Source organism: Astatotilapia calliptera, chromosome 13, assembly GCF_964374335.1.
Source record: "Astatotilapia calliptera chromosome 13, fAstCal68.1, whole genome shotgun sequence".
In the NCBI taxonomy this organism is placed as follows: Eukaryota; Metazoa; Chordata; class Actinopteri; order Cichliformes; family Cichlidae; genus Astatotilapia; species Astatotilapia calliptera.
The window spans coordinates 26,765,236-26,837,324 of NC_137434.1; the positions used below are offsets into that span (position 1 = coordinate 26,765,236).

The 72,089-nt window shown below is 37.3% G+C and overlaps 3 protein-coding genes and 1 long non-coding RNA gene across 7 annotated transcripts; 1 reads left to right on the forward strand and 3 right to left on the reverse strand.

Annotated features, from left to right (window-relative positions):
* Positions 1-5,263: 5,263 nt before the first annotated feature.
* LOC113035579 (homeobox protein Hox-D9b-like) lies at positions 5,264-8,136 on the reverse strand. The gene is made up of 2 exons (XM_026191236.2): positions 6,732-8,136; positions 5,264-5,508 (listed from the first exon to the last, which is right to left on the reverse strand). The coding sequence occupies exons 1-2, from the start codon at positions 7,411-7,413 to the stop codon at positions 5,264-5,266; spliced, it is 927 nt and encodes a 308-aa protein (XP_026047021.2). The 5' UTR covers positions 7,414-8,136.
* A 3,455-nt stretch (positions 8,137-11,591) lies between these two features.
* LOC145419692 (uncharacterized) lies at positions 11,592-14,174 on the reverse strand. The gene is made up of 2 exons (XR_013901010.1): positions 13,829-14,174; positions 11,592-12,686 (listed from the first exon to the last, which is right to left on the reverse strand). It is a non-coding gene; the product is annotated as an uncharacterized LOC145419692 (long non-coding RNA).
* Positions 14,175-20,470: 6,296 nt separating this feature from the next.
* lnpk (lunapark, ER junction formation factor) lies at positions 20,471-32,194 on the forward strand. 3 transcript variants are annotated; one of them, XM_080288214.1, is made up of 16 exons: positions 20,471-20,610; positions 21,579-21,649; positions 23,712-23,753; positions 23,949-23,999; positions 24,092-24,228; positions 24,443-24,501; positions 25,056-25,096; positions 26,208-26,291; positions 26,385-26,436; positions 26,600-26,716; positions 26,961-27,065; positions 27,346-27,451; positions 28,104-28,174; positions 28,497-28,667; positions 29,848-29,928; positions 31,217-32,194. In XM_080288214.1, exons 2-16 carry the CDS (start codon positions 21,623-21,625, stop codon positions 31,414-31,416), a joined length of 1,344 nt encoding a protein of 447 aa, XP_080144340.1. In that variant the 5' UTR covers positions 20,471-20,610; positions 21,579-21,622; the 3' UTR covers positions 31,417-32,194. The 3 variants fall into 3 exon arrangements, with proteins under 3 accessions (XP_080144340.1, XP_080144341.1, XP_026046219.1); XM_080288215.1 differs by having other exon boundaries at positions 26,979-27,065; XM_026190434.2 differs by lacking the exon at positions 29,848-29,928.
* A 2,835-nt stretch (positions 32,195-35,029) lies between these two features.
* Positions 35,030-54,824, reverse strand: LOC113034940 (acetylcholine receptor subunit alpha). 2 transcript variants are annotated; one of them, XM_026190123.2, is made up of 12 exons: positions 54,558-54,813; positions 47,408-47,548; positions 46,723-46,854; positions 44,114-44,250; positions 38,589-38,633; positions 38,114-38,223; positions 37,773-37,968; positions 37,437-37,674; positions 37,110-37,333; positions 36,890-37,004; positions 36,664-36,788; positions 35,030-36,017 (listed from the first exon to the last, which is right to left on the reverse strand). In XM_026190123.2, the coding sequence occupies exons 1-12, from the start codon at positions 54,610-54,612 to the stop codon at positions 35,889-35,891; spliced, it is 1,647 nt and encodes a 548-aa protein (XP_026045908.1). In that variant the 5' UTR covers positions 54,613-54,813; the 3' UTR covers positions 35,030-35,888. The 2 variants fall into 2 exon arrangements, with proteins under 2 accessions (XP_026045908.1, XP_026045909.1); XM_026190124.2 differs by lacking the exon at positions 47,408-47,548 and having other exon boundaries at positions 54,558-54,824.
* Between the last annotated feature and the right edge of the window lie 17,265 nt (positions 54,825-72,089).

A 72,089-nucleotide genomic window follows, 5' to 3' on the forward strand; every position in this document is an offset into this window, starting at 1 on the left:
ATAGCTTGTGCAGTGCGTTTTATTTCTATTTTATTACACTGGAAGTCATCATGGCTAGCACCTGTATATTGTGTGTGTGTGTGTGTGTGTGTGTGTGTGTGTGTGTGTGCGCGCGCGCACCCCCCCCCCCCACACACACACACACACACTAATAAACTTAATAAATTCTGATTTTAGATTCCACAATTTCTCCTTTTTTATCTTAACCCTCACACATTCATCTCTTGATTCAGAATTCTGTACATGCGCCTTTATTTCAAATTTTATGTCTAAAACTGGTTGAAATGGTTTTAGACATAAGATGGACAAAGCTGAACACTGCCTGTTGGTAAGGAGTAATGTCGATATTTCTTTTCTAAATGTGTATTTTGTAGGCATTTTGTTTTCCCTCTCATTTTTTCTCTCCTGCTTTAAAATAAATAGCGTCAGATCATTTGGAGCACGTTTCAGTAAAAATAAACCTTTTTTTATTCTATGGACTTTAAGGCTTTGATCATAAACTGCAGGTCGAAAGGAGTTCAGAGGCTTCAATTATTGCTTCACCTTTTATTTTGAAGAGGAAACAGAGCGGAAGTAGCGTTACTATCCCTTTTGACTATTAAATAAGAAACATAACAGGATTAGAAGAGGATTAATTTATTTAATAGGGTGGATGAAATTGATTAGAAACTCGGATCACGGAGTAGCTGTTTGAATATTACTGAGCTGCTTTTTTCCTTCATTGTCTTCCTCCCAAATGAAATGTTCCATTATTATTATTATTATTATAAATTCTTCCAGAGGTCGAGAAAAGGTTATTGCCTGAACAGTTACAGCTTTTAACATGTCACCAGATGAATACTACAGGTTGGACGTTTACAGCTAGTTTCCCAGACATGGATTAAGTTGTCTCAGACTAAAAGGAAATTTCAGTGACGATGTCCTCTGAAAAAAAGGTTCTGTGTCTAAGACTTAACTCATGTCAGGGAAACTACACGTTAATGTAGTAAAATGCTGTGGGGCAAGCATCTGAATGAGATTTTGCCTGTGAAGAAAGCTGACGTCAGAATCTGAGATTTGGACTCAGGTCCACAGTAATAAATATCACACCATAGAATTACTGCTCGAGTGCAAATAGCTCATGAAAGACAACACCTCCGCCCAGTGGACATAATGAGTAATTACACATGAAGAAGCAGCCCTGTTTTTTGATTTTTTTTTTTGTTTATGAGGAATTTAAATCAGCTCGTGTCTTGAAGTTACCTAATTCAAAAATGTTACTTTAACTTATCGAGACCACCTTGATTAATAAAACTTATTTTTTAAATTTATCTATGTTAGTATAAAACAGAATATTCATGTCAGGCCGCAGTAGGCTTACGTGCTTTACCGTCTATATTTTTTCTTCATAACATAATAAATGCAAGTGCACATCACTTTTCTACATCAATTGTTTGCATGCAGCTCAGCTGGTGAGGCCCTGGACTCTGTTAATGGATCATTATGAATCTATTTTTACCATACTGAAGAAATGTGGTGGGGAGCATGCAGCACTTAGACAGTTGTAATGGTTTTAACGTTTCTACGTGAAATCCTATCATCCTAATACATCCGAATTTCTGCAGCACTTTAAATATTATTCTTTTGGAGGCTAATTACATGTAAATGCAGATGGAAGAGTTTCGTTTGTGATAGTTTTATTAAAAGTGCACATTAAATCAGAACTTTGGAGGCATTTACTTAAAAATGTTTTCAGGTTATTAGTATTATTATTATCTTTTTTTATATATGTTATCTACATTCAGTGCTATTTTCGGCTACAATAATTCTAATGCATTTGTCCGTGTGCTCTGAGTGAAGTTTTGAGATTTAAATGGTTATAATACTTTTTATTCTTGTCCATCAGCTATTAAAATGGATGCATATATTCGTTCTTTTGTCACTCGTCTGTGCTCCAATACAGGACCAAATTATTTTAATACTAGTCCATAGAAACCAATACCTGTGCCCAGTCAGCACAAAAGGCCTGAATGGTGTTTGCAACTCAGACGGCCATTTCTTAACTTTAAAAATAAGAAGAAGGTTCTGCTCTAGCTGAAAAAAATCAAACTACTGCTGATGTTAAAGCTTCCTGTTTTTACCAGTACCGCTACACCGAGGTTGTAGATAACCTAGCCTAAATTGAACGATTACTTCTGAAACAGGAAAAATACACCTCATCAAGACTCACATGCTTTTTGGCAAATCCGTTTTAATTCCCTCCATAATGAAATTTCCCGTGTTTTGTGCTCTCGCTGTCTGTAAAAGACGTGACTGGAGCTGTCTAGTCTCATCTGTAGACAATGACTTTAACATTTAGAAGGACAGTTGAGGCTCTAAGGCAGGAAAGGGTGTCCAATAAAACCATATAGTCACGATGACTGTCTGGGCGAAATTACTTTATGGCACCTCTCTCTGCGTGTCTCTCTGTCTTGAGTTGGGGCGGAAAGTCACGTTTATTCTCCAAATGCATGCTGTTGGTTTATGACCCTGCAGTAGGATGAGCCCTGAGAAGATTATATAGCCGCAATAAATGAAGGAAGCTACGAGGCGCTGCACTGACTTTGACAAAACAAGGAGGCAGAAATGTCTCTCCGTGGGCTGAAACTCCGAACACATACCTGAGAGCACTGAAACACCTTGACGGTGGAATATAATCATAATGACAAACATAATAAATCGAGTTATTGGCCTATAATCCTGTTTAATGTCAACCATGAATTACTGCCTTTGTTTCCCCCCCTGTAGAATCAGCCGCAGGATAATAATATAGGATAATGCTGTATGTAAGCCTTTTTATTGGGTTGTATTGCGCTATTTAATAAACGACAGCGCAATTTTAACCTTTATGAGTTTTAGGCTACATTGATCAGGGGCTACAAAATATTTTTGCAGTAGTTCTATAGCAGGATATTTTTTATGTCTACAATGTTGCCATGTGATGCTATAAATATTATTAATATGCCTTTAATATCAAGTTAAAAACAAACAAAAAGAAAAAAAACCTGATTTGTGCGGACTAATCCGTGCGTAAAATTACCAAGTCGCCAAAAAGAAGGCGCAAATGAACACCGACGCTGTAATCCATCTTTTATTTTATTTAGAAAAATCACCATGAGCAGCATATTGAACTTATAACCTAAATGACAGGATGAAGGCCTTATTTTATCACACTTCGTCTCACAGCACAGCACAGGCCTGTCGCTGTAGGCTAACATAGCCTGTTGTTCTTCCTCTTCTCTCAAGGAGAATGTGGACAAAAACGAAAAGCACCAAAATACCTTTAAAATCCTCACAATGTTCCCGTTGCTGCGGATGTTATACCAACTTACATTGGAAAATGGAAATCGATTGTGCGTTGTTGTAAAACGTCTTAAGAGGACAGTAGCTGGTTACTGGGAGGAAACAGCGAAACAGAAAATCTAACAATCAAACTGCAGTCACACCATAGCTTAGCCATGACTGGTGTGTGTGTGTGTGTGTGTGTGTGTGTGTGTGTGTGTGTGTGTGTGTGTGTGTGTGTGTGTGTGTGTGTGTGTAGGCATGACCATATCTGCATTTCAAACCCACAGTAACAACAAATATACACAGCAACAATGACAACAACAGCAAGGACAACAATACCAACAAATATGCCCCTATAAGGCTACATGCAGAGTTTATAAAAACAAAACAAAGAAGCTTTATTCTGTCTTCTGGAGCAAATTCCTTAAAAGCTCCTTTCTGATTAATAAGGGAGACCAGGATTGGTTGTAACACAGAGAACTTCTCCACTAGGAGCAAAGTGAAACAAGTTTCTGTACAGACCTGTCAGGCACCTGAAATACAGCAAGAAGAAGAAGTGGTGTTTTGCTTCCTTTTTTATGTTGCTTATTGTAAATATATAAAATCTTGTAAATTTAGCAAATGCACTGTGGTTACAAGTGCATGACATGTAAAAGGTTGTGATTATACAAAACCTACATCAGTATTTTTAACTATTATGACCCACGCATTTGTGCAGAAACTTCAATGGAGGACCAGGAAAAGACAAGAGCGCCTTTTAAACCCAAACAAGAGGTGGTCCTATTTAAAATGCAGTAGACTCATTTTATTTACAGCCAATAAACCAAAGCCTCAAGTCACAGATAATGTGTTAGACAGAAAATATTCATCTTTAGTCGCTTATTAGCCAGTTAGACAAAGTACAGCTGACCCTGGTCTGAAAAAGCCACTGAAGTGGGACAGAAGTGAAAGTATCACATTTAAAACACATTATTACTTTAGCATGATCAATTCACCTTTTAAGTACTTGCGATTTTTAGATTTTTCACATGTGTAATCTTGGTGTTCTCGAAGATACATTTGGTTTTGGTTTGTTTTCTAAGGGTAATCGCATTGTTAAAAGAGCATAAAGAGAATAACTCCAGCCTTAGCGAATGTGTCTTTTATCTTTTGGTAGTGCCAACCCAACAGTATTAACATCTTTCACGTAAGTATGTTAATACTTACATGCATCAGATACAGTCCACTAGCCTGAATCCTGTTTGCTCCCAAAAATATTTCATTTTAATCCCATACAAATATTCTGCAGCTATTTTTCAGGCTATAACAAGCAGGTATTCAGCCATGAGATTACTCATGTGGTTTATCTTTGATAGTTTTCCCTTGTACTTCAGTCCGAGCTTGCACATTAAACATAGTTTTCATGAGGGCGATAGTTTTAGCCTTAAATCATAAAACACCATTCCCATTTTTTTTGTTGAGAGCACAGACAGTTTAAGTATTACGTCTGGAATGTTTCAAGCATTGCCATTTCTGAACATGAGAGATGTGCATCCATATTAAAAACAGATGTGTTTTAAAATGAGTAGTCTTTGATATGAGCTGGTATGTTTGTGATCGGGTTTATTGACCTCCCTGTAAATGTTAACACTTCATTATTTACAACTACCCCGGGTTTCAGATGAGCTGTTTTCTTTTTAAAACATGCAGATGGAAGAATTATGCGCCAAAGTACAGATTACCTAACTTTTTTTAAGACATTAATGTGTGTGTTACAGCACATCCCGGTCTCCCCTGCAGAGTTTATCACTGCAGTTTTCAAAAGCAGCAATGTTAGCTCTACAATCCTTTGCTTAGTCACAGCTGATCTTGCCAGTTCATGTTAGAGATGTTGGCCATCTCTGAGCACTGTGTTTCTTTTATCACCACCACCTCTTCACCTATCACAGGAAGAAAACAAAAGCCCTAGCCTCTAAATTCATCATTCATTCATACTCCTCCTCTCCCGAATCATCAACTTCTTCATCTTCATCCGTCTGTTTTGGAACCAGATTTTGACCTGTCTCTCTGTCAGATTTAAGAGTCCTGCCACCTCCAGGCGCCGATCTCTGGTCAGATACATGTTGTAGAGGAATTCCTTCTCCAGCTCCAGGGTCTGGTGTTTGGTGTAAGGACATCTCTTTTTCCGGGTCGATTTGGCATGGATCCAGCTAGCTGATGGATTTTCTGCAGGAAAAGAGACGAGAGTTGCATAGGTTTTTACTCACACCAAACACCATGTATATTTACTTTCCTCTGGTTTTAAGCATGTCTTTCTGTGTGTGTTGTGAGGAGTTCAAAGGCTGGCATAAGATTCAAAGAAAACATTTTGTGGAGCAAATTTTATGAGCCCACAGTTTTTGGCTCATTAGAAAAAGAAACACATCTACACCTTTTTTCACATACTCCTCCTGTAATTTATGACAAACCCGTAATTTAACATAATGTGACATAATTGAAAATGTGGCCACATTTGAGGTTTCTGTCCTTTTCGATTTGGAAGGACAGTGAGCTGCTATAAATACAGGAAAGTATACCCAATAAAGATGAGCCTAAATCTCAGTATGAGAGGAGACAGGGCTGAAAAACAACCACAGCCACACTCATGCTCATTTTTTCTGTTTTTTAATCAGCTGAGTAAGGATATTTTTTAAACATTTAATAGTTTGATAGTCATGCTCTCACAATGCTATTTTGCATTAAAAAAAATTAAAGCACTTAGGATTCTTACATCATTAAATTAACTTTAGATTAGCTAAAATCTCTCATTTTACAAAAAGTAGATATTTTAATGAAACCCAGATAATTGTTTTGTTTATCCCAAGATAAAATATATTAATGTATCTCTACTACTACTACTACTACTACTACTACTACTAATACTAATAATAATAATAATAATAATAATAATAATAATAATAATAATAATAATAATAATAATAATAATAATAATAATAATAAAGCTATGAGTCTGCACTCTGGAGTAAGGGTCCAATAATGTGTTTTAAATGGCATGGCATGCTTTTAGAGCATAGCATGACTATACTGACTATTTTAGGCAAAACTAGCTTGGAGTAGTATTTGCAAAAACGGGCTCGCTAACTCTCCTACTATCAGAAAAACCTTCATGTGCAAGTCAACCTGGGTTTTCATATAGCTATTGACAAATTGTTAAATAACAATATCACCTTAATTATTTTAATGGACAATAAGGTTTTATATTTTACAGTTTACAAGACATTTATAGGCCCATAAAAGTCACACTCCCCTCTCTAACACACACACACACACACACACACACACACACACACACACACACACACACACACACACACACACACACACACACCTGTGTATCGCCACTTCTTAAAGCTAATAAACATTCCTGAGTTTAGTGTATCTGTGTTTACCCGGGTCAAGCTGCTGCTGCTGCTGTGTTTTTCTGTCGTCGTCCTCTTTCTTTGGCTCAGGCTTCCTCCCCAGCTCCTCTACAGTCCCAAGCCGCTCCAGGACCACCTCCGCCGGACTGGCGAAGCTGGAATCTTCAGGACTGTCGTGTGACGGGGGTGAACTCTCGGGCTTAATTGTCTCATACCTCGGGCTCGGATTGGAGAGGTCACTCTGTGCTGGGAGACACGCGGGGAAAGTGGCCGAAACTTGCGACAGAGCGGTCTCCGAGGTGGGGCTCGCCCCTTCCCAGCAGCGTACAAACCTGCTGTCCGACGCGGATGCAAGGTGTTCGGCGTGTGTCTGAGTCTGCGGGCCGTAGTAGGGGTGGTGGCTCAGGAGGTGATGTGGATGAAAAAGGCCGGGGATGGACGCACCGGGGGCGGATTGCCGCTGCGGAGAAGAAGACGTAGAAGAAGTGGAAGTGTTTGTCCAAGGAGAAAAGCCATTTAAACTCGACTGTTTGTTGGAAAAATGAGAGAAATCCGGGATGTGTGAGCCGGGGGTCCCCTCCTCCTCCTCTGCTCCCCGGCCTGGCTTTGCGCAGCCAGCCGTCGAACCCTGCAAGCCTCCCGGGATGAAATGTGCACCGTAAGGCTCCTCGGTCTGGAGACCCATCATGGAATAATAATTCGTTAGCGACATGTTTATTTTATTATTTCAATAAAAAGACACTTAAATGCGACTGTAAAACGTTAGATGGGCTGGTATAGTGGCTTACATCCTCCCCTAAAATGGTAGTAATTTTTTCCTGCCCTTACTTTCTCCTCGGCTGCCCATTGGTTACTCTGCGGATCACATGGTTAGACTGTATTTAGCCAGTATAGAAGATAAATCAATTCATTCTTTTGTTTTCAGAAATGTGATAGCACGCCTACTGCGGATGGACCTGAATGTAACATATATATATATATATTAAAAAACAAAAAAACAAAAAAACTTGGACTCTTTTTAGAGGCTGAATAAAAAGTAGCATTGGGCCGTTCGTATGCCCGTTTGAAGAGAGCGTAGGTGCTTCTGCCTTTTGCTCTTATTTAATGCAAAAATATGACTTACACTTTATTAGTAATTATGTCATCACAGCCTCAGATTGTCACAGGACTGATTAAAACGGGAGGGGATGGGCTTCGGCTTTCCTTTGTGTGAATCGTGACTCATTTCGAGCTTAGAGTGATTCTCCCTTGAAGTTCATGTTGAATTGCGTGCAGCTTTATTTTGCTGGAACTATTACCCAAGATCAGAAATTGATTTGTATCAGTTCACAAGTTCTGTGCTCAAATTAGTTACTTTTTTCTAATTTTAAAGTGTCGAGTGTTTTGTTGTTGCTGTGCTTTTGTTGTTCTCTTACTAAATAAACCAAATCTAAGAAGATCATTTGATTTATCCGTCATTTTAAGCAGTGGAAGGAAAACAGTGTCATAATCTATATATATATAGCAGTGCTTGTGCATAAAAGTGAAATTCCAAGTGCTTTTCTTTGTGGCTCTTATATGCTAGGTTAGGCCAGGAACGGTAAACAGTAAGGATTCATTTTGGCCCACTGACTTTTGAGTTCGGAAAAAGTGTGAAAAGCGTGAAAACTGCAAGAACATTTTTAATATATTGCACTGCTATTTCCAGGGTAATACTGGTGGCGTTACACAGGAGTGAAAATAGATGGAAATTTAAAATTATCTCTAGATTTAGTCAAGTTGTTGGAATAATAAATAATAATAGTAAATAATACTGTTGGTTAAATACAAAAACTGTACACGTAAAGGTTTGTGTCTTTATAAATCCACAGTGATCAGCAAATGTTATTGTGCATCTAATGACTGCAGGCTCAAGGAATATAAGTAAAAGTTCCTATTGTCTGACAGATTTTGTGGGGGAGGGGTTGTGGTATCTTAATTGTTTCAGCTTTTCAAAAATCATAAGAGCCACGTGAATGTTTTCATCGTGATATTTTAGTTTTATTCATTAATTTTTAAATAAAAACTGTTTTGTAAAGGTTTTACTTTCTCGCCCTACTTCAGATCTAACTGCTCTTTATGTGGCCCATTCGCTAAAATGAGTTTGACACCCTTGGGCTACACCTTGATCGTGCACAGCTAGCGCCATCTTCTGGCTGAATGAGACAAATCTGATTGAAAGCACTGCAAGGACTCCAAACTTTGCAATTAAAGAAGGTCCAAAGGCTTTCAGTAAATTAATTAATTACTACAGCTAATAATATTCAGATAAAATGAGATTATATGCTTGGAATATAACGTCTTGAAAATAAATAGACACTTTGAGAGTCACTTCCAGCAGGATGAAGAGAGGTATGTGAGCAAAACAGTCCTCTATGTTATACAAAATATCCCAGCAATCATTTATAAATCACTGCAGAAGTGATTTTAAGATCTGAAAATCTTGTTTCTTAAGTGGTTTTATGAAAATACTGACATGGAGAAACACATGAATCAGAATTTATGATTTAATGACTTCAAACCTCATTCGGACCAGAGAGACTTCTCAATGCCTGAATGAAATTCGGGGTATCTTACTCTAGATGGCAGTGTTTTAACGGCTCCTCTGCTAATGGGCGGGGGTGGGGTGGGGGGTCTGAGGATGCTGTAAAAGAATGGAGAGTGTTTGCTGTGTAAAAATTAAAAGTCACTCAAGCTGCTCTTTAAATTTATATGACAGATTGTAAGATATGATGGTACAATGTTGGCACCATTTCCCACGATGCATTTCCCTAAACTGATGCCAAGACGTTTTAGAGATGAGTATTAAGAAAAACAATTAGTGAAGTGTTGTTATTACTATCAGGCCATATTTTACATGATTACTGCCCTGGTTTGTCATTCATCATCTTTTTATTTACTTGTGTTCCCCGTATTGGTAACACTTTGCTTGTGCTTCTGCAAACAACTATATGTTGTGTCTTATAAACATTATAATGGACACTAAATGCAAAATACCTCATTCAAGTGTCCCTGTTAGTAGATTCGGAGTAATTGCTAATGTATTTCTACACAGACTCTTTTTATTATCATGGTTTTAATTCTTTGAATAAAACAGAATTGTACATTTTAGTCAGTGTTAGAATATTACTATATTAAAAATAATTTGACACGGGACAACTACAACTAAAAGATGAGCCTGGTACCAAAATGTATCTTCATATGATCTTTCATATGCTATAACTTGTTTCACCAGCCATATATCTCAAATGCATCTTTTCAAGTTTCCTCCATCAGATAAAACATCCTAGGCACCAATACCTATTTCTATATCTTGCTCATAGACATTAAATTTTTTATTTTTCCTGTTGGAGCTATGATATATTCCATGATAACGATGCTCAAAATTGCTTAAAAACATAAAAAATGAAATTTTGGCTTTTGATTCGGACACTTGGTGAGTAGGTTAAACTGACTTGTTTAAAGGTAATATACTGCATGGGTTGATTAAATACGCACCAACTTCATTCCACATTGTAAAAAAATTGAAATGTTGATTTTGAAGGTTTCCAGTTGGAACTTTTTTCAGAATTGTTTGATTATTTCTTTAATGAAATGACTGACTATTAAAGCCCCTGCAAGTCTACTTCTACACTCCTTTAATTTTCAATATTATGTAACTAAAAGTTTGCAACAACTACTAGTACGACAGCATCAAGTTCTTGCAAAGGTAAAACACCCCAAAAATAGTTTTATTGGGGGTAGCTAGCTTTGATGTCTTTATTTCCAGCCAGAAACACAATCTCTCCTTTGTCTTTCTTTAGACATCACTCACAAATACACACCCGTTTGCAGTCCCACTCACACACAGATGAGGTGAATGTTTGAGACAAACAAAGCGAGAGGCAGCAGACTGTCTGTATTGCCCCAATAAAAGTCACGAGTTGAGGAAATGGTGGTTTGTGGCCGTGTGGTTTGTTGGGATTTGTTTGCGGTTCAAGGTTCATTAGCAGCCTTGGACTCACTGGGTGTTTCTGCTGTCTGGTCCCATGTTGTTCAGACTCAGCACACCAAGGTGTAAAAGAACAAAGAACAGAAGTCTGAGAAGTTCTTCTTTCCAGATTTTCTTTAATGCAGTACTTCTTCTCTTTGCTGTCGAATGTTAAATAGTATAGTATATAGTATAGTATTTTAGATTGCCTTACATTTCAGTTACAACAGGCGTTTTTAAAATTCAATTAAATCCATTGTCCAGTATGGTTGTCGAGCTCCTTTTTCTGAGTACCCAGGGTTTTTTCAGAGCTTGGTAGAACATCATCCTCTTCTATTACTCCTTAGCCATAGAATAACCTTCAGGAAATACTAACACTAAATAATTTTGGTTTCTCTGGAGTTCAAATCTCAAACTTCTGTGACTGAACAATGACATTTGCATTCCTAAGTTAGATGTTGTGTTACTTGCCTTGATGTTATTTATTTCTGTTCACTGCTTTTGTTATACACTGAGAAATTCAATTTTTAATGAAGTAATTTTCTGTAATATCTTTAACCAGTGATTCTTTTAATTTTAACATTTACAGAATATTTAAATATACTTAAAACTGTTTTACACATTTTGTAACCTTGTAATATTGTTCATCCTTGGCCAGGTCTCCCATAAACAACAGATGTTGGAAACTTTAAAGCTATAAAATTAAGTCATTAAACTGTTACAAATCAACATCTAGGTTGTCACAACTCCCACTAAACCCATTTCAAAAGAAACAAGTCTGTGTTACTATAAACAGTCCTGTCACAAGGGTATTTAATATTATTTCATTACTTTTTACATTTAAGAATATATATGCGACATTAAACGAGACAAAAAAGAGGAATTAGACATTAGACAATGTGTCAGTGGTAATGATAATCTTTTTAATGTTTGATCAACAACAGTTTCCTCATAGTCCTCATATTCATCATCCTTAAACGAGTACATAAAGGAAATCCAGGAATATAACTGCACTTCTGTTGATTTTGCTGATTAGAGGAGAAATAGCAAAGAGGCAAACATCAAACGTTATGCAAAGATGATTGTTTAGACTCATATTCATTTGGTTTTATATTCAGCTTCAGTATACTGAGGTACTGACTACTAAACTGAAGTTATTAGCATTAAGCAGGACATTTTTTATGAATGCATACACATTAACATCATGATAAACACCAACTTAAAGAAAATAACATCAAAATCCAATATACATATTTTTTAAAAGATATTAACAGAAAACTCAAAACATATATTTTGTTTTGTTTGTTTCAAATGAAAATGGCCTGCATTTGTATAGCGCTTTTCTAGTCCATAGGACCCCAAAGCGCTTTACACTACATTCAGTCATTCACCCATTCACACACTGGTGATAGCAAGCTACATTGTAGCCACAGCTGCCCTGGGGCGCGCTGACAGAGGCGAGGCTGCCGGACACAGGTACCACCGGGCCCTCTGACCACCACCAGTAGGCAAACACGGGGTTAGTATCTTGCCCAAGGATATTTGGCATGCAGCCAGGGATCGAACCACCGACCTTCTGATTAGTGGCTGACCTGCTCTGCCACCTGAGCTACAGCCACCCCTATGGCTAAAACTTCATGCTTGCTCACATGGCCTTGTGTTCAAAGGACATGGCCTGAGGCAGAGAGAGCATTAATGGCTTTGCAGTGAAACCACATGACTTGAAGCTGGAGTTAAGAGAAGCATTCCAAAAGGTTTTCTCAATGGCAAACATAATAAAATCTGTGTTGGTACAAGAGAAAAACACCATGAGCTCTGGGTCTTCCTTTAGCTGGGTTTGTGTATTACCCTCTTATATGTCTCTTACCACCTGCTCATAGGTGTCCAAAGGTTGCAGATGATTGTCTTTTAGTTCTTCTTCCTCACCAGTTCAGAACAGGTAGTCACAGTCTCCTGATTCTTCTCTTCATTCTGCTGTTCTTTAACCAGATTTTCACCTGAAAACAAAAAGATAGCACACTGTTTCCTTGTTTTAAAATGATGTTTTCTTCACAATGTACTGAAATAGAATTAATTTAAAAACATGAGCATACTGAGACATATTTCAATATGTCACCATTCCACACACACACACATCTAACAAAGATTCCCTATTTTATCTGCACAATTTTCATTGCTTTTGTCCTTTTAATTCCTGGAATATCAATACATTTCAAATATATATATATTGATTTGGCTAATTTCAACTCTGGATATATTGGTTATCATTAGTTTCTCTTTGTGAAGACTACACAATATTCCCTGCAGCTGAACGTTTAATAGTAACAGGACAGCCCATTATTGGTAATCATGAAGTCACATAGCTTTTTGCACTTTGCAAAGTTGGTAATTACAAGATCAACAATTAGAATAGGTGTCTTTTTGTTTTCATTTAGTACATTAACTGATTAATCATCATATTGGATAATATTCCATTGTATTTGAGATATACTGATATGAGTCTTAATAACATCCAGATCGGATGGTTAATAAAGGTCAGTCTTTTAGCAGGTACTCCGCAGATTTAAAATCTATCTTTAAAAGATAAAAACAGTAAAAAAAATATTATACGTTTATAGTGACGTAGCGCTTTACTCGTGTGCGTCACGTATAGTTGTGTTTTGTTTGTATCTAACAGAATCCTGAACACATATTAAAAGTAAAAAATTCCAAGTTAAATTTCACAAGTTGAACAAAACCTCATGGGTGGAGAGCGTTCATCATCACGCCACTCTTAACACAAATCTTTGCCAAGATGTGTAATCACATGCAGCTGCACAGCATATACGAGTCCTTCAGCCAGAACAGTGTACAGAAAAGACTTCACAATAACGAAGCAATACACATCATATAGTACTCGAGTAGTTGCAGTCCAGTAAGCTGCTGACAAAGATGGAATATTTGCGCCTAAAGTCATTGTTGGAATTTATTTTAATTTTGCAATGAAAATTGGGAAAAGCGAAGAGTAGAAATGCCATTCAATTGCATTGAAATAAACTATCAAATCCAGTCATGTGACCGCTAATCTAGAAACCCTTGTCTGATGTGGAGATCGTTTTATACATTCTCGTACTATAATTACGCCGTGACTTCAACTTACTCAACTTCAACTGCCGTTTACACTGTGGCCTACTCTCCGGTGCAGTCTCCCGGCCCTCTGATATGGCTCTGACTGCACCGGCCTCCTCTCGTATCTGCAATGCAGTGACAACTCCTGCACTCGGGCTGTTTCATTTCTTTCTCGTGTTGGTTCCCAGGTGTAAATTCCCTTCTAGGAATCAGTCCTCGATGTGCCTACATCCGTCTGATCGAAACCATCTTCTGTTGGATTAGCGAGGAAAAATTTCGGAACATCATGTGTCCTTTGGAGAAATCCTTGGATCTAACGCCTTTGCTTAAAAATGGGTTTAACGCGGGCACTGTAAACCAAGATACTCGTGATAAGCAGCTTCCCCGGCAGCTTGAAGAGAGGGTGGGAACAGATCCTCCTCCTAAAGGGTCAGTTTGGGCCACATACAGCCCAATTTGATGTAGAGTGAGCTGGACCAGTAAATGCTTAATACTGTACTGGAGACAATACACTTGTTTTGCACTAAAAAGTTGAACAAAGAGGTCCAAAGAAAGACATTCCTTACCGCACTCCCTTGAAAAAAATCATGTCACGGAGCACTTAAATTAAATTAACCTTCTTGTTTAATGTGTAAAGCATTTACTGAGACATCTTTTAAAAAGTTAGGGTGATTTTAAAAATATAACTTTGCAGATTCACATTCTCCGTTTGTTTTGTTATAATTTATGTAATTTACAGATTGTAATGGCTCTACAGAGACACAAATCCTTCACACATAGTTTTTGTAAGCAAAAACAATATTATTTTACCTCTTTATGAGCAAAAATATAGAAATAGAAGGCATAATTTTGGAAATTCATCTATTAGGCCAAAATGGACAAATGGCGCCTGCTCCCAGTGTTTGACACCTTTGCAGTTGCTTCTTACACAGGAGTTACAATTAAAATGAACTTGTAGTTTGAGTCTCTCTAGGATGTTAAAACACCTTCAAAGATAAAACTATGAAATAAAACAGAATAAAAAGATCGTGTTTGCATGTTACCCTCAAGACAACAGTCAATGGCCCTCAGAAAGGAAAAGCTAGCATTTGACCTTGAGTCTCTTTAAACTTGGTCTTCTGAGTATAATTAAGTAATCCTACAGGATGGGCTGGATGTTTTTACACTGAAGCCACATCAAATAAGGCCTAATAAACACCGTGTAAGTGAATGTCATAAGAAAAATAAGGAATTCTAAACTTTTAATTCCACACCTGATATCCAAAACAAATTTGGATTTTCCATGGAAAAGAACGAAATAACAAATCTTACTAACACAGATGAGAATATATGGTGGAAGAAAAAATACTGACTGTAGGTCTTTGATCTACCTGCAATAAGTTCCAGCCCTCTTTTGGACCCTAAAAGAACAATCAAGAATGGTTTATTAGATCGTTTTTAATGGATGAAAAAATTATCAATTACCAATAATCAGTGGTAGTAATAATATTAGCAGTAGGAGCAGTCTCATAGTATAGTCACACAGTGGAAGTAGCAACTTATGAAATATGCTTTTTTTTCCAACTGATGGATGTCTTTTTAAATAGTGAGGAGTAATTTCAACCCATTCTGCTACTATATTTTAAAAACAGTATGAGGTGACAAGTTATTGTCTAATAAATATACAGAATGTGTCTAATCACTTTCATTGAGCATTCACTTATTATGAGAACATCTCACTATGTGCCTTCAGTGAAAACATGACCAGATTTTTCTTTTTAATGGTCTCACTGTAGTAACTTAAAATGTATCCAATTTTGACATTTAGATTAGCCGACAGGCATTGATTAGAAAAGCCTTGTTTAAGGAAAGTGACAATAATGCATGGTTCACATCTTCAAAATACTTTACATTGTGAGCATTTGTGTTGCTTTCACATGATAAAAGTATAGCAAATATCCCTTATATTTCCTGAATACTTTCCTAACTAAAGCATGCACTGTCAAAAAATTTAGATCTGTAAGTCATTTTGCAAAAGCATACATATTCATATCAAAATAAGCAACTTATGATGCCCCCACTTCATTGCCTCAAACAATATTGAAATTCACAAGGACAAAAGCTGGTCCTTCTGTAGAAGCATGGGAAAATCCCTGGACTAAACAACAGCCAAATCATGAAAGTATCGCACAAACAAATCCACCACCACTCTCTTGTTTCTAACCTTGGCCTGCTGCCTTAATCAGCTGAGGTTCAATACATCTGCAGCTGTTGTAGGAGAAGACAGAAGGCATTAGGCAGCAAGTGAGGAAACTGCACCAGAGGTGTGGTTTACTGATTGGCTGATCTTTTTGTGAAAGCTGTTCTTCAAAAGGATCTGTAGCCTCTTATATGAGGCATAAATCTCGACTAGCTTTGCAATGCAATAGTACAGTCCCAAGAAATAGCTATATTATAAATATAAGATGTGTAAATGTAGTTACCATTATGTTGACAGGCCTGCTTTGAAAAAACTATTCTGATCAGTTTTGGATGGTTTGTGATTATGATGTGTACAGATCAGTTACTTAGCTGGTGAATTGATCAGGTTCAGTGGTAACCAAACTAAATTTGCATGAAGTACTTTTGTGCAAAACAAATGTAGAGCAAGCTGATGCAAGTCTTTAAATGAGGCAAAACATCCTTGATGGCAGAAACCACAAAGGACTGGTGTATTTTAATTAATGTATCAAATAAATATATCCAGTGAAAATGATGCCCACTGCTCACCATTTAACCATATGGAACACAATATGCTTTGAGATTTTTTACTTTGTACAATGTGTGTATATTAAACGGTAGTTACTGTAGCCCCTGTGGACGTCTAGGACACACGTGATAATGTCTGGCATGCAGAATAGGCTTCTATAACACCTTCTCATTGCAGAGTGCCAAATACCGATGTTCGTTCTAAACGGCAGCTTACAGTGGTCATAGTCGTTACCTTTGGTAGTGCGTATGTTTTAGTAAAATTAATATAAGGCTGTGTATTTTTAGTAATCTTGTTCGAAAAATGTAGTTACTCTAAACTGCGGTAAGAAAAAAAAAATAGAAAAAATAATGTTAGGGTGTGAAACGGCAGTTGTAAAAGCAAAAAAACAAACAAAAAAACAAACAAAAAAACCCCCACAGATAATGAATGAAACTTATAGTTCACTAAAAGCATGTGTTGTTTGTCCTCCATCGATTAACTAACCAGATTTTCATTTACAGGAAATCCACCCACGCCAGGAAAATAATATCTTGTAAATTCTGTATCTCCTAAATATCCGCAAATGTATTATTATTAGTAGTAGTAGTAGCAGTAGTATTGTGAAATTTCGCGCAATTAATATGTTGTAATATGTGTATAAGTGTTTAGGACAGTGTGTTTAGGACAGTGTATTTAATATTTTGTGTTTTGATATATTGCGACACAAAGCACTGAACATTTTGGCCTCGCACCTCATTCAGTGAAACAGATGCCCAAAACTAAACCAATAAATAAATAAACATAGGCTATATTAAAATAAAATAAAAATGATGCGGGTAGATACATTATTAAGGCAGTTTAGTGAGGGTCAAACAGTCGAAACACTAAATGTAAATAAAACCAGAAAAAGTATAAGAGGCGAAATTATTAACATGTTGCCTAATGCCCTAATCAGTAAAGTATGAAATCCTACAGTTAGAAAGGTAGGCGGAGTGGCGTCATCCAGAACAAATATACGGGCTCTGCGTTGGACATTGTCCATAAAGCAGGTCTTTATTTTTTTAATTACACACACTGACTACGGAGTCCAAAGAACGATCTATCCCCACCACACTCACTTCGAAATATTCGTCTTCTTCTTGTCACGTTTCGCTAATTGAGTGCAAAGTGCAGGGGGCCCCTCATCCCTGACGTGCACCCGAATCAACGTCGCCTGTTCAAAGTCGATTGTAGCGCAGCTTTTAATGCAAATAAGGACTTTAAATGAATGAAGTTGGAGAGGAAGCTGCAAATATCGTGGAAATCATAAAAGATCTGATAACAACATTTAAAAAAATTCTCGTTTTTTAAATTGTTTTTGTGGAGTTATACTTTTTTGTTACATTGTTTCTGTATTTTTAGATACGTATGCAGAATCTGACGTTATCAACAATTACCCAGGCGATGAAATCCCTGTTAAAAAAGCTGTTTCACACATTTTTTTCTAATTCTCTTTAACATAAAAACATCTCTTCTCTACTTTCATCTAAATAGAGGAAAGAAAGATTAGTCTAATTAAAAACTCAATTAAATGCGCGTTTTATTGTACTTTGTCTAAAATTGTCAAACACCAGTGATTATTGTTTAGTGACATCCAGCTGTCCCGCGTAAATTAGCGTGTGTGTACTCTATGCAAGTAGAGCACTGGAGAGTTGGAAAAGTCCCTGTTGCTCATTTTCATTCAGTGTTTAATTTATTACAGGTTAATGAAACGGAAATAACATCAGCATCAGGATTACTCATCAGCTATATATACAGCATAGGCCTATCTTTGTGTGTGTGTGTGTGTGTGTGTGTGTGTGTGTGTGTGTGTGTGTGTGTGTGTGTGTGTGTGTGTGTGTGTGTGTGTAGGAGTGATTGTGTGTGAGAGAGAAAAGAGGCAGAATTTTATTAGGCCCATAACTCTTAAGACTCCAGAGGAAGCTGGAAGCATAAAAGTTGAAGGCCAAATCTCTGCATACTGCAGCCAAATCTGAAACAGCTCGGCTGAGAGCTGAGAAATAAATATTGGTGAGATATCACAACTTCACATTTCCTGCGATGGGATAACAGTGAGACACCACGGGAACTTGTGATTAAGATGCTGAGCTGGAACCCAAATGGTTTTTTCTTTTTCCTTTCTTTCTTTCAAGCCACTTTCATGTACTAAAGGTTTATATCAAAAAGAAGGAAAAAAACATAATTTAGACCTATAATGGAGGCTAAATGTACACATATGCGATTTGTTCAGTTGTTTAGTTTAACACCTAGGCATATACATATTCTCAGTCCTACTGGTGGGTTTAAAGTCCACATCATACAGTAAAACTGCGACATCTAATGGCAAGAGTTGGAATTACAATTTAAAGTTAGCCTGCAGCTTTGTCGGCCTTCAAGGTACAGATGTTGACAACAAACTGGGGAACTACAAGAAAAAGGCTTGACTGGCACTGAGTTGAATGTTTTCATCTGTAGTGTTGTTATGGAAGAAAGTAATGTCTTATTACACAGCTGAAATAACTGTTCAGTTTTATGCTTTTGGAAACATGGCATGATGCAAGAATTTCAATAGAAAATACTCTCCAGTGCTTTAGTATTATTATTATTTAGCTTAGATGGTTCTCCTAATTTGACAAAGACGAGAGAAAAGGCTATTAAAGCTGTAGCTGTTACTTAAAAATGGAGACAAAGCACCATATACAACTCCAGTTTTTTTCTGATGTTCTTGGTTACACTACTAAATTGACCTCCAAGTTACAGCAGTGAAGATGCCCCAAGGGGCCCATGTATATGTCATCCTCTCATAAGCAGCCAGCTGAGCCACTGTTTTAGCCCATTCATCCTATTTCTCCAGCGAGTAGTATCCGTAAAAGCCCAAACAATCCATCTTCTTTCAAAGAAGAAATCAAAGTCCAAAAGAAAAAAAAGAGCGAGCTTTGTAGAAATCTGAAACCTCTTTTTGAAGACTCCAAACATAATCTTTCAGGTACCATTAGACCAACATCTGAGTGTGTACAATACATTCCCCTGGTTCTGGTTCCCATTATAAAATTGTGTAGTCCATCTCCTTATATTATGATTATTACCTCTCAAAATAATTTACACATATGCATATATTTGTATTGTACTATATGTTGATGATACCCACATAAAGGCAACCTGCAGATATTTGTGCTGATCCTATAAGTCCTCTGGTTTTTCCGCTGAGTTATCAGTTAGTTCAAGACTTCTAAAGCGAGAATGGTTCCTTTGATTCACATTGATTTATTTATTTATTCACCTATTCATTCATTTGTTTTGCAGTAGCATCAAATTCATTAATAGATATGTATGTTTTTCTCTGAGAAACCAAATTATATGTTAACCTTTAAATGCACAAGTGGGTCAGAAAAAACCCCGCAGCCTTACCATATAGTTGTATATGTCAGAAAGAAAGCTGCTGTACATCTGAGCGCAATGTATCACAACAAAATGGTGGATGAAAATACCAGAAAGGAGAAAAAACACAATTAATCACATTCTACAACAAGACCAAAGGAGGTGTAGATACTATGGACCAGATGGCTGGAAGCTACACCTGCATGTATGGAAATGGTCTGGAAGGAAAGCCAGTGTTAAGTGAAAAGCAATAGATGCTACTTTGAAACACTAGCAGCGCAGAAAACTATCAAGAAAGTGTTCACATCCATGACTTCATGAAAGTACACCAGCATATCCTATACAAGCCATATACATGTTAAACTTGTGTTTTTAATGTAATTTTCAATTATTGTGGACCAATCTGCCTTTCTTGTTTTCATTAGTCCTGTTTTTTTTAATTTTTTTAAAGATTGTTTAATAACGTTAGATAAAAAATAAATTTCACAAAATGAAACGAAAAAGACTACACCGCACAGGACTCTGGGAAATGGGTCAGCCCAGCCACGTCACATACGTTCCGTTACGTCTCAACACCGCGCCAAACTCTCTTTCTGGTTGGCAGTTGAAATGTCAGTTTAGGTAGCATTAGCAGACAAGATGTTCTTGTTTCTGCGTGAACTTTACTGAATGGTCAGTGAACAGAAACACCCAGACATCGAGTAAATGTAAGTTTCCTCTGCGAATACGTATTAATTTGAAAAGACCACGTAAAGATGAATATTATTATCACAGCGTGCCTGCTGCTGATGTCGGCACCAGTATGTTGTTATTATAGAAGCTAGCTTAGTACATCAGTTTACGTACTTTCTTGATCAGAGTTCTGTATATGCCCCAAAAAGTAGTGGTCATGCTAAAGCTTAGTTTTCTAAGGCTCTTCTTTCTTCTGAGTATTTAGGTTACCGTGGCTGATTTGCAGCAGTGTAAAATGAGCAGCTAATACTAGCCATAACTACCTTACGTTAGCAGGAATACAGCAAGTTATATCATTGTTTGCTGCTGCTGTCAATAGGAAATATCTTCTTTAAATAGCTAGGAAATACCAGTTATAAATCTTGGCAGCATCATTAGCGGTTATGTCTTGTGACCGCCCAGGGACTTGACTCCCAACTCTTAAAGCTAGGTCAGCTAGCAAGCTAGGTACTCAGCGGAAATACAGCACAGTTGGGGCTTTATTCATGTTGCTGTGCATGTTTGGAAACTACAAACTGTTTCCAGTTTCAGAAATATTTGTAGCTGGAATGACAGCGGTGACATTAGCCGCGGCTAGACTCATCTCATTATAGGGTCTGGCCATTTTAAAGTGAAGAGGATGGAACTTGAATCAACTGCTATGCATTGCATTTAACCGGTGAGATTCTGAAAATTTAAATAAGAAAGTGAAAAGTGATATATTTAGCCACCTTGTTGCATGTATAAGGAGCCATAGGGAGAGATTATGTTCGTAGATCCATTGCAACAAGAGTTGCCATTGTCTGTGATTTTGTAGGCAGCTTCCTAAATACTGTTATGATGTAAGTGCATAAATGTCTAGGTCAGGCTCAAACGTGGAGTTTAACATCAAAAGTTGTGTAACTGTTGCAGCAAAGACCGTGTGCTTTGTTTACCTGTAACGTGTTGTTTGTGTGTTTCTTAGTGAACCAAAGAAATCAAAGCAGAGACTTGTGTAGTTTCAAAAACATGGGGGCCCTAATATCTCGATGGAAGGTAAGTGACTGACAGAAAACATGTTTGAATACAAGAAAATGAAACAGAGAAAAATTCAAAATGAAAACTGGATTTTGAATAAAAACATGATGAGAAATTTTCTTGGTTATGATAAATCACAGAGTGACTGGCATTTAAAAAGTTGATTGTATTGGATTGAATCCAAGTGATTATTTTGAAATGAACCACATGCACTGAATTTCCAGTCAAATGTCTAACCCCAATCCACAAAAAAACCCAAAAAACACTTAAAAAGCTTGTCAACTTTGTCCAAAATATGGTTTAAAAGATTTTTTTTAGCTCACTAGTCATACTCCTTACATTCAAAATAACTTAACTGACTCATTACTTAACACACACACACACACACACACACACACATATATATATATATATATATATATATATAAATATATATATATATATATATATAAATATAAAAGGACAGGCCCCTGCACGGTATGTACCACCGGCAGATAGAGGAGGTGGCTGATATCCAGAAATCTTACCAGTGGCTGGACAAAGCTGGACTGAAAGACAGCACAGAGGCACTAATCATGGCAGCACAAGAACAAGCTCTGAGCACAAGATCCATAGAGGCTGGGGTCTATCACACCAGGCAAGACCCCAGGTGCAGGCTGTGTAAAGATGCCCCAGAGACAATCCAGCACATAACAGCAGGGTGCAAGATGCTAGCAGGCAAGGCATACATGGAACGCCATAACCAAGTGGCCGGCATAGTGTACAGGAACATCTGTGCCGAGTATAACCTGGAAGTCCCGAGGTCAAAATGGGAGATGCCCCCAAGGGTGGTGGAGAATGACCGAGCTAAGATCCTGTGGGACTTCCAGATACAGACGGACAAAATGGTGGTGGCTAACCAACCGGACATAGTGGTGGTAGACAAACAGAAGAAGACGGCCGTAGTGATCGATGTAGCGGTTCCGAATGACAGCAATATCAGGAAGAAGGAACACGAGAAGCTGGAGAAATACCAAGGGCTCAGAGAAGAGCTCGAGAGGATGTGGAGGGTGAAGGTAACGGTGGTCCCCGTGGTAATCGGAGCACTAGGTGCGGTGACTCCCAAGCTAGGCGAGTGGCTCCAGCAGATCCCAGGAACAACATCGGAGATCTCTGTCCAGAAGAGCGCAGTCCTGGGAACAGCTAAGATACTGCGCAGGACCCTCAAGCTCCCAGGCCTCTGGTAGAGGACCCGAGCTTGAAGGATAAACCGCCCGCAGGGGCGTGCTGGGTGTTTATATATATATATATAAAATTTAATATTTGCCAAACTCGTTATTTTTACTTCACAAGCCTTGAATAATTAAATAGAATGCTAACTCTGGATGCTGATTCTCAGTAAAGTTTTGCCTTGTGTGACTCTACTGTGAGACAGTTTGATAACTATGAACAGATTGAGCTTAGCACCCAAGCTAGGTGAATTCATACACTATATTTAGACATAGTAACCAAGTCAAAGGGAAAGAAAGAGGAGCAGACAGGCAGCATGAGAGACTTGGCAACAATGAAGGTATTGATTGTTTTTCTCACTCAGAAAATCAAACATCCCATTTGCTTTAAGTTTCCTTTGACTAAAATATTTAGTTAATCAGAAGGGTATACTATGAAGGAAGTTTAGCAAAGCCGGGATTTTTTTGCTGGCTTCTCAAAACCTAAAACCACAGTCAAAGGTAAGGGATATCACAATGGGACTTACCAACTTTTTTAAGTGGGCTTTCTGGGTTCTGCTTTACATATAAACCATATTACCCAAGCAGAAAATCTACATTGCTCTTAAAACATGTTGTTCTAGTCATAACCTATAACCTGGCTCCAGTCAGGTTATGTGTTAAGCATAAGTTGCTACAGTGATTTAGCAAAACAAGAGACACTATTGTGAGACAGAAAACTCAAAGCTCAAAATAGCATGATAAAACCATTAATCTCGCTTTTTTTGCAGACCCCTCTGTAGATGAACTCTTGATAAATCAAAATTGAGTCTTTATTGGCAAATCAGTTGATTACGCTAATGGTGATTTTCTGACTTTTATCTGCAATCCAGGCAAAGCTAACAACAGTTGAACAGCTGGAGAACCTGGACAAGGTACTGACTGTGTATATTTTTTACCTGATTTTATGGATTTGCACAATGTTTCAATTCCATTTTAGGTTTACTAAAAATATGATGTAGTATGCCACCTGGAAACACCAACATACAACAAATACAACTACAAACCTGAGTACATTCCATAGTAGTTCTTTTAGTGTATACATAATCTTTACCATGTTTCTCTTGTAGGAGATTAAAGAGCTGGAAGAGTTTAAAACTAAAAACCAGCGTCTGCAAAAGGTAATGTCAGCAAAACATTAAAGATCTATAGTTGTATTCTTGAGCTGTCCTTTCTTTTTCTCGTTGATATATTTGTATGTATCTGTCTGCAGCTATGGGTTGGCCGTTTACTACTTTACTCATCTGCCCTTTACCTGTTGATCTCCCTGATCGTCTACTGTCTTTACCTCCCCGAGCATTGGTTGCAGAGAATAGCCATGGCCCTGCCTTTCTTCATATACCCTGTGCTGTGAGTGCCATTGTTGCTTTTCACAATAATTCACAGCGTTGTCTTTGTTTTTATCTGGTACAGATAACTTTCAATGTGTCAAAGTAAAAAATACACTTCATATTAGGTCTTATTATTTTCCATAAATTGTGAGGAGAGAAAAGGGTTTCTGAATGTGACGAAGATGATGAAGACAATATTCTTCTCTCTGCATTTCTTTCTGGCTCTTCAACAGGGTGTGGTTCATCAGAAAGTTATTGATTTTTCTCTTCTCCAAACGCACTGAGAGAAACAGTAAGTGATCTATCAGTCTTCCTTTGCTTGTCTGTCCATTAAACTCAAAAGCACATATATTATTTTCAGGCTTCTATTAAGCTAGAAGTTGTCTCGCATAAGATACAATTCGGTTGGATCAAATCTGTCTACCTACTGCTCGCGCTGTGCCTCCTTCTATAATTAATTAGGTCATACTCATAGTTGAGCACAAGGAGGCTCAGGCAAAGTGGCCTGCTGAGCAGTGGCCTATTGAAAAATGGCTTGAGGAGTAATGGTTGTTGACTATATGATTTGAAGCATTTCATTTTGATTGTCCTTGCTTACAAATGTGTTTTCTTACAACCTAACTTTGCGACTCGAGTCACACTCTTATTGTTGACAGTACATACTGCTTATGCTACAAAGACAAAGTAGCATAATTTGTTCCTGAGATATGTTAAGATACTAGCAGAATCACAAATTGAGCATATAATAATTTAAACTGTGTTTTATTTCCACAGCATGGGTCGATGGAAAAAGGAGCTTATTGGAAATGATGCCAGTTGACTAAAGTTATTCATTCTTCTTTTTAGGTGAAAAACTCGAAGATTTAAAGGCTGCCAAAAAAAAGATTGTAAGTATTCAGTCTTTCACTGTAAAGGCCATTACACACTGAATGCACTGCAAAATAACAGTTTGAAATTACAAACTTTTCACATTTGAACTTGTAGTGTAACACATATGAATGCATTGCGCTTTTGCTGGAAATTCGTCCTCAAAATATGCACTGTGAAAAAAATACAGTTAGTATTAAGTGACGATGAGCTGGTCCTGATGCTTCTAAAGAAGAAAAGGAATAAACAGATTTTGGGTTCAACTCTCAATTCTCATAAGAAGGCAGCAGCAGAGGGAATTTCATTTTTTAATCCAGGAGTTGAAGCTGTATCACAGTCGCTTTCGCGGCCTGTTTTTGTTGATGGCAGAGTTAGGACTGAAGAGGCAGAGAGATAATTTGAGAGAGCCGATGGACCTGAAGCAGCTTTTAGCCGCGTGTCTTAGATAAAATAGTTATTTTATAATTTGTATATTCATTACAGGTTTGTATTTTGAGCTACAGTCTGCTTATTGCCAAATACAGTGGTCTGATTGGTCAGATCTCGTTATTTGGATCTGAAAAATTGTGTGTTACACGTCCAGTTTTATTATTTTATTTAACTGTGATTGAAAAATTGTAAGTTTTCCCCCAGTTTTGTCTGTTTGTTTTTTTTAGTTATTTTTTTATTTCTCTTCAGGATTGCAGTGGTATGTCAGATTAAAATTTCCACTCAATCTCCGAACCCTCTGTGGTATCAGAGCTGGGTCTGTTCTTTTATTTTGTATGTTATTTAGTTTCACGCCTTGAGAAGCAGAAAGCATCTTCAAGAAGAAAATCATTCTGGCCTTTTTTTTTTTTTTTTTTTTTACCCCTAAGGCTTAATATGTGTATCTGCTAAAATCTCAGATGAATTTGAATCTCAGTGACTTCAGCCTCAAGCTCAAGTTTTCTGAAAATCTTGTGAATGCAATAACTCGAGAACAAAGCAACATAGTGTTTTGAAATTGATACCATAAGTGTATTTACTAGGAGGCTGAGGGGTATCACTGGCCCCATCAGTATTTTTTTTATTCCTCGAGTTACTTCAACATTTCTTATCCTGTTGAGCCTGGATGTTATAGCTTAGATTTCCCTTTTTTTGTCTTTCCAGCTTGAGGAGGTGATGGAGACAGAAACGTACAAAAATGCCAAGCTCATCCTGGAACGTTTTGATCCTGAGGCTAAGAAGAAAGCTGTGAGAGCTTTTCACTTGATGTTTATTTTATCTGTTTATTTTTGTATTGTATTTTTATTTTGTTTCACATTGCTCCGCTTTGTTTTGCTGCAGGAACTTGAGTCAACTCCAGTGCGTTCCCCGATGACTCCCAGGCCAGGACAAGGTACCCCATAATTCTGTACAGTGTTACTTAGATTTACTTGGAAAGTTTCTGATCAGAAGAGTGGAGCTCTTCAAAAGAGAGAGAGAGATTTCTGTGATGGCATAAACAAATCCTATGTTTGGAAAGGACCAAATGCTTCAATTAATTTCTTCCCCCTGGGCAGAGATTCGGCAGAGAGGGGTGGTAATGAGACCGATGCCAATGGGCACCCCGCATGCAATGGTCATGACTCCTCCACCGGGAGCACGTCCCTTGCTGGGACCAGCAGGCACACCTGTGGGTAAGCAGACAAAATGAGACACTTTAAGTATAATAAACGATCCTAATATTTCTTAAATCTCATGCCGTGCCCATTTGTGATGCATGTAAAAAGAATATTCAGCATCAAAATCTATATGAAGGTTTAGGTCAAAGGCACAGAACTAAGTCAAAGGCAGCTGTAGTAAACAGCAATGCCAGCTGCCTTTGACTTAGTTCTCTTAGATGCCAGTTTGTGTCCATCTCTTGTGTCGCTCTTCCAACAGAACGTGTTCCTCTCTCAGCTCCAGGAGGTCCACCAGACAGATCTGCTCTGTCTGCTTCGGTCTTACAGGGCGCAGTACCGAGGACTCCCTCCTCCCCAATGCTAGGTAATGTCTTTAAGAGCATCTTAGCTTGAAATCAGGCATCTATGCATGGCAAACAAGAACTTCTGCAGTGCCTGATTTCTCCTAACTTTTCAAGGTAGTAATTTGGACATCACCACTCTTAGTGTTTATACCATTTATATTGTTTTGAGGCTGGCAAAAAGCCCACAATCTGTTTTTTTTTGTTTTTTTGTTTTTAACCCAATCTGTTTTTTTAAACTTACAAAACAGTGTATTTGTAATGTGAGTCTGTATTAATTTCCATGTGTGGACTTATTTACAGGTATGCACCCTCCAGGTCCTCCGTTAGCTAGACCCATCTTGCCCAAAGACAGGGGAGCTCTGGACAGAGTCATTGAGTATCTGGTAGGGGATGGACCACAGAACAGGTGACGATCCTTTTTTGAATTTACAGCCCTTTGTAGAATTGTCTTATTTCAAACTGATGGATTAGGCTCTACAGGAAGTGTTGGGCAGTCAATGTCAGCCCAACACTGCCATGTATTGAACTGTACTATAATATAGAATCAAAATAAATGCATTCACTCATGGTAAAGGCAACATTACATTATTCTTTGAGCTCTGCAGCTTGTACCTGAATGATCTGCATGGAAATGAACACCATAGCAAAAAATTACACAAGGGTGAAAAGCTAGGCTGCTCATTTTATCTATTATTTGTATGGTAAATGTGTTTTTAAAAAATGTAGTTACAACAGAAACTATAAAACATAAATAAAACCAGGTGGTGCATGCCAGGTTAGCTGCTTCTCCAGATAGAGTGCTGTGGGAAGTTATCCCGCCTGAAATAGTTTATAATGAACTCACACCTGTTTGCTCTTCAGCTGCACTTATAGTATTCACTATGTTTGTCTGTTGGAGTTATACCATTTGGAGAAAAAACATCATGGGAAATCATGAACTGAAAAAGATGAGGCAGGTTTTTGAGGTGTATTTTTTTTCATTGAATAGCTCCTGGAATGCAGCGATCATTATTCTCTTTGCCTCTATATTTTTCTCTGTCCTGTCTTGTTTCTTATAGATACGCGCTGATCTGCCAGCAGTGTTTTTCTCATAATGGCATGGCTCTGAAAGAAGAGTTTGAATATCTAGGTAAGCTCAGAAATGCACTACTGCATTTTTGAAGATGTTTTTTAGGTAAGACAGAAGTGATTGGAAGATTAGCAACGTAAACAATAAAACTGTCTTGACTTCTCAACAGCTCACTGAAAGCTCAGATTCCTGGATAAAGTGTTTCCATGATAAATAGGTTTTCATGGTTCTGAAACCATCTTTATATGTACAACACGTAAATGGTACAGTCCACAAATTGATGAAAATCTGGACATTCACGGATATGTGTACAGAATTTAAGCAATCTAATCGCCAATTCTTTTTTGTGTGTGTTTTCCTTTCTCTCTCCTCCTCCCTGCAGCATTTCGTTGCGCGTATTGCTACTTTATGAATCCAGCCAGGAAGACTCGTCCTCAGGCCCCCCGACTTCCAGAGTTCAACTTTGAAAAGAGGCTGCGGGCTGAGTCACGTTCACCTGGGCCATCACCACGTTCTGGGACAGATACAGAGGAGAGCGCGCCACCTTCTGGAGGTACCGGAACACTCATCACACAAATGACACAGTTGTGTCGCTCTCACCTAACATGCTAAACTCTAACCAAGCAAAAACTAAATGTTATGACCAGTGCCAAGACTGTTCTAGTTCACTTATCAGAACAGAAATCATTGTTTGTTTGTTTTTAATGAATACCTAAGTTTAAAAAAAAAAAAAGAAAATTTAGTCTGAATGTAACCATAGGTTGGTTTGTATTTAAATCTAAGAGAATGGGCACACAGTTATGAGGTTCCATTTATGCCAAAAGTGTGTTTAGCTGTGAATGTTGTTGAACTGTAGTTGGTGACAACATGATTTTGACAACCACACATTTGTGTTATAGTTTGGATTTGTTGCATTTTCTTTGAAAATTGACACTGAATTGTAATTTGTGATCCTGATCTCAAATTTCAATGAGTTTTTTTTTCTAGAGCATTGAGCAAAGTCAGTGTCAGATTTTTAACCATTTAAAGTTTTAATACAAGGCCACAGTCCAACTGAACAAGACTTAATCGAACTTTTTTTAACAAAAGTATAGATAGGAGATGTTCCACCTTTTCTGGTGGGGCAATGAATGACATGACAGAGAGAACACACACTCCTAACTACACAGTGTCAATAATTTTGGTACAAATGGCACCCCGTATGCAGTCTTACACTTAGACTCTCCTGTACATCTTGGCTATTTCTTCCATGTCCTAACACCTGTTTTAAATGCTTCGCTGCAATGTGCCGGTTGACCTTCTTCATTTTTTTTATCTTTGATTTTTTTCAACCTTAATCCTTTTTAAAGCTTTTTAGTGAGCAACAAGTCAGATGAGGCAGCACACGGGCACACTTCGATTGTCACCACTTTTTATTTAAGGGGAATACACCGTGATTGTAAAATCAAGAAATATAATTCCAATGAGCAAGATGGAATGAGTTTCCTGTAACCGCTTTCTTGCTCAGTGCTCATGAAACTGCACAGTCGAACTAATTGAACAGAATTTCTAGGCTACATGTTTTGCAGTTTCTGTTCATGAGGTAGTTGGGCAAGAAACTTCTCTGCACCAAGTAGAAGCAGAAGCAGTTCAGCATGTATTTCAGTCAACAGTTGATCAAAAGCTGCATTCGTGCAAGTTTCACAGTACATTTCCTGTGATCGGTGGGTTTAATGGTATGATTTTGCTTCTAGCAAAAGCTCCAGCTCCGTGGAATTTGGTCCACAGTTTCAAGATCCAACAGAGACCAGAGACTCGACCTCTGCGGAGTCCAGGTTTCCCTGCCCCTTTTCTCCCTGCGCTGTGCGAACTGGCATAATTTGAACTGATTTGATTATCGCCAGATGGGTCCATCTTTCTTTGCTGTAGAATTCATAACACTGTAGAATGCAGCCAATCCCAAACTGCTACCAGTAATCAGACTAAAGCAATGATGGGTGTTAGCTGGTGATGGATGTCACCAGACCTGGGCCCGATAAGAGTCATAAATGGATTTTATCCTGCCTTAAAGAAATTTTAAAGCCAGACTGCAAAACAAAATAAATAGATAAATAAAAAATATAATGTGACATTTTTATGCTTCTGCTGATCCACTGATCCTGTATTTCTTGAGCTGAAATTATCCTTCTTGAGCTGAAATTATCCTTATAGATTATACATTTAAACAACATGACTTTGATCTGACTTATTTGACCCAGGTTTGGTATTCATTGAGTGTGTAAAATATTTAGACCTTCTTCTTAACTAAGTAATTTTTGCTTTGGAGTCCATGTAGAAACGTGAAAATGATCGGAAAAAAAACCCCATGCCATTGTTCCTGATTTAATTCCCATTCAGCTCGAATAACATTAATATACATTTTTGGGGCAATTTTAAATTGCTCAAATATCCAAGGACTGGTAGGTGCTTTCAGTCACCCCATTGGAAAATGTGACCTAAATTTATTTACTCTGCACTTATGTCAGGAGATGTGCTGTATCATGTAATCATTGCCAATCTCCACATGAACTATAAATCCTCCACAAACAGGAATCAAATCTTCCTTTTGCCACAGTCTAGTTCTACAATACATTTCTGTGTAATTGACAGAATTTACACCATCAGATTTCTTTCTTCTTCTTTTTTTCTAGAACTCAAGTGGATTTGCCCATCACTAAATGAATCATTATACATCACAGCGTTTTTCATTTTCATCCCTAAAATGTAATAACATGTACTTGAGATGTAGATTCGTATACCATAGCCTCTGATGTTGATCTTCCTGGCCCTTTAATTTATGGAAGAGGAGAGGTTTCTGGGTGTGTTAGTAAAGCTCCTTACATTGCTTGCTACTTCCAAAATCTGTTTGTAGAACTCTTGTAAACTCTTGTAAGCTTACAGAATGTTAACCTTAACAACAGGAATGCTGCTAATTTCCTTTACCACTTGATCCAAGAAACCAATCATTCGTTGTACTGCAAACTCTTCACGTTACCCCAAAGCTTGCTCTTTCTCACGCCTCCCTTCTGTTATCTTTTTGCTTCGTGGTTATATACCTTTCTTCCTTGCATGTTTTCTCCTCAGATGAGAAGGAGATGGGAGATTGTGAAGGAATCACTAAAGAAGTAGACAGCGAGTGCCCATTAGAGGAGCAGGATCAGCTGCAGCAGAAGGAGGAAGAGAAAGAAGAAGAAGAAGAAGAAATTGTTCAGGAAGAGGTGGCCGAGGATAAACCAGAGCAGAGTCGCAGCAGCCCCTGTGAGACAGGAGCTCAGCCATTGTAGTTTCTAAGAGGCCAGAAAAGGTCCACAAGGATGTGATTGTTCTGTCCAGGCAGAAGGTGATGGTAATAGCCAGGATAGTTATTGATATTTAAAAGCAGCATTGATGGACAAGGATTACCATCATCATTATTTATATTTATTAGTGAAATTGTCCAACAGTATTGCCAAAAATGATGCCAACATATCTTGGTCATGAGTTTGATCCGATGACTGGGAAGGAGTCAGATTGAGGGTTGTAGTTTGAATTTTAAGGCTATTTCTCTGTTGTGTAGTTGGTTGATTGGTGATATTGCTCTGTAGGTGCACTGACTAACTTAAAGTAACGATTTACACTCTAAGGTCCTTTTAGGGTTAATGTAGTTGGATGCTGTATGGTTTTGATAAGAAAAAGTGTTTTAGATAGAACTGCTGGTTCACACATTGTTTTTCCTCAGATGAAATGACGTTAAAAAGAGGATTACTGCTGATTAAAATGACTTCCTGAAGTGGGTGAGAATGTCAGATAGTTGTAGCGAAAGGTCAACACAAACACTCCTTATCCAGTGTGGGAAACACTGGATTTTCCTACACTATCCAAACACTGACATGCATAACACATGAAGTCCATCTCAGGATAAACCTGTTGTGAATCAGAACAGCTTCTGTTGTGTTTACAGTATGTGCATACAAGTATGCTGTTAGGTTTCAGGCTGCTGCTGCTGTGGCTTTTTCATCTTCCATTTTAAGTCCCTGATCCTATATTTCAGGCTGACAATAAAAAAACATTTATCTCTTTGGATACCGTCTGTTATAGTGATGTTTAGCCAATGCTGATGCATGTATGCTTTTATTCCCATACATTGTAATGCTTTTTGTTTCTCTTTTGTTTTCATTATATTACTGGATCTTTGTCCCAGACTGCCAATAATGAGATATGAGCAGTTAGTTGCATTTAAATCTATTGGAAGCAAAAGTACTGAAACTGAATGCTGAATGAGGGGAATAAACCAGAGTGTGGCTAATATTGCATCAAGGAAAGGAAGGATGCTTATTACAGAAACAATTAGCTGTAGTATGTTCACTGAAAGTGGGGGGGAAAAGACTCATTCTCACTTTTTTTTTTCTTTTTTTTTTTTTTTTTTAAAGAGGCTGAGAGAATGAATTTAAATAATGTTTAACTTCAACTGTTACGCTAAAGAATCTGTGCTCTACCAATTGGTATGGTATTCACCACTTTTCTGATGCTGATGGAAACGGGTAACATGACTCTCATTACTCTTATTTCCTTTATAATCTGCGTGTGTGTGTGTGTGTGTGTGTGTGTGTGTGTGTGTGTGTGTGTGTGTGTGTGTGTGTGTTCTCTTATTTTGTGGCTGGATTGAAACAAACTGGCCATCAAATCTGGAAAATTAGATTAACCAGAGGAAACATGTTGACTTTATTTTTCCTTGCCATCTTTGTGCAGAATACATTTAAACTAAGCTCTTACTTTTAATCAATGTCTGCAAGATATTGCCTGTCAAAAACTGTTATTAGCTTAGTTATAACATTAATATTTATTAGCTGATAACAATGAAAAAATTGCTGAATAAACTTCTGTATAGCAAGCAGAAGAAACAAACGACTTTGAGCTTAAGCTGCCAGTTTATCTGTATGTTTTCATTGCCAATGGTTTTACTCAGTTAGGATTATAATTTGCCAAATCCATTGCTTTGCTTCGTCTCTACTTCACGTCGTCATTTGCACTGAGTTATATTTTTATTTTATTTATTTGGCTATACAGTGTTTTTATTAGTAAATCAGACATTTTTTTTTAAAAATGTACTCACTTAACCTTTTATTGCCATTGTGTTCACAGCTATTTAAGTGTATTCCTTGATTCTGTTTCGGTACACATTAGATCATAAAATATTGAAAGAGTTTATGTCTCGGTGTTTACGTTCATTCTAAATGTTCACAGTAGGTACCTGGTGCCATTATTCTAAGTCCTAGCTGTATAGCTTAAGGGATGGGAATTAATTCTTCTTTTGGCTTGTTGTGTTATTAGGTGGAACCAGGAGAAATGGTGAGTGTCTATGCAAATGTAAATGTCCTGCATCACCTGTGTTGCACAGGTTGGGTCCCAGAGACACACCCTGATGACGTGGGGAAAATAGTTTTGCCAAAAGTTGGCTGGTAGGATTGGGACAGCCCAAAGAATCCAGAGGCAAGAATATTTTTGGCTAAACCTTGGTCAAATGTTAAGGAGAGAACACTTTGTGAATTTCAAGTCTCCTGTCATGACACGTAGAGTATCACTTGAATTTAAAAAAATTTTTTAATCCCGTTATTTCCCTTCATCTGATTGTTTTACAAAGTTGGGGAAAAAACTGGTAGCTGTAGCATCTTACTGACTTGTGGTTAGCTTAATGCTTCCAATATCAACAAACCGTTTTTGGTATTTTTACATGCTGGTGAAATATGTGTATAACTTCAAAATATGAGGCTGCCTGTTAAATATTTAAAGAATGTCCCAGATCCTCAACATGGTGTCTCGCATCCTGATGTGTAATACTTGTTTCTTTTCCGTTTGTAGTTTTGTTTTTGCCTTCCTAAATTTATCAAATGGATTTCTACCCATGCTTTTTGTCATTAAATTTGCACTTGGAACGCCCAATAAAGAGTTTTTCAACAACAAAGGACTGCCGTGGTTGTGTTTTGTTAATTGTTTTGATCCTAAATATTATGATCCTTCTCTTAGATTACCGTAAATCACTTTTCAGTTCACTGTCAGACACCACTTGTGATTTTTAGTGGACTTATTAATTATTCAGTCACAGGTTGTGTACTCTAAATGGGTTTTGTGAACAACCAAATTTACTTCGACCATCTTTCACTCACTGCCAAGCACACCTGTTCAAGTGCGTGTTAATGTGTGTAATTAACACGTGTAATCAGCCAGTCACATTATTTTTCCATTTAATCAGGTGCACACGGCAATGATGACCTGCAGAAGTTCAAACCAACCACCAAACTGGGGAAGGCAGGTGATTTAAGTGACTTTGAAGGTGGTGTAATTGTTGGTGCTGTTGTAAATGCTGATCTATTGGGATTATCCTCCATAATCATTTTTGGGGATTACAGAGAATAGTCAGAAAATGAGAAAATATCTAGTCAAATAATGAGTCGTTACAACTAACGAATGTAGAAGAGCATCTTTGAATGCAAAACACATGGAACCTTGAACCAGATGGGCTACAGCAGCAAACCCACCAGGTGCCACTCCTGCCAGCTCAGAACAGGAAACTGGGGCTACAGTTCACACATGCTCATCAAAATCAGACAATGGATGACTGGAAAAATATTGGGTGGTCAAATAAGTCTCGCTTTCTCCTGCAAATTAAGACAGTATGGTCAGAATTTGACAAAAACAACATCCTGCCTTAAATCAGCAGTTCAGGTAATATCTGGTGGTGGTGTAATGACACACTGACTATTGTTGACCCTGGCTGTCCTTTTGTGACCACCATATACCTTTCTTCCAAGTAAGAAAACAACACAAAAACAAATTAAACTGGATTCTTGAACATGACAAGAAATGAAAACATCCAGTGATTTGTCAGTGTAGTCTGAACTTCATAACACTAAAACAAAATGTTATTTTTCACTTTATTCCACATCTAGAAAACTACAAATTAAAACAAAAAAACAAACAAATGATTAACACAGACAGCAGGACTGAACCATATCATTATACTAAATAAATGATCTGTCGCAGCTGCATACATACATCAAGCTGTCTTTAGCTTGTTAAAGCACATTGGCCAATACTGCAGCTGTGGTATTTCCATTGTTTTTCACTTAATGGAATCAAAGCTGACTAACCAATCTTAATTATTTGAACCACTTTTACTTGCTATAGGGTAACTAAAGATCCGCTTGACTTTAACATATTTTGGAAAAATTTGCTTGATAAAACCTTGCTATTATCTTGTGAGTATAGTAGAAAAAAACCCTTAAGATATTGTCAAACTGAATGTCTGGCAAAACCAATCAATAAAATTTCTAAGGGGAAAATAATCCAAGACAACATCTGACAATAACATTTAAGAGAACCAATCACACAAACCTTAAATCAAGCTGCCAAATATGACAACGTAACAACTACTGTTCGTGATTTTACATGTAAAATAACAGTCTGCGCAATTGTGAGGGCAGCAATCACCAACTGTAGAAATACAAGAGAAACAATAGAAAAATGCTGGATTGTTAATAACAAGAACAGCTTTGTGTGACCCAATATAACCCATCAAGATATTTGTGTATCATCATACCTGTGAGATGCCTGGAGTTTTTACTGCAGACTCCTCAATAAAAGTAAAAAATATCTGCACATTCAAAGTCAACACAATTAAAGGCCCTGAACAGAATTTTGAAATTAGCTCGACCTTTGACTGCCTATCTGTGCGTGAGGGACAGTGGGATAAATGCATTCTCCTCCATCATGAAGGCCTCTACAGTGTGTTGAGCTCAATGAGTCTCCCAGCAAAGACAGCAAGAGTCCCGATGATGCACACAGCCATGAACACACAGAGCAGGATGTGATCCAAAACCATGGCAACGAACTTCCACTCCTCTGCTGCCTGCAATAAGACGGTATGGAAGAAACTTTAACTTTGAGCATTCACATATTTGGAATTTACTGATCAGTTGCTAGGACACAAAAAGAGATAAGCTTTTCAATTGAATCAATAACATTACTAAAAGATGTGGAAAATCAGATTACCTAATGTTGCCCAGTTATCTGTCAGATATGATTTTGTGGACTACATTTATTGGCAGAAGATAAGAAAGACTCCTGTCATTCTCTTCGGTGTAGAAATGATTAATCGAGAATGTAGAAGCCAGTAAGCTTATACATTCAAAACATTATATTAGTTTTATTAATATGAAATAACAAGTAGTTGTTTTTTGGAGAACTGTGGATTAGACGGAGTTTCCCCAGATGGGGTGACTTCCTGGGGCCACACTGTTTGGCACACTTACTGTCATTCTAACCTTCCATTTAATTAATGAAACCATTAAATCATTGTCTTTTTGGCCATTTCATTTAGATCCAGATTCAGAGCAGAAATGTAAAAAGTTTTGATTACTGTGCCTACACTTGTAGATTCGTTTAAGTTTTAGAGAAGCACAAGAATGGCTGGGGAGTTGAATGCAAGGCTCTGAACTTCTAAGAAATTTTATGGATTGATACACTATCAATAATTCATGCAGATTTTCTCTTACATTGTTAAATTCTTCATCTGACTTCATAGTCTCTGCGATGTACTTCACCCCCTCGATTGCGCTACGAACATCAGGGTTTTTAACAATGGGGGACTGATAGGTGACAGCCGTCGGGGTAGGATTACCTACAGAGGAGAGAGGAAGGTCAACAATTTTAGGACAGACTTAAACTAAAACTGTTCACTAGCATGCAATAATGGTAATGGGAGTTGCAGTTTAGCCTCACCTGAGATGTCGGAAATGTCCATGTCAGTAGGGAACAGCCTCTTCTGCCGGATCTCCTGACTGGGACGCTTCATTGTTGAGAAGAACATCATGTTGGGAATGGTTTCAATGAAGACCTGAGATGCAGGGAGATAAAATTATGATATTACTAGTCTTATAAAACAGCAACAATATTTCCCATTTATTACAAGTGGAGAGAGAAAAAATACCCCCATACAAACCTTACGGATCCACCCCGGCATGGTGTGCGTACTTGGTGAGCGATGATGTGTGTTGATGACGATAACAGTGATGATGATGGAGGCAATGACCATTACCATTGTGAAGAGCATGTATTTCCCTATGAGGGGAACAGCACTCGAAGTGGAGGGGATCAGCTCCACAATAACCAGCAAGAAGACAGTCAGAGACAGCAGGACAGAGATGGAGAGAGTCATCTTTTCACCTGCAGAGAAAGTGAATCACCTCTAAGTTCAAAATAATCTGAAAAAAAAAAAATCACTGACAATTGTTTTCTGTTACCTATCAAGCTTGCAGAATGAACATACCAGAGTCAGTAGGCAAGTAGAAGACCAATCCCGTGAGAAAAGAGAACAGCATGCAGGGAATTATGACGTTAACGATAAAATAGAGGGGCAGTCGCAGCATCAGGAAATGGTAGGTAATGTCCAGGTATGGTGTGTCAGGACAGCAAGTGTAGTACACCCAGTGCTTCCACCCTCTGTAGTCCTTTAGCACCCATTCACCTGACTCCATGAAGTTACTGAGGTCAGGTCGATCACTCTCCTAAAAGACAGTGGTTCACAAACATTTTAGCGTCCCCACGTTCAGCTGTTTTGCACACAGTCTAAATTCCCAGATTTAAAAAAAGCATTTACGCTCACCGGGTTGATTACGACCAGCAGGCCATCGTATGTCCAGGTTCCCAATTTCATAGTACAGTTCTGTAGGTCAAATGGGAAGTGAAGGACAACAATCTCGCAGTAACTCTTAAAGATGGCTGGAGGGTTCCATATGATCTTGCCAGTGTGCTCTAGCAGGACTTTAGTTTCATGGATGATGGCAAAATCACCATCAGCACTGCAGATAAAAAGGAGGGTAGAGGACAGAGGCAAAGGAAAACCAAGCATGTAAGTGGAGCAGCAAGTCATTAATCCCCCCCACCACCACCACCAAATATAGGTTTGTTTGCTTTTTTTTTAACACAAAGAGAAATGAAAATTACTTGTTGTATAACACAAGGTCAGGTTTCCATATGTCAGATGAAGGAACTCTGATCTTTCTGATTCCTCCATAGTCTTCAGGATTCCACCGTAAGTTAACGTCTACCCATTGCTGTAAAGTGAGTAAAAATTTTAGATCATTATTTCACTTCTAAGGTTGTATTTAGCTATGTGATGCCGATTAGAGGATTAAATGGGATGACCAGATCCCAGTAAAGTAACTGTGGGACAAACACAGTGCTTGTGTGGGACATAGTGGAATGCTGGGAGGAAATCAATTACATTATATTTTAATTTATTTTTTATGACTTATTTTCTTCATTGCTTTGCATCATATTCATCAAAAGCTGCGAAGCTTGTGATTTTCTGGTAACTTGTAACTTTCACTGATGTCCATAGCATTAGGCCAACCTTCAAATGGTGTGTAGTCCCACTTAAAGTTATAATGCATGGCCAGCTGTAGTCACACAGACTTACCTGTCGGAGACGGACATTACTGGTCACAATTTGGTTAACTTCATCCTGGGAACAGACAAAAAGGTCAAGAACAGGTGAAAACATTATGACAATTTATTTTGTGATGTCTACCCCACATACATGTTTACATGACCTGTATTAAAAAGTAAAAAGTAAAAACAAAACAAAATGATGGTAACATCTTTTTTCTTGTTTAATTTCTTGCTGGCATCACCCCATATTTTAGTTATCTATCACAATAAAAATAATCCAAATTTAACATCTTGAACCCCAAAGGTGCCAGCTTGATGACATGCCCAAAATGAATAGAGTATTTCTCTGCAATTACAAACTCTGTGTAAACAATCAAAATAAACCTAATACTAATGAGACTTCATCATAGGTGTAAATATTACAGCAGATGCTACTGCGTCATAGTAACTGAGGATGGAACACAGGTAAGAAGATTGTTTTCCTGCTTATTTTTTTTGTGAATGTTACAGCATATAACCCCTTTGATATTATCCTGTGGTAGACAATAAATTCCAGAAATCCAGGAATCAACATATAGACATTATTTGTGCAAAGGCTGATGCTGCTGACCAAAGTTACAGATGGTTCTGCAATTTGGCACATTTTGGCTCATCTTGGCAGAATCTGTGACAGCTGAAATTTCTTAGGAATTAAACTGCAAAAATGATCTAAGTTTATTGCATGCCTAAAAATGCTTAGTGGTTTTTTCTATATATATATATTGAAGGATTACCCACGCACAGGTATAATGGGCCTTGTTTTTGCACTGCGTCTTTGAGACTTTAAATTCTGTGGAGCAGGCACTTCGGTTTCTATTGGCCAATTTGCATGATTGACCCCGCCATTTAAGCCAATAGGATCACGGATAGCGTCACCACGTTTACGTCACTCCCAACAAAACGCAAATTGCAAAGCCAAAAACTTACGCGCAGCAAACGCATGACACTTGCCATTGTCCAATCTCTGTCATCGGGCTGACTTTGGCGATTTTTTTTTTTGACAGAAAATGGCTCTGAGGCATTATGGGAGATGCAGTTATTCAGTTAATGTAGCTGGCAGCTGTGGAAACTTGTTTTCGATGCAAGAAAGACAGCACAGGTAAGACATAATTCACTGTTTTCTAAAAATGAATCATAGTTTTGGTCTTCTTTTGCTGCTGGTCCAGTGAATTTCGGTCGCAGTGTGACGAAACTTGCTGTTTTGGAATCTGCGAGATGTCGGCTTTGAGTCCAGGTGTTAATTGTCCGTGTACCTGCTATCAGGTGAATCGAACATTCGTGCTTTGTGTTTACAACATTTTGCAGAATGTGCTGTAATGCGCTTTTAATTGTTTGTCGTCTTAGTGGTCGTAGCAATGTTTTGTATGCCGTTTCTGTGAATACCACAGGAGGAGCGTTTCTCAATTATTCTAGTAGACTTTGTAAGTTCACACAGGAGTCCGAGAACGCAGCGCGATCATTCTACAATTGGAACGCTAGTGTACTTGATGACATCTCCATTCAGGAGTTTTTCCTGCCATTCCCTCTTAATTTAACTGTGATTCATATTTGCAATGGAAATTGCACATGACATGAAAGCAATTACATATAATGTAGTAGTTTTTTTTTCTTTTAAAGAATTTTTTTTAAAATCTTAAGCAATTTTGCAAAATTCGCTTTTACGTGTCATCTGTTTCATAATGTCTAATAAGCTTCATACAGTTAAGCACAATCACTACATGACAGAAACACAAGCTTTTCTCTCTATTAATAAAAATAGGATAGGTGTGTGTGAATAATAACAAACAGGTGAGATGGTAGAACGGTTTTATTTTCATTTTAGTAGACACTCAAAACTTACAAGCTGCTGAGGTTTGGAAAAGAATTAAACAAATATTTAAAATATAATCTGATCATGTTTGGAGCAGGCTTCAGGATCTCCATGTATTAACATGCTGTTTTTGCTCCCAGTGAAAATGTTTCCTCCTGAATTTAAATATTTTTAATGTTAGATTTAATTCCCCCAGCTTTTTAAATAAGAACAGAACATTTTACTTCAGGTGGTGTGACTGGTGAAATTTAAAATACACTGACAGCTCTCCAAGTAAGACTTAAGTATTAAATAAAACAGTACAGTTATGAAGCTTAACTTTAATCTCAGCCAAACTGATTCACTCAGGAACAAATAAAACACCAAAATAAACCAAACCTTAACTTTTAGAAGCTAAGTGACTTATATATCATGTTTAACCTGTGGTGCAAAAGACCGCTGGGGGGTTAAAAACGATGTACCGGGAGTCCGCTGTTCTCGCCGGTTCCAGTGAGCCTTGACCACCCTGTCACTATTGCAGCGGTCCCCACCCTTTTTCGCGCCACGGCCCAGTAATAATATTTTCACAGACCGTCCTCTAAGGTGTCGCTGTAAATACAACAAAATAAAACCAGTACCGGTACCAAAAAAAGGAAAATTTAGTCATAACACATGGGAAAAGACCCAGGGAAACAGAGTTAAAGATAAAAACCATAGAAAAATAACAATAGAAAAATAATAAAATCCCTGAAAACCATAAATTTCACACCCGAGCCTCAACTCTCGTGGCCTGGTACCAAACAACTCACGGACCGGTACCGGTCTGTGGCCCTGGGTTTGAGGACCGCTGAGCTATTGAGCTGGTGGGGTAACAGATGTCTCCGAAAACGTCAGAGCAATTTTGCAAATATGCGATGTCTTTATAAATCGAGCAGATATTTGAAGTTTACACAGGTACATTCTCACCTGGAAATATCTTAAAAGTTTAGCTCCCCTCCTCCACCATTGCCGCGTTTGAGTTTTGGACAAAATGCATTCTGGGATATTTGGCTGTACCAAGTTCACCCAAGCCACCACCGATGCTTGATAAAATGGAAGGAGCGAGAACACATCCAGGAATTCTGAGCATACTTGATGCGTACTTTGATTTGGAAGCATATTTGGTCTGCGACTGATGACATATCACAAGTCCACGTGAACGCAGGTACACACAAGTATGTATATTGAGAAACGGTCCATGAAACCAGATGTTCCCCCTCTTGCCCCCGGCTTTGGGGGCGTTGGGGTTTAACAGGTGGCATTGCTCATGTCTTGAAAAATTTTTTTTCCTTGGTTTTGTGGTTAACAGGGAAATTAGCCAACTGTGAACTAGCATTCATGTTTGAGGCTAAAATGGATTTAAATTAACTAAATTTTTAACAAACACTTTCTCATGTTTTTGTATTTTACATTTTTTAGTTAACACGAGATACAAACATTTTTATGATTATTTTATTTTGGTTTGGCATACAAAGCAGTACCCTCTTGACGTTATCAACTTTTCATCTTTTTTGTCAGCACTGGTAATACTAATTTGTTGTCCACCATAAACTGCTTGGAGTAAAACTGAAGTGAGAAGAAGAAACGAGAAGACTTTTTCCATCTCTTAACTCATTCACTGCCATTGACGTCTATAGCCGTCAATGGCAGTGAATGAGTCAATGGGTTTAACTCATTCACTGCCAATGGCTGGCAGTGAATGAGTTAAGAGGAATAAAATGGATGAAGGGACTGTCCCAGAGACTGTCAAACCTAGTCATCTTCATGGACTTAATAAGCATAGAAGGACACACAATGACAGTTGCTCATTTTGTTTTACTTATACCTGTATCGCTTCTTTGAGGCTGCTGTGCCATCCTATATGTTTGTTGTTATCCTGGTTCTTGTGTCTTAAATTCAGTTGTTAATCAAGATTAACAGGATGTCTGTGGAACATGTCTGAGTTCAAGTCTTGGTCTTAACAGGGTGTCTACACCCCCAAAACACCTTGGTTGTTTGGTTGGCTTGTCATCTCCTGGTATAAATGAGATTTGGGTATGTATGTGGCAGATTAAGTAACTGCTTGTGGCGTGATATCTCTTATCATATGTGTTATTTGACTCTCTTGGTTTCTTGGTTTCTTCATGTGTTATCTAGGTTTTCAGAACTGATTTGGTGTGTTCAGTACCAACCAAAGTGATATTGCTGCATGACTTGATATGAATTATTCTAATTTTATATAATGGAAAATGTCCACTCTTTGGAGTTCCAGTTTTATACAGGGCACTACAAAAACATAACTGGTCCTCCAAATCAGCACATGGCAGTCCTCATCTTTTAAAGACTTCATTACGTATGTTCTTTTGTTTGTCTTATCCAGTTCATAACATTTGGTATAATAATTTCTTTCCAGAATAATGGTATTATCTCTGTGGCACTGACTGAGATTTAATTATGTATGGTCCTTTTTATTATTTTGCTTTGCTGTTGAATACAATCAAAAAAGAAAAGCTTGGGATCATATTGACACATGACTCCTCTCTAAATACTTTATTTTTCAGTCAAAGACAGTGTTCCTTTAACCTCTGTCAATTTTGTGCACTTATTTGGCAGGAGTTACATATGTTTGCATTAATTACTTTTTGGGGCCACATGAGAAGCTGAGAAAGTTGTGGGGCAATGCAGCAATAAGCTCAACTCAGTTCTGCTCAATATTATTTTGATCTCTTTATAATTGTTACTGTTAAGTGTAGATCCCACAATAAGGCAATGAAAATGTAAAACAGGGATAATAAAGGCACTTAGTTTATCATTATTGATTCAACATTACCCAAAACAAATTTAAAGACCTAACTCTGTGCTAATGCTATTTTACTTTCAGTTTTATGATCTAATCTGCAGTTTTAAGGTTTTTTTTTTTTCCTTTTTTTTTCCCCTGTTCATTGCGAGAAATCTGGTCTGTTTGGGCTTGAACACGTACACTGCAGTCATGTCCAACGTTTGAGGTTGTAATATGAAGGACAGCAGGCAGGTGATCATGACCACGAGAGGATCTGGATTAGCTTGAACTTCACCACAGAGAATGTTTGTTCATATATGAAGGCAGATCCAAAGAGAACCAATATCGTCTAAGCATATTTCCTTTTCCATGCGTAAAGTTCTTCTCTTTGAGAAAATAAATAATAAATAAAGACAGACCACTGCTTGATTCTTTTTTTTCCCCTAAGTGGTCTAACCATAGTGAATCAAAAGTGCAACAATGTCTGTGATTCAGTGCCTTTGCCCAGTTTTTAGTCCTAACATCAACAACAAGTAAGTTCTGGGTTCATTTCAGTTACTGTGTCTTGCAGCATTTTTCCCTGTCTGATTTAGACAGTCATCATCTGTAACACTTTCCAGTTTGTCCAATTTCAGCCTAAGACTATGAAGGTGCATTTACCTTTGTGAACAAATCATTCCCTGTCACCATAGTCCTTTTCATTGAACACCTTAAGGCCAGCTCCTCCATAATCAAAAATCTTTGGTTATTGTAATTTCATTATATTGGTTAGTATTTGAAATTTAAGCCAACAATTGTTGATTGATTGTTTGTCCTTTTAGAGAAACTGCAATTACAGTCAAAAGGTCAAAGTCAAGAAACAACACAGTGGTGACAGCTGGTCATATCTTTCTTCATGTAAAATGCAGACAAAGAGTTACAGACTTACCACACTTATAAGCTGTATTAACTGTAATCCCACAGTAACCACTACAGCTTCACTGAAGTGGTTAACAGGACGAACCACTTTGTTGTAACCAGTGAACAGTCGTTTCACCAGCGTCGTCTCATCGTTTGAGCAACATTCTACATTTAGAACAAACAAAAATAAAGTTTGGGCAGTCAGGAGGATTGAAACCGACAGCATAATGGTGTCAGACTTTAGCAGACTGATCGATAAAGAAGCTGAAGACAGTCTGGGTTGTCGAATTATTAATTTAAAAAGTGTCAGATTTATTGGAAGGAATTTTACTTATGATGTATTGAGTTTTGCACACTAACTCTTCACCACACAGCCATTACTAATTATATTTTGAAGTCACTTTGACAGCATTACATGATAAGTAGAACATCTTGCCACCCAAGTATCCCTAAATGTATTTTCTCTGAAGTGACAGGGAAGGGAGTAAATTACATTTTCTGTGATTTACACTCCATTTTCCTGATGTAGGGACCAAAATGTGTATTTTTGAGTATTGCGGATGTAGTTCCTTTGGATTATTGCTTTGTCTCACATTTGTTACCATGGTGATATTACTTTCTGGTAAATGTTTCAATGTGTGTGGTTTCCCCTTACTTACCTGGTCTCTTCTCAAGTTTCAGACGAAGTGAGAGGGTGAGAAGGACTCAGATATTTTCTGTTGACTGTCTCATCTGCTCCTGTTCTTATCACTTATACATCAATGTAATATTTCAATGTTTCAAAATTCAGCATCCGTAAAAGGCAAGTGGTTTTCAGAATGGACTTTGTTGAAGTGTACAATGACAATAAAGGGCTATTCTATTATATTCTAGTCTCTATTCTAATTTAGCTTCTCAATATTATTTTCAAAGGTATTTGTTGCTACGCCTGACTTACCACATGTAATCTGAAACATTGCGTTTATCTCAGAGAAAGCTAGAGTGCATATAGAAGAGAGAAGGACAGAGGCGGGGATGGACAGATGCAAAAAGATCAACAGCAACAAATGGTGGTCATTTTATACTGGTGAAAAGCCTCTGCACTGAATGTCCTATGAACACTGTAATCAAATCTGCTTCTATAAGTCTGCAAGTCCTATGAGTCCTTAGTGAACTTTTGGGGTCTTAGGATGTTTGGGAATACCAACCCTGGCTAATCCTTTGACATTAAGTTTAGATCAGCTTGGGTTCCGAAGCACCATGGAGAGCACCATGCCCTGCAATTTTTTTTTTTTTTTTTTTTTTTTTTCCTTTATTGCCCATGCTTGTCCTCTCCACTAGGTCTGATGAAATTCAGCCTGGTAGTTTTTTTTTTGTTTTTTTTTTTTTGTCTGATAAATAAACCAAGACAGCAAACAACCATCAAGCCAACAACAGGAGTTTTAATAGTCTAGCATTTTCCATTAGCTTCACATTTTTGTCCTAAATTTAGTTTGCTTTCAGTTCTGTTTACAGAGTGGGTCTACTCATTTCTAATGGTACTGGGAGTTTTAACTTTTAATATATTATTGGCATTTGTCAGTTTGTGAGATATAAAGTACATGAATACTTCTGTCACATATAAACTGCTTTAAAAATGTGTACCAATGCACCATTACTTTACTGAAGAAACTATTTACTTTAGTTACTTTAGTTACAAGGCCCTAAAAAAATGAATGAATAAATAAATAATAAAAACAAAGTAAATAAATATTTTATTTACTTGTATTTATTATAAGGACCCAAAAAGCAAAAGAGGCAGTGTATTGGTAATCTTACTGAGTATCATAGCAAAGACATCATGTAATTTTGTCTAACGTGACCAAGCAAACAGCCCTGTGAGCAGGTGACAGCTTTTGCATATTATTTTGGGAATCTGTTGGCTGGCTACATTGAGCTGCGTGAGCTCGGATCTGGTTTCATTTAGCCACCATGAGCAAATTCTCTCTCTCTCTCAGAGGAGCACTCTGTCTGGGCCGCTGATTCACCCAGGCACTCTGGTCCATAAGGAGGCTCTTAGGCTGCGGTTAATATTGATCTACTTTGTGGTTTTATTTGGAAAATTTAGTTTTTGAATCTTACCAATGTCATGCCCTTAATTGTTTTTGAGGTCATTTAACATCGAATTGCATCCTCCAACAATTGTAATTAATTTACATATTAAAAATAAATTACTTTAGATGACAGCTGATGAGATGAGAGCTGGCTAACTAAACAGAAAACATTTATACCAGCTCATGTTGGGCTTTCATAAAACATAATTATTTTTTCCTGCTGATAAATAGTTTGATTCACTAAGCATTAGATGGATGCAAAGTTGCATCCACTTTAAAGAAATTTTCCCTAATGCCATGAACAGTCCCTTTTTAAAGGATAACGATAGCTGACAGTGGCAAAAATGACATGTCAAAAATGAATGGGGTATTTCTCTGCAATTACAAAGTCTGTGCAAACAATATTGGTATCAAAATAAAGCTAACGCTTGTGACATTTCATCGGAGGTGTAAAAATTTCAGCAGATGTTACTGTGTCAAAGTTACTGAGGCTGGAACACAGATAAAATAAGTAGAAAATCCATCCATCCATCCCTTTTAAAATATGCTTTAGTTCAGATTTTACCTCCTTTGGGCCCTTGCACTAATGGCATGGGGGGCTGTAGGATATCCTGTCTTTGTGGAACATCAGAATGAACATTTGAGGTGTAGGGAAGATCCAAGCTGGTCTTGCTCAACAAATGTTGTTTCACGTGCTCTGCAGGCACACACAGACCCATAAGGTCAAAACAGGAGAGACGCACAAAGACATACAACAAAATAAAGAAAAACATAAGCAGACCATTTGCTACATTGTTTCTGCTAGTTGCCTTTTCCTTAATCAGATTTTTCTGTACAGAGAAAATCTTAAATTAACAAAACAAAAACAATGCTCATAGCTTTTCACCCCAACCGGTCGCGGCAGATGGCCGCTCCTCCCTGAGCCTGGTTCTGCTGGAGGTTTCTTCCTGTTAAAAGGGAGTTTTTCCTTCCCATTGTTGCCAAAGTGCTTGCTCATAGGGGGTCATATGATTATTGTCTCTGTATGTATTATCAGTCTACCTTACAAAATAAAGCGCCTTGACTGTTGTTGTGGTATGTTGCTGCATTTAAAAAAAAAAAAGAAAAAAGAAAAAAAAAGACATTTAAATTCAACATTTAAAATACATAAAAAATTTTAATTATTCCTACAGGGGATGGGTTTTTCTTGCATAGAAGATTCAAGAAAAGCTAGATGCATATAAAATCTAGAAAATCTCCTCATCACTGACCAGGGAGTCTGTTCAATATGGTTTTGAACTCCTCCAAATCTACGTCTGATTCCATGTCCAAGTTCAATTCTTTGAGGAGCTGCGGGTTGTCCTTGACAAAGTTTAACATCACCTGGATAGTATTCAGGGAGAGTTTTTCTCCTGCAGAGAAAGTGAAGAGGAGCGGACAATGGTATTTCATGTTTTTCACAATGTTCGTTAACTCTGAGCAACACACAAACAACAAAATAATAAATCCACTTGATGATTCTCCTAATCAGATGTAACAATACATTGGATCTCTTTTTCATTGACAAATCAGTGAGTTAAATGTACCATCTTGCACTTGGGTAGAAATTAAGACTGTACTATTATTGGCTGCTTTATGGTTTTTCAGGCTGCAGTATACATTTGTCTGATAAACGTAGTGAAGACATTAACAGATGTGCATCAAAATTCTAAACTTAGTGTCTGATCAAATGGGAAATATGGGCACATCCAACCATCAACATCCATGGCAAGGAAAAAAAAAAAAAAGGAAACTGTGAAGTGTCAAACCCTGCAGTTCCTCCAATGTCCACTTGAGATTGGCTTCAAAAGTAGGTCAATCTCCCAACCCCACAGTGAAGCCATTCTTTCAGCTTTTAGGTATGAACTATAAACACTTCATGATTTTATGTTATTGGATTTTTTTTTTCAAAATTACTATGTGAATTCTTAAGTTATACAGAAACATGTTTGCTAAATTTAAAAAATAAAAGGAAAATCCCATTAATAAACTAGCATCTGAGTGTTATTTGTTTATTTTACTGTATTTGTACTTTTATAGGATGTTTTTCAACATTCTGTGTCTAACATGAAGCTACAGTTTCACTGAAGTCTTATGCAAATACAGGATATCAGGACAGAAAGTCAGATTACTACAGATTATTAATGGGAGCATGCCACTAAACATGTCCTTTGTGTTTGCATGTTCTCTCTGTGCTGAGTTGCAGACAAGAAAGCTCAGATGGTGATTACTGTGAAGGTGGACAGAGAATTTATTTATTTTTTGTCAACAGGACAAAAACTGCATTTAAACGTGGAAATACAAAGCAAAATCCTTTATCTAATGGAAATGGCATCTGGCCATCCATCATTCCTCATGGAGTCAATGTTAAATGGAGGTAATGCCTTTGAGTTCATACGCAGATGTTCTCATTCACTTTGTTCAGCCCTCCAGTTGTAATGGCAGGCAGGTTTGTTTACTTTTGCTGAGAGAGACAGGCTTTTATTTTGAAATGGCTTTGGTAGTAGGAGACACTTAATCAGTTTATCTGCAGTTTGTGTGAATTCAGTTCAGTTTTATAGTCATTTTAATGTCAAAGTATCACCAAAAAGGAAAATCTCAAAAACAGTCAGTGCGTCAAACTTGATAAGTTTTTATCAAACATTTCTGGATGGACACCACCTGTGTTGAAGTTTGTGTGTTAGCTGAACTTTAAAAGCTGGAGAGTAAAAACATTCAGAAAGTGTTTCATTTTGCTGTAATTATTGTTGTAAATCCTCATTAATGGGAACAATGGTCACATCTCTTTGGCTCACTCCTGACTGATGAGTTTTTAATGATGCTGCTGCCCAGTTATTTATCTCTCCTAATAAAATCATCTCCTTTCTGCAGCAGTTAGTTTGTTAAATAGTGACATGTGTTTCTGATGAGGGTTTTGATCCATGAGTAGTGAAGTAAAATCCACAGTTTAGCATTTTTGGGGAATTTGGCTACTTTTTTTTTTCTTCCCTGTAGAGGAGTGGGCAATCATTACTACAAGAAAAGACAATCAATCTGTATGTAGGCACAAAATATATTTTACTGCAAAAGTAAACAAAGAGTCCTGTTGTAAAGCATATGATTAAATTTGTGTGTGTGTGTGTGTGTGTGTGTGTGTGTGTGTGTGTGTGTGTATAAATAAATAAAAAGGGTCAGAGAAAGAATAGATGCTTCATTTAAAGTTTAGTGTCCTAGAGTGCTTTATACATCTGTATTCATCAAACTCTGATGCTGTCATGTAGTTTGAAGAACTGAGGCACACATTTAATCTGAATAGAAAACGAAGCCACCTGGTACATGTGAAGGGGCATAATATATTTAATGGGAGAAATTACCAAACTGACACACTAATGTCAAACTTAAAGCTTCAACATAGTCTTTTGCTGCTAGTCCACCAGGGTAACATCCCTCAGACACATTATACTCCCCACCACCAGATTATCAAAACAAATAGATACAGGTTTTGAAAAAGTGAGTGTTATCTTACAATTGAGTGTTATTCTATATTTAAACTGCTTCTCTACAGCTGAAATTTCTCCAAGGACTAGCAACCTTGGGAGTGAGTACCACTTTTAGTCTTTATTAGGTTTTTGAGAACTTAATTTAACCCCTTAGTTGGAGAGGAGGCATTTCTGAAAGTAAGCAAAAAAACAAACACTTAGTTGTTGTGAACTCTGACTTGGAGGGGTACTCTACTATAAAATAACTACCAGCTACAGGTACATGGAGCAGTTTATGTTTGTCAAATCACTGCCACTTTCCTAAAGAGTTTATGGTCTCACTTATTGAACACAATATGAGGTTTATGATCCCATTAGTGTAACCAAAAAAGGGCAATCATTTTAGCTCACTGGTTGAGCAGGTGCCCATATGCTGAAATGCAGCAGCCCAGGTTGAAGGTTAACCGTCAGCTCTTTGCCCTTCCCCTGCTCTCTCCATCTCCTTCATGTCTATTCTTCACTGCTCAACTGTTAAAGGCAAAAAGCCACAAAATTGATCTTTAAAAAAATATGTAAGATAAATTTGGATAAAAGCAATAACACAGGGTGTGCTTCAGGACAGGCAACCTATGCAATTTACAAGTTGTAGTCATATAAGTAAGTAGACTCTCAGATTTACAGACACGCTAAATCTAAGCATGTTATGTTTGTGTGTACAATGTGAGCAATAAGTCTGAGCAGGACTTTATGGTTCAGGTTTACAACTTTTGCTATTTCCCTGGTAAGACTCAACCACCTGATAACGCATCAGGATTTTGCTTGTTTTAGGCATTATTGATGTGTTGTGGTGGGCACCAACAAGGTTTTAGACTCCAGACTGAGAGTGTCTTCTTGAGTTTTAACATGCCAAAGAAAACAAAGTTGGATTCACAACACATAATACATGATGTCTGTGATGTTGCTACTGAATGTTAATACTGAAACTGGTTCCTCACATGTGTTACAAGAACATGCACAGTGCCCAGCCCATATCTAGCTGAATGTAAATAAACATCATATACACATTAATACTACAAGACACACAATTTGTGGTGCACAAAGCAGAACTTGGAGAGCAGTCAGATTGAGTTAAGATGCCAAAGTGTGTGTGTGTGTGTGTGTGTGTGTGTGTGTGTGTGTGTGTGTGTGTGTGTGTGTGTGTGTGTGTGTGTGTGTGTATGTATGTATGTATAATAGTATAAGCCACTACCATGTACACACACATGCACACAAAAGCATGTTTTGGTTTCCTTTCAAAGTTTCATTTGGGATCTTTATCGAAGATCTGTATAATGAGTGTGGTGTCGTTGTCTGCAATGTTGATATTCATTTCCTTGGCTGTCTGCCATTAGCTGTGCCTGTTGCTGTGTGCATGTCATCTGTCTGTTGCACTGAGAAGCTTTGATCTGACCACATACAAAAATAGAGAAGAGGCGGGACATGGGAGCCACTTGGAGCTGTCAGTCATTGCCCACACTCTGCATTTTCACATGATGCTGCTGCAAAATAAAAATCTTTTTGTCTAATGCAGTTTCATATGGGCTCTTGAAACGTTTGAAAAGAGATCACTAGTTTGAGTGTCAGCACACAGAAGGTGCAGACAAACGCTTCTGGGGAAAATAATTAGTTGTTACTGTGACTGTATTTGAGCAAGTTTTTTTTTTTTTTTTTTTTTTTAAGATATTCAAGTAACCAGTTACGCTTTAAACTAGCTCATTTGTCTGCCTGGCTTTGCTTTGAATTTTTTGCCTTCCATATAGTGGACTTTAATTGGAGCATCCTGTTAAATATGGTTGAACTGGTATGTTTGTGTCTATGATAACAGTTACGTGTGTCCATAACAGGAACTGGGATTCACTTTCTCTTCTCTTCATGTGTCTTACTGGAATGGGCCAAATTTATTGGGGTAGTTGAGTTGGGGTGTGGATGACACACCAATACTTTATTAACTTAATTATTCAAAAAAGCCTCTAAAAGGTTATTTTCTGCAAATATTCTAACTACCTTGTAACAAATGGAAAAAAATCTAGTAGTATGTTTCATTTCCTCTCCAAAAATTCCTTCTCCTATTCCAACATGAAAACTCTACCATCTCAGATTCAGTTAGCTGTGGACCAGCAGGACCATACGCAGCTGGTGTCTAAGATCACAGATTTTCCATTTGATATTTGTAAATTTTTTGCAGTCATGATATTCTGCTTTTATTTACAATTTACAGATTGTTAGAACTTTTTGGCGAACAAGAGCCTTTAAAAAACACATATTTCAACTTATCTCTGGTACCTTGTGAATTCTTAAGCCCAATCTAAAAAGATGGTTTTTGCTCAAAGGGTTAGGGTTATATATTAAAACATGATATGCCATTGTAGAATATAGTTGTTTTTTTTTTATCTGAATATCTAATTCTTACTATATTTAAGTAGAGTTTTGACATGCTGAAATGTCGATATAAGACCCTAGTAAATGTGTTTCGAGGAACACTCATAACATCTTGAAATAAAAACCTTTTCAAATTCTTTATGAGCGTCCATTTTTGTTTCACGTCTGCAGTGATGCAGATAATATCCAACTGGTGGCTTACATGCTACACCCATTCATCCTGACATACCACCTCCATCTTACATCAATTTATCATCAATGTGTTTCATGAAATCTATCAGTATGAGTCACTGAATTGAAATAGAAAAATATGTTATTCCCGGATTAGTGGTGGACACCAACAGTGTGGACAAGTAACAAACTACTGGCTGCCAGTGGTTGTGTGTTTTCAGCACTTTAATTATAATATATTAATTATAATTCTATTTAATTATATATAATATAATTATATTTCTGGCAATATTGAAAAAGCAAAGCAAAAAAGTACAATTTGATTGATGCTCGCAAGTAAATGAAAGGCATTTTCCATTCTTTTCTAGTGAGCTACTGTCATTGATGACACACTACCTAATTTGAAGTAGGAATGCATTGAAACAAGGTGCCAGCAGTAGCAGCAGTGCAATAGTTGCGATTCGGCAATATGTGTTTGGAACCTGTGCAATATTGTCACATAATAAAAGTATTTTCTGACTTGGATATTGTGTCCCAGCTGCTTAAAGCCCTACTTTTCCTGCATATAACCACATCAGTAATTTCCATCCACCATTTGCTTTTCCTGTTTTCCAAGTTTCTTCCATATTTTGCAAAGTACAGTGCTTTGTTGGAGGTTGTTGAAGTAGCTTTTTTTTTTTTTTTTTTTGGGAATCTAATAAATTGTCCTAGCTGTTGCCCTCTCATATCTGGGCTTGTCCCCTGTTTGTACACACCAAGGAACATAAAAACATGGCATTTCTCTAGCAATGATATTGCAATACAAAACCTTTACATAGTGTAGAAATTGCTATTAGTGATATGGTGGATGATCTTGCACAGCCCTATTTTCAAGAGATTGAAAGAAACTTCAGAATAAATTAATTTTATTTATTCCAGTTGCACATACACTAGCCTTATGTTCTAGTCTTGGATACATTTGTACATATTATCTGCTAAATATTAAATCCTTAGGTTTATTTTTATTTTTTTTAAACAAACTCTGAAGTGCTATTTTTATGTATCATCAATACAGAGGACATGTTTGTGTTTGTTCTCCTTGACTGATTTCATGTACAGTTAATCTTATTATAGGTTCTTTGACTATTCTTAACTATTCTTAGTTAGTGTATTGTCTGTCTTGTCTTAATGTTGGTTTAAAATGGAGCACTGTAACAAAAAATAATTTCCCCCAGGGATCAATAAAGTATTCTGATTCTGATTCTGATAAAAGTGGCTGAGGTAATTTGATACAAAATAGAACCAGAGCATCTTTCATCTTCCTTTCAAAACAGTATATGACATGAGTAAATGATATGTGTACCGTGCATTCATTTGTATGGGATGAGGTGATGAAAAGTACCATACTCCATGGGAAAAATAGTAGCATGAACCTTGCAGGAATTTATTCGAAAATGCAGAGAATATAAGACTCTGAGGTTTTTGGTATTCTGGTACTGAAGTTGTGGTTATTTAACTATCTAGTACTTGAAAGGTCACAGTTTTAAGTACACCAAGAAACAGTGTGTTGATTAACAACTATGTGTCACAATTAAATGTCCTTGGGCAAAGGCACTAAATGCATACCTGCTCAATGATAAATACACAGTATTGAATGCAAAAGGAATGTTAACAATGCTGGAGAGACTTTTTTTGTGGGTATGGGACATTTCAAGGACCGATGAAACCACAGCGTCATTTTAAAAATGATTTACAAGTAAAACAAAAGACTGAATACCATCACAGTGAAAACACGATACAGCAGCTGTAAACTCTAAAGAGATGGTCTTCACACATACATAAAAAGCACAATTACCAGAGACTTTTTCTTTCTTTTTAGACATTGCTCCTTTGTAAAGGGTTTTTCAGAAGTAGCAAATGCCTATCTCTCATTGTGCCAGTTGTTTCCCAGGGGATTCAATCTTATGATTATGATGCTTCGGGATTTTTATTTGGATTTATTTTTATGCTTTTCATCGATGTGATGAAGCCCTTTGATTTCAGTATAATGGATTTGCCAAAATCAGCTGCTCCTCTGTGATTGTTTAAAATATTATTAACGTTGCTTAACGTGTTTATTTTTGGTCAGAAAGTGATGTCCTGTTTCCTGAGACTGGTCCTATAGAACATAATTTACAGAAGACTAAAATTTCACAGCATGAGAAGTACTTTGTAATTAACCATTTCTAATATCTGATTTTCTAAATAATATATTTCTTTTTCTTTCTTCTTTATCTGTTTCGAACCAGCACTGTTACAGCAAGCTGAAACATAACTGATAAGATTGAAATATCAACACATACTGAGGACTACTTACCAGAACATACACAGAGGATGCATGTCAGTAAGAGGTGGACCTTTGGAACATTCATATTTCCACCAGATGTTTAAAGAAACAGCTTAGAAATCCACGGCATCCGTTTGGTAATGTGTTGTTGACTCGTTATCAGGTCAGAACCAAATCTAACCTGTATGCTAACTTTACATAGACACAGAAACATGCACTAAAGCTGTAGCAGTCACCTTAAAGCTGAAGTGAGTAGTGGGAAGGGGATCATCCAGTATGTGAGCTCATGTTTCTTATGGTCAACTCTACTTCCCCCACCCAACAACATCCCGACCTCTCAGCGCGTGTCATGCAGAGGAGACAGCTGGGAGTGTGTGTGTGTGTGTGTGTGTGTGTGTGTGTGTCTGTGAATTGAATATACACAAATCAGCACAATCATCATTTTCTCTCACTGAACCCAACACAGGCTCTGTCAATGAAACGGAGTAGCAAAGAACAGTCAGACATAAAGAAAGCTTGGCTTAAATCAGTGAAGACAAACATGCTAACACTTTAGGAGACAGAGACGGGAAGGCCAACAGGAGGACAGCTGATAGCTGTCACTGGTGGAATGAGAAGCATGTCCACACATGCTGCTAAGCGGTAATACACACTCTAGCAGACAGACACACACTATACCCACTACACTGCTAGCTTGCATGAAGCAGTGTGCTTCCGATTGACCAGTATTAAACGTTACAAAAAAGTTTTCCTCCTTAAGGTGAATTTTATTTTGTTAAAAATGACTCAGAGCAGTTTTATTTTATGACCGAACCACTGACTTTTGACGAGGCAATTTATTTAATTTTTGTGAAGTGATTTTCATTACTGCTTTTTTCCTTTGAAAAACTTTTTAAGTATACATGTGAGTATGCACTTAGAATTTTCAAAATCACACATTAAGTTTTTTGTTACTTTGGGCTTTTCATTGTATTGATTTGCATATTGGTAGAGCAGTCTAGACAGATTAATCGTGATTTTCAGTTGGTCCTTTTCTAGCAGGACTTGTTAAAATTCAACAAAAGGTATGATTAATTTAACCAAAAGTGGAAATTGCATATTGTTTTTTATAACTGGAGACAATATTACAAACCCCTGAACATTATTTTATTTTGTTCTTCAATTTCTTTTCTTTAAGTGTGCTACATTTCCAAGTAAGTGTCTGTAAAATGTGAAGTAACTTAAAAAAAAAAAGAAAAGAAAAAAGTATAAGGGTGGAAAAATAAATTAAATTTAAAAAGGCCCAACTTTAGGGAATGGTATTTTTACAGGTTGGTAAAAAATATGCTTTTGGCCACTATAGTTTCCCCCTTTATTAAAATTCAACAAGGGGTGATTTTTATAATTATTTATTTATTTATTTATTTATTTATTTTCATTAGTTATCCATTTGGTTTTGACTGACAGATCCCCTGACACGGGCAGCTGAAGCTCATCATTGCCTGCTAGGCCTCACTTCTGCGCACTGAACTGGACCTCTCCACTGTGCCTGCATTCTGAAATATTCTTAATAGAACCCTTTAACACTTGCTGTGTAGTATAGGGCATCTAGTAAATTTGTGCTTTAGTTTTAGTTAATGAAATTCTAGTGTTTTATCAAACATTTAACAAAAATATGTTTGACCCACTGTACAGTTTATGAATGCAGTTGCTGTTAGCTGATCATGCCAGCCTCTCTTCTAAATATAGCAACTTCTGGTTACAAATCAAGCCAAAAACAAAGCAAAACAGAAAACACGGTAGTGGCCAAAATGCTAATGTTCAGGCCTCAAAATGCAGAATCCAAAAAGCTGTTCATCCACTAGATGGCAGGATTTGGTTGAGAGCAGAAGCTTAGCGCATCAAACCAGAGAAAAAGCGTGAGAACACGAGCCTGAATGTGAGTAACGTCTTTAACTGGGAGCAGCAGAATATACTGTTGTAACAAAAAACTGCTCAGAAACTTTGCCACAAACTCTGGGCTGCAGTGACAAAAAGCTGGTTTATTTATCTCCTAACATGATATTACTTTGTATGTGATGAAACTGCTCAGATCAGAAGCCTTGTCACAAATCAGTAGGTTTTATGATTAGACTGGGCAGCCATTAGCAGCTGTGAGAATAAAAATTTAATGTAGCTCAACCTCTAAACTCGAATGGACCACAGGGTAAAATATGACACCATTACCATTATATTAATTTATTTTGAAGAAGCAAGTGAACAAAATTTTATGATGATGATCAAAACAACCCAGTGCTACTTCACATTAAAAGTGTACCAAAGACACAAAGTTTCACTCCTAGCACACACAACTTTTACTTCCAGATAATCCCAGTGATGAACAGTAACAGTAATGGGTCTTAAATAGACTGTGTACACTGTATTCTCAGTGCGTTCAAATCAAAACTAAAATCGGACTTTCTCAAAAGCAAATGTAATGCCTTGTTTTTTTTTCTTTATAAACCTTTGCACTAAATGTGCATCAGAAAAACATTTTATCTAGAAGTCAATGTCATTATGCAGGTAATGATAGTCAAGAGTTTTGTATCTCCAACTAATGTGTAACTTGTTCATTATTAGAGGTGGACTTAAAGGTGGTGGTGTTTAAAGAATCACAGAATTGCATTACACTGACATTATAGCACGCGATTAGTGTGTAGCAAGTCATTTAGTTAATAAATATTCACTGAAATAACTCATTAACCTGAATGAACTGACTGCTGCCCACAGTAGATGGCAGTACAAGACTAAACAACAGGGTTTGATGGCACTGTGGCCTACCCTGGGTGTGTGTCTGTGTGTGTTTGCCTCTATTGCCCTGTCTAAAACTCTGTGCTTCTCTCTGCCACTCTGTACATTTCCTCTAGGCTTTCTCTCTGTCTGGCACACTAGTTTCACATGTCTTTATGTGTTTTGCTTCCTGTCTCAGATTCTGTTCAGGACACACGAGCCCACACACCAATATCTAGTTTTCGGTCTCTCCTCTTTCTTGTAAAAGCTGATACTGGTCTTTGAAGGGAATATGAAAGAATACTTTGAGATAAGTGGTGATAACCGCCTGCCACTATCTCAAAGAAATCACAGGATCAAATGTCATGGCGAATTTACATTATTTTCAGTTATAAAAAACCATTTCTGCGCTACAATTATTACCCCAAATTTGACTGTTTTACTGGTTGCACAGTTGACAAGGTACTGCCAATCAAGACTTTACATCTGCACACTCTACCATCTCTTTGAAGTGTCAGATCTCATGTTATAAAACTACATTCCTGAAAAGATTGTCATTATTAAAAAGGACTTTTTTTTTTTTCTTTTTTTTTTTGGTCTTCTTCTGGTAACTCACAACAAACCAGTAACAACTGTTTTCCCAGAGGGATAAGTGACACATTACATGCACTATGTTGTCTGTGTTCATTTTAGGCTGCTAATTTTATCTGCAAATGAGCAACCATGATTTAATATGACTCAAGGCTTACTGAAGGTTATTTAGTAGACACACAGGCGTGATGCTCTAATTGGGAAAGACACGATTTTAAGTTAGTGAGGAAACAAGCTGTGAAAGAAATTTGGTATTAGTGCATCATGAGAGGTTAATTTAGTTGCAGTGTGAGGGAGTTGCCTAGCTGTTAAAAGGACACTCTTTCCTTTGAAAAAATAACCAGCCTGCTGGACTGAACCAGGTTACAATAGCTCATTTGAGCCAACCTAGTGAATTATTATTGTGTACACTTTTTTTTATGAAGTCATAATAAATGTGCATTTAATCTTATCTATTTATTTTTGACCTAAATATAGCTTCCTGTAATCTTGCTGTCAACCAGACTAAGTTAATGGCTTTGATCAGAGATGCTATTAAGCAAACTGAAATCTTTTGAAAAAGCCGATTTGTTTAAAGAAAATATTCTTTGCATGTTGCCATGACTTTTTTTTGTTTCTTTTTTTGTTCTGTGTCTGCTGTTTATTAATAAAAGGGTGGGGGTGGTGGTATTAATATTTGAATCTACTTTGGGTTTGAGTTTTCTGTTTTTTCTCGGTTTACATATTACTTTGTAATTTACTTTACTTTAGATGGTAGTTAAGGAGCCTCCACACTGGAAGTGAGAATCACTAGAAGTGACGTGGCGATGATAACCTACAAAGTCAGCAAGGTGCACAGATTTTTTCTATGTTCAGCTCTTGTGTTTGGAGATTCTGTGAGGCTGGATTATGAAAAATATTAACTACATTGAGCAAAAGGCTGGATGACAGAACCAAATGTTTTAAGCCAGGAATTTACAAAAATGGGTCCAGACAACTGTTTTCCAAATGCATTCATTTGATCAGATCATACAGTTGCTAACTAAACGTCAGTGAAGTCTGTAATACTGATTCCTGTTAGATAGTTTTTATAACAAGCAAAACATGCAGTGCAAAAACACATTCATGGAAATAATTTTACTTCCACTTATTGCTGAAGAGTCAACCCTCAGTGACCCTGTCATCCCAGCTACTTTCTCATCCAGACTTATTTGGCCTCTGCTTTTGTTATTATTGCTAATGTTACAGTTATAGTTGTTGAATCACAGCCTTCATTTTTCTTAACATCTCCATTCCCACAAGATCACATGAAGTGGTAAATTGCTTCCTCTGCCAAAACAGTTTTAATATCCTGTAGTGTCTATTTTCGCATTATTTTCAAGTCTTTTTCTTTCTATGCTTAAATTTTGAGAAAACAGAATTTATGCGCATGATGCAAACAGTTTCTAACAGGTTAACAGACATTATTAGTCAGTTTGATGCTTCTTTAACTGCTGTGCAACCTCTCTGCTTGACATCATGGTGAAATCAAAAGAAAGATCTCACACAAGTCTAGTTCATTCTTTGAAGTCATTTTGAAATGTTTGAAGGTATGTTATTCATCTGCACACACAATAATATGCAAACATAAACACAACTCGATCATACGGCCATCACGTAAGTCAGGAAGGAGACATAATCTGTCTCCTACAGATGAAAGTAAATTCCAGAATCACACCAAAGAAACACATGAAGATGTTGGAAGAAATGGGCAGAAAAAAAAATAAATCTGTATTCACAGTAAAATACAGGCTACTCAGTAAGGACGAAGCCACTTATGTTCTGACATAGAAAGGCCAGACTTAGGTTAAAGATGACTACTTTTAGACACATACACTACATATAGAGAAAATCTCAGTATGCTTAGTTCTTCAGATGAGCTGACAGTTTATCTATAGTAAGGAAAATGAAGGATAGATTATTTTTTCTTTTCTTTGTTGCACACTAGTTTCCAAAACATGAATGTGCACTGAAAAAGGGTTAACAGCAGAATTTCTTATGTAAATTCAACCGCAGCAAGCAAAGTACAATATGACACCATCAGTGTTTGCTAGGCTTAACTGACACTGATCTTTCATAAATACAGCTAACTGTCAAAACAAGAACATCCCAAATGATTAAATTTAAGCTGCACAGTTTCTTGTTTGGAAGACGAAATTGGATGACAAGTAAAAATGTAATGCTTTAACTTGACTACGTGTGTAAAGATACAGGATTTGGTTCATAGATGTTTGGGCCACCTAGTTAGAGTGGGCAGGCCTGTTCACTTTAAAACATGACTGGATCTGGAACAAAAAACAAACTTCTATATTCAAACGTATTTCTAGCGTGCTCCACACATGAAACATCTTTAAAACCTCACAGCTTTTTATTTACTCAGCTATTATTCTGACCAACTGAAGGACTGGAAAGACTCCAAATGCAAAACAGCTTCATTTTAATTTGTTGTTTGGGATAACATATTGCAGATACAGATACTGTGTGTTTATTCAATATACTCTTTTCTCAAGCTGGGGTGTTGATGGTTACCACAGCTGTTGAATGAAAGTGGACTGGAACATATGAGAGGAGGTGGGAGTAATATTTCATCCATGCAATATGCTGGAAGTTAAAGTCTGAATACTTTGAGATTAGAAAGAGCAGATTTCTCCAGCTGGCTAAACGATGTCTGGTGAAGAGCTTACATTCCAGTGGTTAGAGTCTAAAAAGACCAGACAGAAATATGTTTAACATATGTTAAATAAAAATGCTTGCAATTTGAGGTGCTTGATGAAAATTTGAAGTGCTGTGTGAGGGGATATTGGTCTGTTTACTCATTCTGTCTGGCATCATTCAGTCATTTTAAATATTTTGCAATGTAAAAACATCTGATTATCACATGAATACAACAGGCCACATAAAGGGAGGGAGAGACATAAAGATAGACATACTGAAGAAACAAGGATAGTCATTCCAGCCAAGCAGAGATTTTAAAAAATGAAATCTTTTTTACAGGGTTTTGAGAAAGGCCTTTGTCGTGAGACACCATCAAGAGAATTGAAAGTGTCCTTACGAGGCACAAAAAATCAATTTCATCCTGCCATGGTCTCTGTAAATGTGGCTTTGTGTAATAAATGATTGTGTGTAATACAAATACTGCCCTAAGAGGATGGTTATTTGTAAGGATAGGAAAATATGTGGATGTCTTCTAGACTATTGGGTATTTTTAAAGTATAGTAGAATAGGGAGCACAAAAGATGGAAGTTGTGTAACTTTTTTCCACCCATCACCAAAAATGAAATGTATTACATCACATATCTCAGCTCTTCAGGGAAGTGTAGTTGCGTAGTCTGCTACAAAGTATCTATGGTTCTCAGGAGAAATCAAAGGCAAATTGCTGAAGGTAATTTGACCAGAGTAAACTGCGGTCACTGGTAACAGCAAACGCCATTGCGTAAAATGCAGAGAAAGAGATTACTGATTAAGAGGAGACAGTTGTCAAAAAGCTGCCAGTCTCATTGCTGTCATATAGTCAAGGAAAAGAAATAGGCTTTTGATTTTGTGGATGTATTAGACCCTGTCTTTGCAAAGTTGTTCTTTTGGGTTTTTTTTTTTTTTGGTTTTTTTATCAGGAATCCAGTATCCTGAATGAGAACAGAAATGATCTATTTAGGACAGCTGTGTAGCTCACATCCTTTTCGTGTTATTCTTTGCATATAATGTTTTTCTACAAAGACAGAAATGTTTTCAAAAGTTTTGATGTATTACATAAGGTGAGTATCATGTGAGAGACATATGTTGAGAAGAGTTTCAAAGTCAAGCAATCCTGCATTGAAGTCCATGGAAGCTTAATGAAACACTGTGGATGTTCTCCCCAATAGAGCGAGTCAAGATCTAAAAAAGGGAAAAATACAGTTTAATTTTCAGTGGGAGTATATTCAGTTCTTAGAAGACTCCACCCCAACTTACTCTTAAATGACACTCCCACACTTGTGACATGCTATCTTCAACTGGTGATGTGGGTGTTGGACCACGTTTTGCTCATTATTTAAAGGAATTCCACACAAGACTTTTTGATGGTTTTAGGTTTGGCTCAGCATGTTTTTTTTTGCTTTAGTAAAGCAGCATGCAATTACGCTACACCATGAACACTGGACTGGACTGCAGGACTTCATTCACCTGATGGTTCAAAAACAAAGAACCTATACATTTTAAGATAAAAACAGTCACATCAACCTTTCTTTTTTGCTTATTATTTTCAAACATTTGAAAATCACGATCTTGTCAAATCTGAAATGGGGGGGAAATTAGTTATGTTGTTGATCCTTTTTTTACATCTTTATAAAATCAAGAGTGGATTTTCAAATCTTCTGTGTAGTCAGGTCATACTTGGCTTAATGTATTCACTCATTTTTATAGTGATGTCGAGATATCAGAGTATTTGTGCGATCATGCACTGAATAGTGTTTCTTGGAATGTTGTCCAAAGGGCACTAAATGGTTAAAAGAACAAAAATAATCACCCAGCCACATGCTATTAATCCAAATACAACAGTGTCAAGGGGCTCTATCGTTACAAAATCGAGACTGTGCTTTTTATTGTTGTGTGCTTATATACCGGGACAGTGAACAAAATTGACTTTGTTAGAAAACATGTTCAGTAACTCACCTCTCTGACTCCACAGCATGAGGTATTGACTATAGCACAGTATGAAAGTAGAAGGCAAAAGACAGAAGAGATGGACAGGAAGCGAGATTTAATTTTTCTTTTTTGAGGGCATGCGCCTGTCTTTCTTCTCTGCTGCTTTGAGTTCTGTGCTCATGATTCTTTGAAGTAGGAAAAATTCTCGCTTGCTCTTTTGTTTCAAAGAAACTCTATTAGAGAAGGAAAGTCAAAATCCAATGTCCCCTTGAACAGGCCCCAGGTGAGAGATGATCACTTAAGTCCCTAAATGCCAAGAGTCCTAGTATATTTTAATTAGCCTCAATTCTTGGTAGAGATACTATATTTACTTACATTTTGTCCTTGTAAGATGAGAGCACTGATGTGTTTTTAATTTACCTACATCTACTACGTTTGGTCCCTGGTGGGCATGAGGTAATATGACCATCTTGGTGTACACAACAAGAAGTTTATTTAGTTTGTTAAAGTGTCTAGTTAGAAAGATGGAAATCCATGTCCCATTGATATTGTTTTTCAGTCTCTGTATCAGTTTAACAGTAAAAGATGACTTTTTTGTTTTACTGAAATAAAACTTTCAAGAATTTTAAGATACTGTGGTATGCTTTAAATTGATTAAAGTATACTGGCTTCTGCAAATATACAGACTTGAGGAAACAAGATTTTGGGGGGCTGACAGAAACAGAAGCATAGTTTTAGTGAGTTTATGTCTGAATGTATCAACTTTCGAATTCTTACGATATGCAATGCAGTCTTAACTTGTTTCAAATATGTAGTCTAAGAGTACATACATGATCAGCCCTACATGTCACATCTACAGTTCGTAAGTGTATATATCATTTTCTGGTTCTACTTCAACCCAAATGACCCCCAATAACTACTGTACAAAAAAAATCAATTCTCCCTGTGACCCTAAAGCATGTCAGAGGAGGAATCACAGTACTGATTAATTTTGAAAAAACCCACAGACCAGACTAAATAGCAAAAATTCTGCCTGTAAAAGAAAAAAAAAATACTTGTAAACACTATAATAACAATAAGCATTATCTATATTCCTAATCTAACAAAAACTTGCTTAAGTGACTTTACATAAAATAGCATGACCTCCACTTTTTGTGTCTCAACTCCATCCTTCTTTTCCACAGTCATGAATAATCAAAATGTAGTGTCAAAATTTTCATGCAGGATCTAAGCTCCAGTCCTACAAAGGAAAAGAGAACTTTGAAGCTTTCAGGGCTAATACCTGTGAGCATGCTCTAGCTGATGGACAACAACTGGTGCATTGCCAAAATATTCTGGGTGGAGTTCTTAGAGTTCAAGTGCACTTAAATCATTTGAAGGAACTCAGTATGATTTAACCCTTTAAGACCTACCATAGAACCAAGTCCGCCAGAGCTTATATTATATTTTTACATGCTGTGGAGCCATTTTTGGGAGCATTTCAAGTTGCTATACATCAATACAACCATTATAGCCCAAATTTTAATAATATGTATGCATTAAGTGCATAGCACTTGCATAAATTGCAAAAAAGTGCAATAAACTACAAAAAAATTGAAAATCGTTTTTGATTTTTTTAACATATATTTCTAGTTAGAGAAATTTAAGAGGCTTATCCCTCAAAACTGTAAATACAAAAAAGTTGCACAAACTAGTTTCCCACCACAAAAACTTATTTTGAGTGTCTTCATAGTTTTATTTTTGAAATACACCAATTTTCATATACTGCAGGAAAGACGAAAATAAATATTATAATGCAAATTTGCAAAATAACAGCATATACATCAAAATAAACTATTTCCAGCAGTGCAATATGAGTCCTCAGCATCCCAGAAACAACACAGAAAGTCATAAAGTCAAACATAACTTTTAAAAACACCAGTATAGGCTCATGAGGCCTTGATGGTAAAAAACTACATTTCCGCAAAATGACGTCACTTCCGGTTTCGGCCAGGTCATGGCGGACATGCGACGCTGATGGACATAGGAAGTGTTATGAACAGCTGATCGGATCGGCAAAGCGTGTTTCTGGAATATTATGTTTTTGTTGCTGCAAGCGCTTTTTATGCAATTTTTGCAAAGCTATATGTAGAAGGAAACTGTGACCTAGGAAAAGTTGATGGCATAAGATGTAAGTACAACTCCTCCGGTTTCATATGCAAAAAAAATTATTGCGCTAGCTTACGTGATTGCAGTGCTACCGGGATTTTAAAATAGTTACGCAAAATGGAGCGTGTCCGCTCCGACCGGCTTTAAAGGGTTAATGAAGTACAGAGTTTGCGTTTTTTTTTGTTTTTTTTTTAAATAAATAAATAATAATTGTCAATTATACAGAGAATGATGAAGCAGCGTAAAGTCCAACACTGGTAGGAAGTAGAACATGGCCCCCAGATTCTAGACACAGGCGGTGACAGAGATGATTGTATCACAGAGCATACTAAGGGCTTCTAGAACAAAGAAGAAGCTTGGCAGCCATGTTGAAATGATTCTATTATTTTGAAATGATTCTATTATTTTGTAGCCACATTCTTAATGAATGTGACAGAGCTGTTACAACACTTGGTCCAGATGTCAACATGAACCACGTTTTTGTTTGTCACATGAAAACACTTAACAAAGGCTAGGCTAATTTGTGTTATAGACACAGTACATAAAGAAAAGCTTAAAAGGTACACTTAGCTATATATTATCCAAGCTATATAACTGCTTATAATAAGCACAGAAGTATGTTGGCCATCACACAGCTGAAATGTTGTTGTTGTTATTATTATTATTATTATTATTTTAAATCCACTCCCATCCATCAATGCATTATGATTAGCTAATGTGTTTCACAGTTTGACTGTTGATTGGCTCTTTGGGACCAGTGAGGTCATCTTGTGCATTTCAGAATTCTCCAGTATATTCTCTCCTCCTTATAAAAAGGATTGTGGGCATATCTGAGGGCTGTTTATATTGAACTGAACATAAATTAGTTAAAATGGTCAAATCTTAGCTGATATTACATTTTCTCTTATATATATCTTTGTCATGATTCACTCGAATACACGTACAGTCATGCACACACGATGTATGTAGTCCATAAAGTACACAACGAGACCACAACCGGACTTTCAATCCCATAAACTCCCACACTAGGGGTCAGCGTGTGCGACCTGCGAATAATGGGGTTATGGCCCCTGCAGCCACTGTGGAGAACTCATCACATGGGCTCTGAACTAAGTGCAACTGACAATGCTGGTATTTTCTCTCTGCTCCCTCTACCTTTGTCTCCCAGTCACACACAGACAGCATTTTCACACATTTGCAGCACAAAAACTGACTGTCACATACACATTAGTATGCACATTACACATATGGGCTCACACCAGGCATTTACACAAAGATGTTAAAATTGTGAATGCATGATTACTTGAGTGCATACATACATAGATGCGCTCTATGCAATTTAGGGTGTGATCCATATACCTGCAGTCTGTTGGGGATGATGTGTGTGCTTGACTGTCATTATCAACATAGCCTCATGCGTATTATTGGCTCGAGAAGGGCAAATCAATCTTTACCCTCTATGAAAAGATTATACAACTCAAAATAAACAAAGTTTTATAGCAGATCTCGCTGCTAGAAAACACCAGCTGTTTATAAAAAGGCCATTCACAAGTGATGTTTCACAGTATGAATAGGTAAGCATTAAAAACAATGTGTTAATTGGCCTTAGTAAGCACACTGAAACATCATTATTATCTTATCACTTTGACATACCATTTAATAGTGTAATATTTAGAGAACATTTTTACAGTAAAAATGGAAAATTATGTGTTCAGTAACATTTTAAAAGCAAAAAAAAAAAGATAATTATAAAGATAATTAATTTAATTCAATTTCACTAAAATTTCGCTAAACTGTTCACAAAGAAAACCAAAAATCCTGTCTGTTCATTTTTGAGTAAGGTAAATATTTTGGCCAAATTTATAAAGAAAAAATATTTCAAGGTGTCAAGGACAGACAACCTGAAAACATAAAGCGTCCAGCAAGAACTAACAATGCTGGGATAAATAAAATGCTTGTTGTTCATTTATTTATTTAGTTAGTTCATATAAGACTGAAAACTGGACACTACATCATGCATTTTGCAGAATATTTATTTCATTTATTACATCCTCATCTGTCAGCAGTGTGCAAACAACAAAACATGAAAAACAATGCAAAGCTAAAGATATACAAATCAAAAATGATGCATTTGTTCTTAGCTTCTGTGTTGCTGATGCCCATGCTAAGTACATTGAGTAACATTAGATACACTTGGCTAGGCTTGCTATAGTGACACTTAATATTTTAAAGTGATTAGATCCATGAGGGAAGTCATGTACTGAATTACAGAGAAATGGGAAGCAACATTTTTTTTTTTTATGAAACTGTTTCATAATTTATAGCTAAGTTAAATCGTAATGGACAGACTTAAAATTATCAAATTATTTTGTCAATGTTAATCAGTCAAGTCAAATAAGCTGCATTGCTCAGGAGATACTGGGTGGTATACAGGAAGTAGCAGTTTTAAACAGTAAATGGTATCCAGTTACATAATGTTTTTCTACTTTGGGGTTACTTAAAGCACTTCTCAGTATGCACGCAAACACCAATGAAAATCTACTTCACTGCATGCTTCGGCGGTTTATATTTTTTTAAAATGCTAGATTGTGTAATTTTGGTTATAAAGTTTCAGTGAAACAACACTATCTTTAGAATACACTGTAGAGGGAAAAAAAAAGTTGGTTTTTGTCTTCTACCTGACAGATGTGGCAAGAAACCATAGCAGAAGGGTGGGGCTGCAGAAAGATCTGCAAAAGAGCGGAAGAGAGAGAGTAAAATGACAGAAGAAGGAAGAGAGCTGCTGTGGAAATCCTCTTCATGTCTGATATGGAAGTGTTGTGATGTTCCACATTGTAAAACCTCACCTAGACGCAACATCTCCCCAGGGCTTCATGTGTCTGCTCTTTTCTGACAGTCTGTTGATCTATTTCTGTGCTTCCACCTGTCTTCTTTTTTTTCTCTCGCTCTGTTGTGTCTAGATGGTTAGACTTACAAAGTCAGAATTATGCTCGGAAATAAAGATTTAGCAAGAAAATTAAGATTCATTAATCTACAGTAATTGTTATTTTCTGTCACAAAGCAGAATGTATGTAATACTAAGCTCTATGCCAATTTAGGCTCTATTACTGATTTATTAACTTGCATAGCTGAGAGTTTCAGATGGTCTGCTAGTTTGTTTTTCATTTTGCCTGACATGAAACATTTCAGATTGTATTTTCTTTTTATAGTACATAAAAGTAACAATTGTCATGTCTCTCTTTAAATATGTAAATCGCAGCTTGTTGTAAAACCAGGCTATACAGAGTTGAAACCCTAAGCATTGTCAGACCTAAACTAGAGACATAACACTGAGATAATGTCTAGTATGTGTGTTTACTGTTCAAAATAAAACTCTTTTGATGTTTGTGGTACTGAAGCTTTGCTAGCTGAGTGCATTCCAGCAAACTTTTATCTTACCTCAGACGAGTTGATGTCAACGACCAGTGTATGTTCCACTTCAGTCAGGCATGGCAAACTGTAGGACACAAATCTTGATGCGTTCTCAATAATCCAGGTAAGGAAGTCCCAGAAAATTGATTCCATTCATCTGGATGCAGGATTTTTAGTGCAAGAAACTTTTCATGGCCACAACCCATATTCAGTTGCCAAGAGTACCATTCACAGAGATCTCTATGTACTCAGGGCCATGAGAGCCCTCTGAATAGTATTCATGGCCAATGATCAATGATTCATGACAGTTTGCACATTTATGATCATAAAAGCTTGTGGCTCATTGTTATGGTAACTAATGCTAATACTAGTTTTGGTTGTTATGCATCTGTACTCTTTATAAGGTTGGGGAAGCCTGCAGTCAGCTGGACTGAAGAAGTAACTTGGATAAATGATGATGTTTCTCCCACTAAAAACACTCTGTCCAAATGAACAGAATTAAATGTGTATATCAGTTTGAAATAACATACAGTGGCATGAAAAAGCCGTGATGCCGGGAGATACTGCAATGCATAGATTTAGTTCTTGTGCACATAGCATACACGTATAGTGGTCTTCTTCCACACTTATTCTCTGTCTGTACCTCTCCCTAATTAGCTCCTCCTCCTTTTTCCTTCTCTCAGCACCTCTTGCCAGTATCACAGTTCTGCTTCTGAATGAGTGTACAAACAATTAAGTAGAGCTCAAAGAGCTTTTCTTGGGAATTGCACTTTTGTGTCTACTTAGAATAGAAATACACACTAAGCTACTACTACTACTACTGATGATGATGATGATAATAATGCAGGTATAACAGAAATAATTGAGGTACAGCAGGCTCTCTAATGGTGATGGCAACATGGCTCTGTCATTTAGATCCAGGTCGTACTGTAAATTCAGTGTGATTGCGAGTTGCTGCTATATCTAACCCCTGGATTTGCTTCTGTTTCATCTTACTGAATGCCTCAACACCTTTAAAGGTAACTGCAATATTTTCATCCTAAATTAACTAAACAGAAAATGGCAATTTTCATAAACTCCGTCTTCCGTCTTCCTCTATCATGCCTGGTCCATTCATTTTGGAGGTACTTTATCCATTAGCTACCGATGGATAAAGTTCCTGGAACAATAGCTGCCTCAGTAAATTTCATTTAATTTTAATTCAGTTTCATTTCTATAGCGCCAAATCACAGCAGCAGTTGCCTCAAGGTGCTTTATATTGTATTGTACCCTACAATAATACACAGAAAATGGAGAAAAACATTGTTCCAATGATACCTGAAAGTTGATATACAAATAAACTAAAAGTAGGATTACATTTCAGGAATTTTAGGTATTGAAAGGTATTGGATGTGATGTAATCCTTAACTGGCATGTTGTGGGCCCACTTACTCACTGCAAATCGATACAAAGTTTACCTGAGGGATCTTTGTTTTTTTTCTTGGGGGAAACTTTTCTATCCTATTAGGTATTTTTAAAAAAAGGTCTTGGCAATTTGTCAGAATTCAAACCTAGCTACAATTTTTGTTCCCAGTCATTGCAAAAACAAAATATTATGTCAAGATTTTTACTTTTTTGATTATGTATGTTACATCCCGTGAGGCTGTGGGAGTGTGTGGGTGGGGTGTTTGCCCGCTCTCCCCGCCTCCTCCTCTCTTGCCACTCCTACCCCCTCTGTCTCTCTCACTCTCCTCTCTCCCCAGGACACAGCTGCTTTTGATTAGCCTCGTTTGCCACCTGACTCCAGTCAGCAATCACCTCTGAGGCTATTTAAACTGGGGATGAGCTGTGAGCAGGGTGGTTTTTTCCCTCTGTGGCGCTACATGGTTTTGTGCTAGGTTTTGGACAGACAGCCTCCTTCTGACTAGTGAGTAGACGGGCTTGTGGGCCCTGAGAGTGTCTCCCCGCTGTGAGGAGTAGGGTAGGAAGTGTGGGAAGTGCCTCCGTTTTTTGTTTAGTAGTCTTCTTGTCTTTTGTTGCTGCGAGTGTTTCCTTTGTTTCTTTGGCATTATTGGTAAAACGGCGTTGCCGGCTCTTTAAGTTAATGTCGTTTGTAATAAACCTATATCATTTGTAATAAAACTATATTAATACAGAACAACTGTCTGTTTTCCTTTTCACTCTGTTTCCGGACTCATTTGTTACTGGTCCCCTCACTCGCATGCCTAGACCCCTTCGGGGGGAACGTAACAATGTATTTGCTACAGAGATTTCTGTGTTATAAGTTGCTCTTTTCCTGTACAACAGTGCACTTCAAATCAAATTTACTTGCTGTTTAGAGCAGTTTGAACCAACTGAGCCTGAAGTCTACAATAACTATCTAGAAGTAAAACTGTCAGGATTTTGTAGTTGAATAAATTTAAGTAGTATTGGTGTGGAGTATTGCCTGAAGCTGTCTTTGTCTGTGGATTGCTGCTACCTTGGCCTCTCTTCAACCTTGTGGTGGCAGGCTGGCAGGCATCAGTGGTTTCCCTTGTAAGATGGCCTAGAATGCCTTTTTATGCCCAGTTCAATTCATTTGAATTTCTTTTTTTAGTATTTGAAGTTGTTTAGAACCACAGTCTCTATTTCACCTTGACAGCTGTTTGGTCAAAATGTTTTTATCTGACAAAATTTTCATCATTAGGAAAAGTCGCCATAAATTTTCATGAATGGAAAAGTGATCTAAGTAGCTTGGAAGTCGCTTTTCTTTCCAAGCTCCTTAGATTACCATGACCTGGATGACTGAGAACCTTCACAGACAAGTGGAAAAGTGCTTTAAAATAGCCTTTCAGGATAACTCCATTATTTTTGACAGCGGGACGAGCAGACTACATCTACATGTGGCAACCTGACAGTGACAGCTAGCTTAATTGTTCACTCTGTGGCTGCACTTTCTTGAAACAGATGGTGTAAAAGTGGAGTGTAAACTTTGTGGCAGTTTGTGTGTTACAATCTAATCTAACAAGAATTTATATTGTAGTGAGACTTACTGTAATGCATGTTTTCCTGTACTGACTTTTCTAAATTAGAAAATGTTAAAAATGGCAGAAGAGCAGCTTTTTAATGTCTGTTTATAATTCAGGCTAAAAAGGCTAGCAGGCAGAGTGTACCTCTACACTGTAGCAGATTAAGTTCATCAAGAGAAAAATCCCCCATGCATGCACGCCACTGGTCAAGGCTTTCTTTGGTTGAAAACAGCCCTAGACGTATTAGGCTGGATTCTCTGACACCATCAGCAAATGAGGGATTATCTTTAGGAAGAATTGAGTTCGATCTCTCCAGTAAGGCTTCATGGACCCGTAGAATCAACACCAAAACACTATGAAGTAGTTTTATGTGCACATGGTGACCTAACAACATAAGGCTCTTCATGTTGGCTTTTCCTTTAATTTATCACACATCTGTGCTTCATCTTCTGTAAACAGCTGGAAGCTTTGGGGCTAAATACTGCGTAACCTTGAGGAGTTTGATGCCAGTGTATGTCTTCACCCCCGCAGTGAGAATAATTTAACGGATTCCCCCGGAGCACATTAGCAATGCGTGGTGGGTCAGTTCGTTTGACCCAAGCTGTCAGACTAGCAGCATGTGGCAAAGAACCAGAGGAAAAACTCTCAGAGCGAAAACGACAAACAGCAGACAAGAGTGATCTTTTCATCTTGGCACAGAAAACCGAAAGAGCAAAGGAGAGACCGCAGACTGAGAGAACAGAGATGGCACGAAAAAACAATCTGACTGAAGAGCACAGCAAGAAAAAAAAAGTCATCCTCATCTTTTTATGAAGGGGAGAATGGAGGAAAAGAGAGACAGATGAGTACTGGCATCATAACAGTATGGCCCATGAAAGGCACGAATCGGACTGCAAACAGACAGATTTCATCGAAGCTTCCAAAGCCCAACAAAAGTGGAGAGAAAACAAGAGGGAAACGAAAGGAGTGTCAGAAAAAGAGAAACTGCAGTAAACAGAAACAGTTCACTTTCCTATTTCCTGTAAAGGAAGTGACGGGA

Coding starts and splice junctions, on each gene's coding strand:
- LOC113035579 (XM_026191236.2), bottom strand. CDS start 7,413: ATGTCGCTAACGAATTATTATTCCATGATGGGTCTCCAGACCGAGGAG. Junction 5,509..6,731: donor GCAGCAGCAGCTTGACCCGG/GTAAACACAGAT, acceptor CTTTTCCTGCAG/AAAATCCATCAGCTAGCTGG.
- lnpk (XM_080288214.1), top strand. CDS start 21,623: ATGGGGGCCCTAATATCTCGATGGAAG. Junction 28,175..28,496: donor AGAAGAGTTTGAATATCTAG/GTAAGCTCAGAA, acceptor TCCTCCCTGCAG/CATTTCGTTGCGCGTATTGC. Junction 29,929..31,216: donor TCGACCTCTGCGGAGTCCAG/GTTTCCCTGCCC, acceptor TTTTCTCCTCAG/ATGAGAAGGAGATGGGAGAT.
- LOC113034940 (XM_026190123.2), bottom strand. CDS start 54,612: ATGAATGTTCCAAAGGTCCACCTCTTACTGACATGCATCCTCTGTGTA. Junction 37,334..37,436: donor CTACTTGCCTACTGACTCTG/GTATGTTCATTC, acceptor CTTTCTCTGCAG/GTGAAAAGATGACTCTCTCC. Junction 36,018..36,663: donor CAGATGAAGAATTTAACAAT/GTAAGAGAAAAT, acceptor GTCTTATTGCAG/GCAGCAGAGGAGTGGAAGTT.